This window comes from Diospyros lotus, chromosome 7, assembly GCF_014633365.1.
Source record: "Diospyros lotus cultivar Yz01 chromosome 7, ASM1463336v1, whole genome shotgun sequence".
Lineage (NCBI taxonomy): Eukaryota > Viridiplantae > Streptophyta > Magnoliopsida > Ericales > Ebenaceae > Diospyros > Diospyros lotus.
In genome coordinates this window covers 31,888,381-31,960,469 of record NC_068344.1, presented here as the reverse complement: position 1 = coordinate 31,960,469, position 72,089 = coordinate 31,888,381, and the positions used below count along the sequence as shown (strand labels likewise).

At 34.9% G+C, this 72,089-nt stretch overlaps 3 protein-coding genes across 4 annotated transcripts; all 3 read right to left on the bottom strand.

Annotated features, from left to right (window-relative positions):
- Positions 1-17,451: 17,451 nt before the first annotated feature.
- LOC127806089 (uncharacterized) lies at positions 17,452-68,862 on the bottom strand. Its single transcript, XM_052343101.1, has 2 exons — positions 68,449-68,862; positions 17,452-17,916 (listed from the first exon to the last, which is right to left on the bottom strand). Exons 1-2 carry the CDS (start codon positions 68,635-68,637, stop codon positions 17,656-17,658), a joined length of 450 nt encoding a protein of 149 aa, XP_052199061.1. The 5' UTR covers positions 68,638-68,862; the 3' UTR covers positions 17,452-17,655.
- LOC127806088 (receptor-like protein 56) lies at positions 53,491-62,537 on the bottom strand. Of its 2 annotated transcripts, none has more exons than XM_052343099.1 (7): positions 62,129-62,537; positions 61,879-62,037; positions 60,029-60,187; positions 58,219-58,377; positions 56,425-56,580; positions 55,914-56,063; positions 53,491-55,764 (listed from the first exon to the last, which is right to left on the bottom strand). In XM_052343099.1, the coding sequence occupies exons 1-7, from the start codon at positions 62,502-62,504 to the stop codon at positions 53,591-53,593; spliced, it is 3,333 nt and encodes a 1,110-aa protein (XP_052199059.1). In that variant the 5' UTR covers positions 62,505-62,537; the 3' UTR covers positions 53,491-53,590. The 2 variants fall into 2 exon arrangements, with proteins under 2 accessions (XP_052199059.1, XP_052199060.1); XM_052343100.1 differs by having other exon boundaries at positions 60,062-60,187.
- Positions 68,863-69,900: 1,038 nt separating the features above from the next.
- On the bottom strand, positions 69,901-70,556 carry LOC127806091 (uncharacterized). The gene has a single exon (XM_052343104.1). The coding sequence runs from the start codon at positions 70,406-70,408 to the stop codon at positions 70,091-70,093; it is 318 nt and encodes a 105-aa protein (XP_052199064.1). The 5' UTR covers positions 70,409-70,556; the 3' UTR covers positions 69,901-70,090.
- Between the last annotated feature and the right edge of the window lie 1,533 nt (positions 70,557-72,089).

Here is a 72,089-nt window from a genome sequence, read left to right as displayed (position 1 = left end):
AAAAAATAAATTATGAGACTCATATATAAGAGACTCGTGAATCCACAAACCTTCATTCTTAGTCCAACCAACTAATGCATATTATCCATTAATTCAAGAGTCTATAATCTCTTTAAAGGGAAGAAATAGAGAAGTATTAATGAAATACGAATCTAAAAAAAAATCTTGATCTTTTTATGAGTTATTGTATACATAGAGTTTACTTAGTACACACATAGAAGAGTTTAATTGCAAATTTTCCATTATAAAAAATAAATAAATCTAGAAAAAAAGTGCCTGAAGTGACAATATGGAAATGATTTATTTAGAAATTTCAAAAAAAAAAAAAAATCATTGAATACATAATTCTCCAAATGAAGTGTGATAGATGCATAAAGAGGAGAACATGCATACAACATGCAAAATGAGATGTATAAACTTCAATTTTAAATGAACTCTGTTATGGTAGATATCAGATTTTATGTATGAAAGTACTACTTTCTATTATGTAATGATCATAAATGTTTATCACAAATTTCAGCTCAAAGGATAGCGCCTCTATTCCACAAAGATATGTCATTTTTATATTTGAAAGAGCTCTGCTATCTCTTCTAACTATAGGAATCTAACTTAAACATTGGAATGCTTTGCGCTCTTTAATTGTTTTCTTTTCTTTCTTACAAAATCTTAAAGACTATAAAATGTATTTCTCAACATATAAATTCATAATTGTATTCAGATAATAATAGTTTGTTTCTTCTATTATTTACTTTTTGGATCATATGGGTAAAGTGAGTTCTGAAGGAGGCTTTTGATTCGATTAGACTGCACCTTCACTAAATAGTTTGTCTCTACGAGATTTTTTAAATTCACATAAGAAACACATTATGTAATATTTTTGAAGAAACTGTAATATTTTAAAAAGAAAACGCCGTCAAATTTGGTGCAAAAGGAAACAAGTCTCTCTCAGTTAGCATGTCTTGATTTTCATCTATAGACTATTTCTAAACTTACTGCTTTCATATTTCTATTATATTTACTATTTGCAATTTTATATTAATTAGCAAAAAATATAAGTTCCTTTAATTTATATCAGTATACCCAATAGGCCTGGAACGTGATTGTGCATATTAATTATGAGAATGGATATGTGAAGGGAACACTTTGGGTAAAATTTGGCAGCAATTCTTCTCAAACAATGTTCATAAATTTGATAACAATATTAGATAAAGCAACAGGAGAATTTGAATCATTATATATGATTCCATCGGCCTTTTCTAAAGTTTCCGCATTTTCGTCTTTCTCTTTTGAAGATACAGGCAAACGAGTAGTAGTTCTATTCTAACAAAAATAGTCAATATTTGGTTTTTTTAACTAACATGCACCTAGTTCTTTAGCAAAAAACAATAATAACAAACACCTTATTTAATAAATCAAAGATGCTTTACTTTCCTTCTGGTTGGTTGAAAGGCTACCAAATATTACAAAAGAATTAGTTTAGTTAGCATTTAACAATAGAAGTGAACTTACTTGTCAAATTAATGAAACTTTCCAGTTGATTACCTCCGAGATTTAGAGACTTCAAAGATAAGATTCCACCAACAAATTCTAGAATAATACTGTTATTGAAATTATTCCAACTCAAATCAAGAACTTCAAGATTTCTCAATTTAGAAAGTTTTTCAAAACCTACAAAAGAACTAAAATTAATAAATCCTTTCGTCTAAAATTCAAAATTGAAAAATTGAAAAAACAAATCATGAGACTTGTATATAAGAGACTTGTGAACCCACAAACCTTCATTCTTAGCCCAACTAAGTAATGCATTCTCGCTTAATTCAAGAGTCTTGATCTCTTTAAAGGGAAGAAAGAGAGAAGCATTGAAATACCAATCTCTAGATTTCCAACCTCTTGTATTATTAAGAGAGAGTTGAATCACTCTGCTTGAAGTGTTGCTGCATTTAACCCTTTCCCACTGACAGCAATTGGATGATTTATTATCCACCCAAGAAGGCAAACGGTTGCCATATGAGTAGGTGATGGAAGCTTTGAGGTGCAGCAAAGCAATCCTCTCTTCCTCCCAACACCCATGACAACATATTTCATTCACCAACACCGACAATACCATTGTCATCATCCACATCCAAATAGAATGAGGTGTAGTACTTGCCATATTTTTCACTAAGATATGTATCTCCTTACTTGTTTTTGTTCTCTCTTTTTTCTTGTTTTAAGAATCAAGCTAGCTCTATTTTATATCATTACACTAAAGCTGATTAATGATTATGAAGACCGCTATATTTCCAAGTCTTCACCACCATTTCCAAGTCAATTTGTCTCCACTTATTCACAACTTAATTGATACGTTGGAATACATACAAGTAGATAAACTTAGTATAGATCCCAATACAAACTAATTTAGTTATTGATCACCACCATTTCCAAGTCTTCTCTTACAAGTCTAAGTCAATTTGTCTCCACCTATTCACAACTTAATTGATACGTTGGAATACGTACAAGCAGATAAACTTAGTATGGGTCCCAATACAAACTAATTTAATTATTGATTAATATGTAATAGTTAATCCAATAATGTTTAGTAGACTTATGATAGTAATCCTTCATTTGGTAGAGATAAGATACAAATGAAGTATGAGCATCCAAATTCATACACCCAAAAAAATACCATGCATTTATCACAACTAACAAGGAGTATTAAGTATTTTTTATTATTGTAACCAAATGACAGCTATTGCTATTTTTATATCTACGCCTAATTAATTTGGTCCAAATTAAAGAGGTGTTTTTAAGTGGGTGTTTGTGTTAACTAGAATTAATTATTTTATTATACTCATTGTACCTAAATTTCTTCTCTCTTTCCTCCTCCCTTAATTTGTTGTTATTCTTTGACAGTTTTGTCAACTAAGAAATAGGGCTTTGAATTAAATGGCTGAGAAGATACATCAAGAAAACAAGTTAGTATTTGCCTTGATCTAATTATAGAGAGACGAGTGGAGGTAAGTTGACTTGGACTTGTAAGAGAAGACTTGGAAATAATGGTACTTGAAAATATATCCGTCTTTACAACTTAATTCATACGCCATGCAAGAACAACACCATCGTGTTTATGTTAGAATTAATTATTTTATCATACTTAAATACTTATCATTGTACCTAAATTTCTTTTCTCTTTCTTCCTCTCTTAATTTTCTGTTATTCTTTGACCATTTTGTCAACTAAGAAATAAGCCTTTGAATTAAATGGCTAAGAAGATACATCTAGAAAACAAGTTAGTATTTGTCTTAATCTAATAATAGAGAGACAAGTTGAGTTGGACTTGTAAAAGAAGACCTGGAAATAATGGTACTTGGAAATATTGTCATCTTTACAACTTAATTCATATGCCCAAAATAGCACCATCCATTTATCAAAATTAACACGGAATATTATGGTATTTTTCATTGTTGTAATCAAATGGCAGCTATTGCTATTGATATATAGTTCTATGCCTCATCAATTTGATCCAAATTAAGGAGCCTTTTTAAGTAGGTGTTTGTTTTAAAATTAATCATTTGATTATACCTAAGTATTTATCATTATACCTAAATTTCTTTTCTCCTTCATCCTCTCTTAATTTGTTGTGATTTATTGACCATCTTGTCAATTAAAAAATGCTTTTTAAGTCAATAAAATGTTTGGATCAAATATGTTCAATAGAAGGAAAAATTATAACTTGTAAAAATTTGTAAAATAATCAAAAATCGCATATAAATAGATTTATTAACAAATAATTATAAGGAAAAATTATAATTATTTATATTTTATAGAAAAAAGAATAACATATATTATGATTTAAATCTATATCTAATTAATAAAATTATCTATTATAAAGAGTTTTGATCTCTGTTTAAGCAACGTTGCTTAGTTTATACTAAGTAACGCTGATGTGACAAATCAAATATAATGATATATACGAGGGCTACCCTATCAAGTTATTGTGCTAAACGAATTAAATGAGTGAACCCCACATAATCATTATATTTGATTTATCATATTAACTTTACTTAATATAAACTAAACACCGTTGTTTAAGAGATCAAAACTCTTATTATAAATATATATTATATAATTATATTTCATAAACTTTTATATTTTTAAATATATACATGTCGTTGATGTATATATTAAATAGCATGCACCTGTCAGTGATGGGTTTTACTGGTGACTCAATCTAGTAGCCAATAGAACCTATCATTAATGGAAAAAAATGTTCCAATTAGAACCCATGCAATGGGTTCCAAATTTGAAATGCCATCACGTTGATAGGTTTTAGATCACGGAATTCTATAGAGTGAGAAAAAGATAAATAAATAGAGAGAGAAAAGAGACGATGGAGGAATAGTGACCAAGGTTGGCTTAAGAGTTGGCAACAATCAATTACCGTGCGTTTGTGCTCTCTTGCTCTTGGTCTCTTTACTCCAATCATCTCACATGTAGTGATATTCGGGAGACAAGTCGGCAACTGTGTCTCCTGGCCTCCCGACTCTCATCGGCGTCTCTTGATTAGTCTCTCTCTCTCTCTGCATCTCCTCCAGCGTCCCCTCCGACATCTTCTTCAGCATTTCTTATTTGCTTCTCCTGTTGTTCCCATGTCTTTGGGCTCCCTTTTTGGAGGCCTAGGCATAGACCTAAATGGCCTAAGCCTTTAGCCAGCCCTGCCAGTGAGTGATTGCTAGTTCATTTTCATATGAACAATTCCGTTAACATCTCCAAATAGGATAGAAATGCTAGCTGTGATCCGTTAACATCTCCAGGCAAGCTGATGTCGCCAATGCTGTAGGCAAAGCTTGGTACGATGCTTAATAAAACGAGCCTGAGAAAGTGGCTTGCTAAAATTATCAGTAAGTTGATCAGCTGTATGAATGTATTGAACCTGAATCACCTTGTTGGCAATGAGTTAATTTTGCTCCAACATTGTCACACCACAAAATAACAAGCTTTGGAATTGCAGGTTGTTGGAGTTCATGGAATAAATTAAGACTGAATCCAAAGAACCTTTGCAGATACATTGGCAAGAGATTTGCACTCACCTTTAGTAGAGGATCAAGCAATTGTAGGTTGTTTCTTAGCATTCCAAGAAATAAGATTTGATCCCAAATACACAGCAAAGCCATCAGTGGAACGTCGATCATCAGGGCAACCACCCCCAATCACTGTCAGCAAAACAATTAATGCAGGTGAAACGAATCAGAAGGTTTAAGAAACAGTCCATAGTGATGAGTGCCGTAGACATAACGCAGTAATCATTTGAGTGCCTTGAGATGAGTATCATTTGGACAATGCATAAATTGATAAAGACGATTAATTACAAAGGCGAGATCCACTCAAGTAGCATATTGAAGTGCTCCCACACTATAATTTATTTAATTGCGAAGTCAGAAAATATTTTCAGTGAGGGCGAAATTTATTAAAGAAATAAATAAAAAATAATATAAATATATTAAAAATTAATATAATTTATTTAATTTCTCCTGTTAACATATGACAAAGATTTTCGTTTTAAAATTTTTTTCATAACTATTTCAAATTTAATATAACAAATGATAATGAGAGAATGCATAAATTCATAAATTCACAAATTATGTGATTGATCCAACAATTAAAATATTAAATTATATATGCTTGTGCAATTAATTCAACAATTAAAATATCAAATTATGTGTAATTGATTCAACAATCAAATATCAAATTATGTATGTTTGTGCAATTGTTCCAATAATCAAAATATTATGCCTATGTAATTAATAAACTTATTTATCAATCTTTATCATCAAATTAACAAACTTATTTTTGAGAAATCTAACATCAATTAACCCAACATCAGCTAACAAAATTCAAGATCACTTAATTAATTTTAAAATTGAAAAATAAAAATTACAACAAAAATTAGTGAAGCAGAAGCTTACTGCTGTGCTGCTCACTGAAGTAGGGCTAAGACGGAGAGCCGGAGCCGGAGTGGAGAGGCAGTCAGGCAGGCGGCAGCGAGTGATGGAGGGCTGAAACCCGGAGGAGAGGCGAGCCGGCGACGCTGCGAGCGACAGAGCGAGGCTGTGAGAGAGCTTAGAGAGGCAGCAACAAGCGAGAGCAAGATTGTGAGAGACCGCGGTCAGAGGGAGAGCTGGCGACCGGCGAGGGCGAGTGAAGAGATGACCGAGGCAGTCGAGCAAGGCCGAGGAGGCGCCAGTGAGTGACGGAGCCACTGAGCCAGACAGAGGCAAGAGCGAAGGACAGGGCGCAAGGAGGTGGGCGGCGGCTGAGTGCGGGCGCTTGAGTGAAAGAGAAAATGAAGGTAGGACATGGGAGGGTTTGCAGATTTAGGGCAGGTCTCAGCGCGGGCCAAGGCCCAGCGCGGGCCAAGGCCCAGTGAGGGCCATGGCCTGCACTGGGCCTCTGCTGGCTCCGCCCCTGCTCCCACAAGCTGTCTATAGATTTCACCATTCATCAAGGTAGTTCCAGTAGACTTGGAGGTGGAGCAACAACCATTAGTGTAGGTAAATATGCTAAGCAAGCAACAATCAAGAAGAAAATGATAAACTTCAATGCCAAGAAAATAAGACAAATGTCACAAGTCTTTGATACTGGGGAATTGGAAATTGTTAAAACTAATCATGTCTCAAATAGAAAATTCGTTTTTAATTATTTTTCTAAAAAAAAACGTTCTTAGCCATTCAAATAAATTAATTGCAATGTATAGATTTGTAAAATTAGTTGATAGGATCAAAACTGATAAAGTGACTATAAAGTGTAATTAATTTATTTGAGTGGCTGAACATATTTTTTTTTTTCAAAAATATGATTGTGTCAATTTATTTTGGATTAATTATGAATTATTCTCGATTCGACTTGCAACTTGTGAACAAGGGCATCAATGGCAGTTTGTGATGAACCTATGATAATAAGATCATCGACATAGACTCGGACAAATAGGCAAATATGAGAAGTGATAGAAAAGAACAATGAAGAGTTTTTCTGTGAATTCTTAAAATCAAGTCGATGAAGAAAAAAAGCAAGTCTTGTGAAACATACCCTGGGTGCCTGCTTAATGGGATATAAAGAACGTTTTAATTTGCACACATTATCTGGATGTATTGAATTAACAAAACCAGTTGGTTGTGCCATGTAAATGTCCTTATGTTAATGTATTGTAACCTGTACAATCGGCCAAACCAACCAAGAGCAAGCGCGGTAAAAATAGAAACAGAAAACGAACGCAAGAACACAACGATATACATGTTCGGATCAATCGATCCTACTCACGGTAGAGGCTCCGCCTCTAGTTAATCCACTAATAGCTTTCGGTTACAACCAGATTACAAGATCACAAGAAGAACAAAAACGTATTGCAAATACATCAACTGAAATCAGAATCTAAATACAAGAACAAGTATATAATCTGTTCTACCGATCTCAAGATCGTGTCAAGAATCTGATCTATCAGCTATACCAAATCTCTCACGCTTCAGGCGATTCAACAACAGAGATTTAAAGCAATACAACCTTACCGTGATCTTACCAATAAACCGAAGCCAAACGAACAAGAGAATGATTCACATGCAAGAGAGAGTCTCACTTCGAAAGCACCGAACGGAGGGTTTCAAGAGAGAGAGAATTGCAGATCTGTAGAGATTAGGGCAAGAAGCTGCCCTTAAATAGCTGCTGCAATCGGCTGGGCTTGGGCAAAACAAATGGGCCACATGAAAGATGGGCTTGCTGCACAAAACTAATCTCCGCCCAAATGGCTAATGGCCCAGAATATAAACAGCAAAAATAGCTCACGATATAATCAGCAATTTAATCATGTATCCAATTAAACATTAGTTAAATGAAACCCAAATATATATATAACAGCACATATCAGTTATATATAAAAAATACATTTTGAATCATAATCCTAACAAATTCCACCTTGATTCAAGAATGGATTTATAGTGGAATTGACCAGAGACCTCTACAAACTCTCCCAGCTACAATAGGAGCACATTGAGCAACAACACAGCTTGCTCAAACTTAAACGAACTGAAAACAACTCAACTAATACCTACCTCATTTAAACCAACAGAAAACTCTATCAAGATTTCTATAAACAAGACATCAGGGCTAAAAACTCAGCCTTCCATTAGACACAGAAATTTCCTAAGGTTTCACCTTAAGACTGACAAATTTTCACCTCAAACTGTACATTATCAGTTTGTTCAGGTAAGTTTAATTCTACAAGGCCATCAAATACTACAAGACCAGGCACACATCAACATCTAGAAGCAGGTCCTAGACTGAAAAACCAGGAACTCAGAACAGCTCCCAACAAAGAGACAGAGAAAGCAACTTACAACCCATGGGAAACAAACATAAGCATCTATGGGAAACTCTACCCCATACCAAAAAACAGGATTTATACAGCCCTCTAGGTTACAAACCTAAATAAATCCATTCATGCCTAACATGCTTAACTCTAACAGTTCTCTTATAACCAATGTGCCCTAGCCTTTTAATGCCTAGACTCCAAGCCTATAGAGCTTCTATACTCTCATAACCATCAAGCAGGTTGGCTGATTCCTCTCTAGCTTTATTTTTCTCAAGATCCTTCTTCCTTTTAAAACACTCTTTCCTTAGGTGACCATCTTTCTTACAGTACCAGCAAGTCTTGGTTGTTGAGGGTCCCTTTCTTGACCCTCCAGTCATAGGTTTTTCCCTAGTGGCATTTCTATCTACTTGACCATTAACATGCAGTCCCTCTGCAGGAGTTGACATATTATCCCTCTTAACTTCAAGATCCCTAGATCTAAGAGCTGACAACACATCTTCTAAGGTCAAAGAAGATCTACCATATTTAATTGCTGTTTTAAGATCTTTACAAGCTTCTGGCAAAGAGTTTAACAAAATAATAGCTTGATTCTCATCAGAAATTTTTTCATCAGCATTGGCTAATTCTATTGTAATCATTTTAAATTCATCTAGATTTTCCTCTAGGGTTTTTGCAGGGTTCATTTTAAATCCAAACAACTGTTCTTTCAAAAATATTTTATTAGTTAGAGACTTAGCCATATACAAGGACTCCAACTTAGACCATACCTTTGCAGTTGATTCTTCTTCATTTACCTGGCGCAGGACATTGTCTGCTAGGCTGAGGATGATTAAAGAAAAAGCCATCTCATCCATGTCCAGCCTTTCTTGGGCGGTCATGGAGAGTTGCTTATCCTTCTCCTCCTTTATTTCCAACAGAGCCTTCGCGCACCGGTGTTGGACAAGCACTGCTTTCATCTTTTTCTGCCACATACTAAAATTACCATGACCATCAAATTTATCTATTTCAAATTTAGATGGAGCCATATAGAAAAAAAATATAAGCAGGCTAAATAGAGATTAATCAAGAATCAAACAAGTTAGGCAGTCCTATTAGACTAGCTCCAAACCTTTTAAACAAATCAAATTTTAAACACTGATTTTAAAGAGAAAAAAAAATTTTGGATTTTGAAAAAAAAAAAAACGAAATCCAGAAATCAATACAATATTAGGCCAAAAACAGAAAAAATTAACAACTGAACAAAAAGACTCAAGAATTCAGCAAAACAGTGAAACAAGATTAATAATCAGAGGATTAAAAATTGTGCATTCAAAACATACGCTGCATAGTATTCAAGATTAACATGCTTGTTGAAACCTAACTTGTATTTAATCGCAACAATAAATCAATCAGCAAGTAATCAGAATAAATGCAAAACACAGAATACACACAACAGATATGATTATGAAATTAGGGAAAACAAAACAGATCCGAAAATTAGGGCAAATGCGAAATTCCTTACCCAATCGAAGATCTGAAAAAATGATCTTCGCGTTTACCTTTGAATCAGAAACGGTTCGGCCCAGATCTTGAATCCCTAGGGCTCTGATACCAATTGTTAATGTATTGTAACCTGTACAATCGGCCAAACCAACCAAGAGAAAGCGCGGTAAAAATAGAAACAGAAAACGAACGCAAGAACACAACGATATACGTGTTCTGATCAATCGATCCTACTCACGGTAGAGACTCCGCCTCTAGTCAATCCACTAATAGCTTTCGGTTACAACCAGATTACAAGATCACAAGAAGAACAAAAACGTATTGCAAATACATCAACTGAAATCAGAATCTAAATACAAGAACAAGTATATAATCTGTTCTACCGATCTCAAGATCGTGTCAAGAATCTGATCTATCAGCTATACCAAATCTCTCACGCTTCAGGCGATTCAACAACAGAGATTTAAAGCAATACAACCTTACCGTGATCTTACCAATAAACCGAAGCCAAACGAACAAGAGAATGATTCACATGCAAGAGAGAGTCTCACTTCGAAAGCACCGAACGGAGGGTTTCAAGAGAGAGAGAATTGCAGATCTGTAGAGATTAGGGCAAGAAGCTGCCCTTAAATAGCTGCTGCAATCGGCTGGGCTTGGGCAAAACAAATGGGCCACATGAAAGATGGGCTTGCTGCACAAAACTAATCTCCGCCCAAATGGCTAATGGCCCAGAATATAAACAGCAAAAATAGCTCACGATATAATCAGCAATTTAATCATGTATCCAATTAAACATTAGTTAAATGAAACCCAAATATATATATAACAGCACATATCAGTTATATATAAAAAATACATTTTGAATCATAATCCTAACAAATTCCACCTTGATTCAAGAATGGATTTATAGTGGAATTGACCAGAGACCTCTACAAACTCTCCCAGCTACAATAGGAGCACATTGAGCAACAACACAGCTTGCTCAAACTTAAACGAACTGAAAACAACTCAACTAATACCTACCTCATTTAAACCAACAGAAAACTCTATCAAGATTTCTATAAACAAGACATCAGGGCTAAAAACTCAGCCTTCCATTAGACACAGAAATTTCCTAAGGTTTCACCTTAAGACTGACAAATTTTCACCTCAAACTGTACATTATCAGTTTGTTCAGGTAAGTTTAATTCTACAAGGCCATCAAATACTACAAGACCAGGCACACATCAACATCTAGAAGCAGGTCCTAGACTGAAAAACCAGGAACTCAGAACAGCTCCCAACAAAGAGACAGAGAAAGCAACTTACAACCCATGGGAAACAAACATAAGCATCTATGGGAAACTCTACCCCATACCAAAAAACAGGATTTATACAGCCCTCTAGGTTACAAACCTAAATAAATCCATTCATGCCTAACATGCTTAACTCTAACAGTTCTCTTATAACCAATGTGCCCTAGCCTTTTAATGCCTAGACTCCAAGCCTATAGAGCTTCTATACTCTCATAACCATCAAGCAGGTTGGCTGATTCCTCTCTAGCTTTATTTTTCTCAAGATCCTTCTTCCTTTTAAAACACTCTTTCCTTAGGTGACCATCTTTCTTACAGTACCAGCAAGTCTTGGTTGTTGAGGGTCCCTTTCTTGACCCTCCAGTCATAGGTTTTTCCCTAGTGGCATTTCTATCTACTTGACCATTAACATGCAGTCCCTCTGCAGGAGTTGACATATTATCCCTCTTAACTTCAAGATCCCTAGATCTAAGAGCTGACAACACATCTTCTAAGGTCAAAGAAGATCTACCATATTTAATTGCTGTTTTAAGATCTTTACAAGCTTCTGGCAAAGAGTTTAACAAAATAATAGCTTGATTCTCATCAGAAATTTTTTCATCAGCATTGGCTAATTCTATTGTAATCATTTTAAATTCATCTAGATTTTCCTCTAGGGTTTTTGCAGGGTTCATTTTAAATCCAAACAACTGTTCTTTCAAAAATATTTTATTAGTTAGAGACTTAGCCATATACAAGGACTCCAACTTAGACCATACCTTTGCAGTTGATTCTTCTTCATTTACCTGGCGCAGGACATTGTCTGCTAGGCTGAGGATGATTAAAGAAAAAGCCATCTCATCCATGTCCAGCCTTTCTTGGGCGGTCATGGAGAGTTGCTTATCCTTCTCCTCCTTTATTTCCAACAGAGCCTTCGCGCACCGGTGTTGGACAAGCACTGCTTTCATCTTTTTCTGCCACATACTAAAATTACCATGACCATCAAATTTATCTATTTCAAATTTAGATGGAGCCATATAGAAAAAAAATATAAGCAGGCTAAATAGAGATTAATCAAGAATCAAACAAGTTAGGCAGTCCTATTAGACTAGCTCCAAACCTTTTAAACAAATCAAATTTTAAACACTGATTTTAAAGAGAAAAAAAAATTTTGGATTTTGAAAAAAAAAAAAAACGAAATCCAGAAATCAATACAATATTAGGCCAAAAACAGAAAAAATTAACAACTGAACAAAAAGACTCAAGAATTCAGCAAAACAGTGAAACAAGATTAATAATCAGAGGATTAAAAATTGTGCATTCAAAACATACGCTGCATAGTATTCAAGATTAACATGCTTGTTGAAACCTAACTTGTATTTAATCGCAACAATAAATCAATCAGCAAGTAATCAGAATAAATGCAAAACACAGAATACACACAACAGATATGATTATGAAATTAGGGAAAACAAAACAGATCCGAAAATTAGGGCAAATGCGAAATTCCTTACCCAATCGAAGATCTGAAAAAATGATCTTCGCGTTTACCTTTGAATCAGAAACGGTTCGGCCCAGATCTTGAATCCCTAGGGCTCTGATACCAATTGTTAATGTATTGTAACCTGTACAATCGGCCAAACCAACCAAGAGCAAGCGCGGTAAAAATAGAAACAGAAAACGAACGCAAGAACACAACGATATACGTGTTCTGATCAATCGATCCTACTCACGGTAGAGACTCCGCCTCTAGTCAATCCACTAATAGCTTTCGGTTACAACCAGATTACAAGATCACAAGAAGAACAAAAACGTATTGCAAATACATCAACTGAAATCAGAATCTAAATACAAGAACAAGTATATAATCTGTTCTACCGATCTCAAGATCGTGTCAAGAATCTGATCTATCAGCTATACCAAATCTCTCACGCTTCAGGCGATTCAACAACAGAGATTTAAAGCAATACAACCTTACCGTGATCTTACCAATAAACCGAAGCCAAACGAACAAGAGAATGATTCACATGCAAGAGAGAGTCTCACTTCGAAAGCACCGAACGGAGGGTTTCAAGAGAGAGAGAATTGCAGATCTGTAGAGATTAGGGCAAGAAGCTGCCCTTAAATAGCTGCTGCAATCGGCTGGGCTTGGGCAAAACAAATGGGCCACATGAAAGATGGGCTTGCTGCACAAAACTAATCTCCGCCCAAATGGCTAATGGCCCAGAATATAAACAGCAAAAATAGCTCACGATATAATCAGCAATTTAATCATGTATCCAATTAAACATTAGTTAAATGAAACCCAAATATATATATAACAGCACATATCAGTTATATATAAAAAATACATTTTGAATCATAATCCTAACACCTTATTTAGTGACCCATGAAGAAATGCACTTGACACATCAAGCAGATGAAGGCTCCATTGATAATGCACAGCTAAGGCAAGTATGGTGCGAATTGTTGTAGCTTTAACAATAGGACTAAAAGTTTCATAAAAGTCAATCCCAACCTTAACCTTTGGTAATAAGACCTTATATCGATAAATTGAACTATCAAGCTTTTGTTTAATCCGATATACCTAATTATTTCCAACAAGATTGCATTTAGCTGGCTGAGCGACAAGGGACCATGTTTGATTGATATGCAAGGCATGAATTTCATCACGCATAGCCTGCTGCCATTCTTTATGAGGACACGCTTGCTTATATATTGTTGGTTCGGTTTCAATATAATTAAGAGAACAAGTAGGTAAAGGATATTTTAATGCAATGTTGGCTTCATGGAGTTTAAGAGTAGAGGAGCATATATAGAATCATAGGATGTGTACGTTGTGAAGAGTTTGTACTATATTTAGGTGTCTGGAAAGTGGTGAAATTCACAACTAAATCAATACTTGGTTGGATTAGACAAAATATAGATAATTTAAGTTTGGAAGAACGGGCGAAGGGCCCCAAATATCTCTATGAACAATTCCTAAAGGAGCAGTACTAACATGCTTAATTGAAGCCAAAGGAATACGAGCTAGCTTTCCTAGTTGAGAAGAAGAACACAAGTCAAACTGTTTATTGGAAGAACATGGCAAATCAAACTGATGAATAACTTGTTTGATGAGTTGAGAGTTAAGAGTGACCAAGGCGATTATGCCACTCCTGCAAGGAAACTGGTTCAGTCTCAGTCGAAGATAGGGCAGAAAAGACTCTAGGCTCAGAAGAGGCTGCTACAATCTTGTACAGGTTCCGCGAAGAAGCACTTGTCTAGTTTTCACATCCTTAACAAGAAAACGAGATGGGTGAAATTCAAAATAGCATTGATAGATCTTGTGCAAACTTATGAACAGAAAGTAAGGATTTGGTGGCACAAGGCATACATAAGACATTTGTCAGATAGAGAGGACGGGAAAAAAGATGAAACAGAAGAGGAACCAACGTGGGTAATAGGCTTGTAAAGCCCCGCTTTCTCAAAACGCGTATTACCTTGAGATTTTGGGAATATTTTTTCTTTTTCAATATCATACACATAACATAAACCTCTCGATATACGTACCTTCATCAAAATCATTTTCCGACAATTCCAGTTGTACCTTCTTAGTATATCAAAATTTAAAAATTAATAGATTAAGACAGGTATTGTCAATCACATCAGCGGAAGCAAGATCGAAACCTTAATGATATATAATCGATAATTCCTTTTACAGTTAAATAACCAAATCGATGTTTCACATGAAAATATCAAAATATTGCATAACTTCTGAACATTGTAATCATAGACAAAAACCTACAAAACTTAAACATAGCAGCTACATCTCGACGATATCGTTTCCCTTGGCGCCACTGCTTTCAGCTGGAACGTTTGAGTATTCCAGGGACATAGTCCAAATTAGATGCTGAATCATTTAAGTGAGAGTTCAAAAATATTTTCATGAAGATATGCAAAATCATATATAAAATCGACAAATTCTGACATGCCCCAGCCTAAGAAAATCCCACATAGCACTTAGCCCTAACCGGGGAAAATGCAATCTCTCTAAAGGCAACATGACCCCATCAACCCATTGGCAAACACAATCCTGCTTAAGAGGGACAAGCTCGACACATGAAGCCGGGAATCACCCCATTATCATTGTTAGGCATTACGCTCCTACTCAAAAGCATTCCAAACCCAATGCAACCCTTGCCTCAAGAGTATCACATCAGCACTATCCCCGAAATCAACGACACCTCGGCATTAATGCTATTGCTCAAAGGAATCTGGGGTGGTGTCCACTCTCAACCCTGCCACTTGAGCCAACAATCGGAGTGGTGTCCACTCTCAGCCCCGCCACTTGAGTATCGTAGGGTAAAGTCCGTCTCAGCCCCATCCCAAGTGAGTCACATAGCATTAATCCTCGGCACGCATCCCGAGTGTTGTCACTCAAGGGCCACGTTACAAGTTAACAACCCACGTCCCATATGGACAACACATAACATGCCATTGCTGAAAATTATAACATGCATAATATAAAATCAATAATTTGTATGCAATTTACCGTACGAAACCCAATGCATGTGTAAATAATCATTTGGACGAACCATCGCACGAAACCAACCATTCACGATAAATCAAAAGTGATCAAAAGTGACAAGAATATGCACAAGAATTGGATTGAACAACTCGTTGGAAACCATTCACACGCCACAAACAAATTTTTTCGGTAGAACCACTCACCTTGGGCTAAATTCAAGATTCCTCGAAATGCGTGCCCAACCTCGATTCTCGTGTTAAACGCTCTATAGTTCAACCTCAAGTTTCAATGATACCCTAGACATCATATGCATTCATTGGAAGATAAATATTTATTTTCTCAATTTTCTCATAATTTTTCTCTAATTTCATCCTATTTTTCTCTCGATAATTCCAAATAAATACCTATTCAAGCATTTTTCCAACTTTTTCTCCATAAGAATTCATAAAACAGTATTTATAAGCCTCTGGAATTTTCTGGAAAATTTCCAGATTTTCTCCTATTTTCTCAAATTTCCATAATTACTTTTCCTTGAGAAAATTTATTTCTCCTTGATTTCATTCGAATATCCTCCATGAAAAATCACCAAAACTCATAAAATAAATTCATTATCCTTCTGGAATTTTCTCATAATTTTATAAAAATCCCTCATATTTATTTTCCATTTACCGTTCCTTTAAAAAATACAAAATAATTATCTCCTCAAGAAATTTTCAAGATAAAAATTCACCAAAATAAACTATTCATTTTTCTTGAATTTATGGATATTTTTTCAGAATTTTATTTCCTTTAATTCTATTTTTTCTTGAAATTGCTATATTTTCAGCATTTAAAAAATATAGAAAATACCTCCAATCATCTTCTCTGGCGACAGCACACTGGAAATTCGAAGCAACGACACCAGGCTGCTTCTCTCCCTTAGTTGATCCCAATGGTACCACTTTTGGTCGGAAAAAGCCACCAGAAGCCTTCCGATTTGGCCGAAAACAACCTACCTTAGTCGCTTGCCACCGAACTCCGGCGAACCAAATTGACCTTCGATTCGAACTTTGATTGACACAAAACTTTCCAAATTAGCTGCCCATAGCCTCGCGACAAAAAGCCCCTTATTGGTTCCTTTGATCGTTCACTCTGCAAGCCGATTTCAATCGTCACTCAATATGTATATATATATATATGGCCGAATGCGAAAACACCCATATACCACTCCAAAAATTCTCAAAATCTCTAGAATTACTTCTCACAACCTAGGGAACAAAAGCCCCTTATCGAAACGCTCCAATTTCTTCCCACACTCTCGATCTAAGTTTATGAACTTTGATGAAAATCTTCAACCAAAACTTGGCTATTTATAGCCAAATCCGAGCCTCTCTCAACCAATCACAAGGGGTAACGTGAGCTAGAGACCCCCCCCCCCCCCCCCACGTCCATGCCAGGCTCGGCCATGCCTTGGTCGTTGATTTGACAGCAACGGGGGCAAGTGTGGCGGCCATGCCTCACGCTGCAATTTTTGATTTTTTTTTTTTGACATGATAACTATAATATCTTTTATAATAAAAAATAATTATAATCTAATATATCATTTCTTTTAAATATCTAAATTCTGAGACGCTCCCTATCGACAATCCAATTTTCAGCCCGATCTGAAGTTGTATCGAAAATTAACTTCGATCCTATTTATTTTGATACTAAAAATCCTATCTTGGGAGACTTAACAACGGCATATTATTTTCCTTTGAAATCTCAGTCTCGGAACATTCCCTGCAGCTAATTTGGTGATTTATTTTACTACAAAATCTATTTTTCGGTATTTTAAACTCGCCCAAATCACACAATGACCTCACAGATATGGGGTGATACAAGGCTAACCTTTTCCATCAGCAATGTGGAGATGATATGAGTCTGATAAGGACTACTATGGGAAAGTCGAGACAAGTCAGGAGTTACAGATGCTTGACACCAGTATAAGATATCCATGGTAACACTTGGTTGTGAACATAAAACTGACCGGAAGCGGATTGGGGCTTGATCATGGCGTGGGTTTGAGACAACTACTGTGGTGATGGCTGAGGCATAATCACTGCATGAGCTTGAGCCTGCTGCTGTAATGATGGGAGAGGTGCATACCTCTGACGACAACGATTTGCTGTACGATTACGCAGTCCACATATTTGACAAGGTCCTCGATTGCGCCTGTTATTAGAAAGACTAGATTGAAAATTGTTACGAGTATATCCTGACTGTGCATGCCGAATTGGCATAGGAAGAAGTGGTGGCGCATCTTGTTTTGATGCCAAATTGGCCAAAGAAACCTCCTGTGCAGTACGAAGTAGAATTTCATGAGCTAAATTGGCTATGAAGCTCATGAAATGGTACGGGCTCAGGTCGCAGATTGAGTGCAGTGATAACAGAGGTAAAGTCACTGCCCCTATATATTTCTGTAATTGATAGCATTGAATTCTGCTGCAAAAAGTGGCTTCCCTGCATCACCAACCTCATCAGCAAGAGCTTTGGCCTTCTGCAAAATACTGTGAGACTGAAAGATCATGACGCTCGGCTTGAGCTCCCGAAGATCAATATGTAGTTGTAATTGTCGATTTTGAGAGGCAAACCCAAAAGCCTGATGAAGAGCACTCCATACTTGATAGGATGATGCAAGCCCAATAACATAGCCGAAGACTTCTTCAGACAGGGGGGAAAGGAGCTAAGACATCAACATCTGAGACACAAAAATAATTAATTATCATTTACCGACGAGGCAAATTCTTTCTCTTGATTTTAAACTCAAATAAAGGAAGAGAAATTGTATTAATTAACTACATGAGAAGGAACATAAATAATGTATCGAATAAATTCTAAATAAATGATAATTCATATAATTGACGAGGTAAAAACTTGATATTTTAATTATTTTATCCCTGTATATTAGATATCTTGAAATATCTTTAGGGATTAAAAAAAATCCACTCTATATGAGAATTTAGCAGTTACATAATTCAAGAGATTATATATTAGTTTGGGCCAAAAAGAAGGCATGTCACCTATAATTAAAAAAGGAATATATTACTTGTACATCAAGAACTAAATTTTTTAGATTACACACAGACAAATTAATAAAACATCTCTTATACCTTCCTTTCTTAGTCGTCTCACAGTTTTGGATATAGGGTATTGGATATAGGATATTTTAATCATACGTCTCATCATCTTGGATGATAGATATTTTTATTATTTTAATTATATTATATAATTGAAGATAGAGCAATATAAATCAAAGAATATAAATAGAATTTTTCGTTAAAAAATTGGTGTTGGAGATCCAAAAACGCACGAACCAACCACGTGACATGTCACATGTTGGAGCAGGAGGAGACAACGGATGCCTTGCTGGGTTCAATTCAAGTTCTCCCAAGCCAATTGGTGCCACTTTCTGCATTTGGACTCCGAGAAAACACTGAGGGTTAGAGGTAAAAAATAAGAATGAAATTTTAATTTTATGAAATTTCAATTCTTATCCTAATCTCTAAGAATTTTAATTTTTTGATTTTAAGAAAAATTTTCACTTTTTAAACTAAGATGAAATTAAAATTCGATGAAATTGAAAAGTTGTTTGATAGAATTTCGTGAAATTTAGATAGAATTTGAATTCTACCCTCATTTTTCACCCCATTAAACGCATTATAAAATTAATATTTTTTTACTGAGATTCCTTCTTTTCATTTTTTTTTTTTTTATTTCTGATTGTCATCTTGGTTGAAAGTTGGGAAGCTCACTATATTCATGCTCCATTGAAACTGGAATATTTTGCTAAACGGAAATGGAAATACTAAATTTACTTTAATATTTTTTATTATATTAATATTCTATATATTTATATTAATATAACACTCAATACAAAAGATAATCCAAATATCATCCGTCTTCGCAACAGCAAGAAGGCCAACGGACAGGAATTTAGAATCGCCAAATTGATTCCTCAGCCCACATGAATTGATTTACAGAACATTTTGATAATAGATATTCAATTCGTACATAAATTCTATATATGCAAATATCACCAAATTATTTACAGTTATCCAACGCCATTTGATGATCAACAGACATTTCATAAGATCAACCATGTAATCGAAGATCAGTCTTGAATATTGAGTCAATCAAACAATTACATTAATCCATTCTCAGGAGGCCTCGCAAAATTAGCCTTCCCATCTCAACAACACCACTTGAAAGAATGATTCAGATATTGCAAAAGCAAATCGAAGATCAAGATCTTCATTCCACAAAAAAAAGCCTAAAAACGGAAAATCGAACCTCGTTATTCTTCAATATTACAAACTGGATTGCGAGTGCGTCCTCGCCACATGATGATCGGCAGCAACGACCGCAGGCAGAGAGCTGCCCGACGCCTGACCGGCCCCCGCCACCAGGCAGCCCTCGCTCCACGTCCGTCGGATCGGATACGAGACGTTGTTGCTTCTCAGGACATGAGAGCAATGCCCGCGGGATTTATGAAGGGCGCAGGTGCAGTTCTTGTGGTATGGCCGGCGCTGGATTGCCGTGTCGGAGCCGGACATGGACGCCTCGAATATGCCTCGGAGTAGGCCGTCGCCGGCAGCTCCGGTGGACATCCTCGATCGCCGCCTTCTCGGTCCTTTCTCCCTTGGAACGTGCAGCAACTGCCAAGTTTAAATGGAAAGAGTGGTGGGGATATAAGAGAAGAGAGGGGAGAGAGAGATTGTTGTGAAGAATAAAAGAGTTCTTTAGGCTGCTGTCATAAAGCGGCATATTAAATATTTAATTTCATAATACTACTATCAATGTCTTTCACTTAATCTCCTTTTAGTTTCCGTTCTTAATTTTGTATTTCCTATTCTTAAATGTTTTATATAAATATTTATGAAGTTGCCTTTTCTTGTATTCATGTTACTAAAACACAAAAAAAAATTACATTAGAACTTTAATTTTATATTAATTATACTAAAACTTCAATGATTAATAATCCTTTGCTGTATTATTATTGATTTTTCTTTCCACTCCACCATGAACATAATTAGAATGTAAGAAAAGCTCTGTAAATGGTTTCAAGTATCATTCGATAGAAAATATCATATTATGTAATCTTTATATATGACTTTACTAAAATAATTAAAGAGCATTCAATACAAGTCATGTTGGGCTCGGCATGGCACAGCCCTCAACCAGTGGGCCGGCCGAAAAAAACAGGCGGTGCCGGTCCGGCCCGCCCGTTTTGATACCGCCCGTTTTGATCCTCTACCCTCCGAACACTAACCTATACATATACGTGTATGTCTGTATGTACACGTTAAGGCTTTGCTCCATCTGGTCAGCCATGGCTGGAGGCAACAATAAGAGTACTCACAAAACTAGAAGCCGGAAACCACCGAGTTCCTCCGGCGGAGCTCTCTTCGTCCCCGGCGGTGTCTTGGCGGATTGGTCCCCAAATTCTCAGACACCAAAATGTCTTTCGCTATCTCTACCATATTATATATACGTGTGTATGGACGTGGCAAAAGTAGTGATGGATTTTTTCTTTTTCCTTTATTGGATGATTGGATTTGCAGGAAAGAATCCTAATGGCGGTGGTGGGAATTCGAATTCCGCGTCCAGATCTGGGACTTCTGACCGAGGGAATGGTTCTGGGCCTCGGAAACCTAGGGGAAATCCATTTGGTTACGTTTACCCCCCACGTTGATTATCAGGTATTTGCTGATTTGTGGTAACAATTGAAACTTCCTTTTGTGTTGATATCCACGTGTTTGTTTGGGTGATTGGAATGAAGTTGACCTAGCTAGGGTTAAGGTTAACTAAGCTGTTTAATGTTGCATAATTCATATGGGTGTGTGTTTTGGTGGAAATGATATTGATTTTGGGGTTTCAGTTCTGTGCTATTAATTCAAGAAGGGGGAGGGTCCTCTTAAAGTTAAAAAACTCATTGTAAAAGGAGAGTTTAGGTTAATACTGGCATGGCTAGGATAAACTTAATTCAGTAAGTGCTTCCAATTGATTCTTCTAGTTGTTGAAAAGAAGAACGGCCTATTACATAAATGGATCAGGTAGTTTAGCCCGTTCTAACTTTCGATCAAGTCATTCTGGACAAGTTTATTATATTACTTCACTTGATGTAGTTGATTTGGTCAAATAGATCCTATCATGTTGTTAAAGATGCTGCTTTGATAAGGAAGCCAAATTGAATTTAATAATTTGATAATTTTGATAAGAAATGATATCTTGATACAAAATAATTTATGAGATTGTTTCTTTAAATGAGATAAATTTCACTTAAAATCGAATTTGATAATATTTTAATTATAATTAAATTTAAAATTATAATCACAATCAAATTAAGAGTTTCAAAATCTCAGATAAATTTAAATTTTAAATCAAAATTATAATATACTGCAATTACTACTAGCAAAACAATGCAAGTGAAACGAATAAGAAGGTTTAAAGAAACAAACCATCGTGAAGAGTGCCTTAGACATAACATAGTAATCATTTGAGTGCCTAGAGACTGGGTGGAGCCAGCAATATTTTTTAGTGAGGGAAAAATTTATTAAAAACAAATAAAAAATAATATAATAATATAAATATAAAAAAATTAACATAATTTAATCAATATCTTAATTTTAAAATTAAAAAAATATATATTTTAGAGGCAAAAATTGGTGAGCCTTACTGCTCACTGATTAAGCGAGAGAAAGAGAGAGCTGGAGTCGGAGAGGCAAGCAATGTCCAGCTCCAGCGAGCAATCAGCAACGGAGGGTTGGAGTCCTGAGGGGCGAGCCGACGAGGCCGAGGCCAAGACAGTTTTGTAACCGCCGCTAAGTAATTTAGCGATAGTTTTGAAAACTACCGCTAAGTCAGCCGTCGCGAAACATTTATCAGTGATTTTCAGCAACTACTGAAATAACCGTCGCTAATTATATTTTTTGCGGTAGTTTTAAAAACTGCCGCAAAATAAGTGATTTAGCGGTGGTTTTGAAACCGTTACAAAAAATTTAAAAAAAATTAAATTTTTAATTTTAGCGTCGGTTTCAAAACTGTTGCGAAAATTAATAAAAAAATTAAATTTTTAATTTTAGCGGCAGTTTCAAAGCTGTCGCGAAAATTAATAAAAAAAATTAAATTTTTAATTTTAGCTGCGGTTTCAAAACCATCCCCCAGGACCTTTAGTGCGTGCGTGCACGCGAACCGCACTACAAAAACATATATGCACATATATATATATATTATATACTAATCTAACAGCTAAAAATATTTATTAATTGATTATTTTTTAAAAGAATAATAGAATAAATTAAAAATAAATTAATTGAGTTAAATTAAATAAATTAACTGATTAAAAATTAAAAAGAAGATTTTATATATTTTTTAAAAATTATTAAAATTTTATATATCAAAATTTTTGTTAAATTTATTTTTATTTTTTTTAAATTATATTTTTAATGAATTTTCCTATTAATTTAAATGCAATTTTAAATTTATTTTTAAGATTTTATATTTACATTTATTAATTTAATTTTTAATTATTTTCTTAAGCAAAATTTAATTTTTTTAATGAAAATAATAAATTTTAATATTTAAGATTTTTATTTAATTTTAATTTAAATTTTTTTTTTGAATTTAGCGACGGTTTTCGAAAATCGCCGCTAAATTTAATTTTTTAATGAATTTTGTAACGATTTTTGAAAACCACCGTAAATATTATTTTATTTTTAATTTTAAATTATTTAATTTTTTGGATTTAGCGGCAAAAACCACTGTTTAATTTAATTTTTTAATGAATTTTACGGCAATTTTCAAAAATCGCCGCAAATATTATTTTAATTTTAATTTTGAATTATTTAATTTTTTTTGAATTTAGCAGCGATTTTTGAAAAATCGCCGCTAAATTTATTTATTTTTTTTTGAATTTTGTAACGATTTTTTAAAACCAGCACAAATGTTAATTTAATTTTAATTTTGAATTATTAAATTTTTTTGAATTTAGTGGCGATTTTCGAAAATCGCTATTAAATTTAATTTTTTAATGAATTTTGCAGCGATTTTTGAAAACCGCCACAAATATTATCTTATTTTTAATTTTGAATTATTTAATTTTTTGAATTTAGCGGTGATTTCTCAAAAATCGTCGCGAAATTAAATTTAATTTTTTACTAATTTAATTATTTTTTAAATTTAGCGATGATTTTTTGGAAATCGTCGCAAAATACCATGTTTTGCGGTGGTTTTTAAAATCGCAGCAAAAAAATTGTAGCAAAAAATCAATTTTTTTGTAGTGGGTCCGAGTTGCCGAACGAAGGCCGGAGTGAGTGAGAGCGACAGAGAGGACGCCCGCAGTCAGCAGCTAGCAAGAGCGAGAGAGGGAGAAGGGCAGACGGCGGGAGCTTGAGCGAGAGTGGGATTGAGGGAGGGTTTTAGATTTTATACCCGGGCCTGAGTGTAGGCCAAAATCAATGGCAGGCCAAGGCCTTCACTAGGCCTACATTGGCTCCGCCCCTGCCTTGAGATGAGTATCATTTGGACAATGCATAAATTGATAAAAGATGATTAACCACAAAGGCGAGATATTGAGTAAAAATAACATATTGAAGTGCCCCTACAAGCTGTCTATAGATTTCACCATTCATCAAGGTAGTTCCAATAGACTTGGAGAGGGGTGGAGCAACAACCATTAGTGTAGGACTCAGCTTGGCCTCCAACATTTTGGCCTTTTGACAAGAAGATCTTGTAGATACTTATGCTAAGTAAGCAACAATCCTGAAGAGCAATGATAAACTTCAATGCCAAGAAAATAAGACAAATATCACAAGTCTTTCATACGAATTCGACTAGTAACTTCTGAACAAAAGTTCGATTTACTCAAATTAACCAAATCAAATCGACCAAATTTGTCAATTTGCTTTGGTTAATTTTTCTCAAAACTTCGAATTTCATTTTTCGATTTTGGATTTGATTTTTTGATTGGAAGAGTCGAACTAGCTGAATCAACCAAATTTTAAAATGATGTTTTGATATTTATAAAAAGACATCATTTTCTTCAATTTTATGTGTTTTCTATTAGTTATTTCAATTTTTTTAATTTTTTGATTTAATCGATTTGATTTACCTTATATGGTTTGGGTTCAATATTTTCAATTATTAGTTAGTTCAATTTTTTAGTTTAATCAGTTGATTCGTTTTGATTTTGCCGATTTGATTTAATCGTTAGTAAATTTTAATCGTTTCAATAACTAAATCGATCGTTTGGACACCTATACACAATTTCGTGAGACTTGATATTAGTTTGGGTCAAATAAGAGGCGTGTCATTTGTTAAGAAATCTGTGAACTAAACACACACAACCAGATTCGACAGTACCAACAATCCACAATCGAAACAAAATTGATGAAACGAAATACGAATGAACACACAAAACACAACGGAAACAAAATCAAATAACATTGCACGTACATGTTCGGATCAAAAGATCCTACTCATGGAAGGGGTTTCGCCCCTAATCAACCCTATATAATATGTATGAACATATTTACATAAACGATTACAATGATTACATCGGCTTATAACAAGAACTTAAGAAATACAGTATTGCAAAGAAAATTGAAAACTGAAAGCAAGTACAGATTATTCAAACACTAAGAATTATATGTACCAACAGTCTCTTCACCACAATCCCTCATGCCTCAAGCATATTTACAATAAGGATTAAGCAATACAAGTTGATCTTACCAACCACAAACCAATCAATCGAAGGAAAGGATTCACAAGAGATACAAGAATCTTTCACAGGATCTCACGCTAAATCAAGAACAATACATAAAGATCAGAAAACATAAATCATACAAAACGCAAATAACATAGTACATTGCTCCATAAAATCTGAGCAATTCCAGCACCCACATCTCACCAATCTCTCTCCCAACAATATCAAATAAACAAGTAATACATACTTACAGAGAGTGAGATTGGATTTACATTGCGTTCCTCAGTTCCGATCTTCATTCTTCCCCAATCTGTTCTTGCTCTTCTCTCTCGCTTGAAAGATTAGGGTTTCCCATGTGTGCAAAGTGAAGCGCCTGCTATTTTCCCCCAAATGCCAACCTTTTTATAAATATGGGCCAAGGGACACGGATGGCATTAGAATAAAAGAATAAGCCTTGGCCTTGGGTTGGGTTAGGTTGCTGGGTTTCAAACACCAATAGCCCAACCCAATTATTTATTTATAAAAATCCAATTTCGTTATTTGATCCAAATAAAAAAAAACAACCTTTTATAGTTAACAAATTGGCGTTGGAGATCCAAAAACGCGGGAACCGACCACGTGACATGTCACATGTTGGAGCAGGAGGAGAAAACGGATGCCTTGCCGCTGCCGGGATCAATTCAAGTTCTCCCAATCCAGGTGGTGCCGCTTTCCGCGTTTGGACGGCGAGAAAACACTAAAGAAAATTAATATAATCGAAGATCAACGGACATATTTCACAAGATCAACCATGTAATCGAAGATCAGTCTTGACTATTGAGTCAATCAAATAATTACATTAATCCATTCTCAGGAGGCCTCACAAAATTAGCCTTCCCAACCAACTAATGCAACCCAAACATGCCCAAAAGCTTCTGAAGAAATTTTCTACCAAAAATTGTCGAGCACTTGATACTCTCATTGTTTGTGGCATTAGAATAACGAAGGGAGAATACGGTAAGAAAATAGACCCTACATATTACTTCTACAAGAGTCTGATTGAAAGTTTGAGATATATGAAAAGCTCTGAAAATTGTTTCAAGTATTATTCGATAGAAAATATCATATTATGTAATCTTATATATGACTTTACCAAAATAATTAAAGAGCATTCAATACGAGTCCATGTTGGGCTCGGCATGGCACGGCCCTCAACCAGTGGGTCGGCCCAAAAAAACAGGCGGTGACGGTCCGGCCTGCCCGTTTTGCACCTCTATTAATGGAAAACTATAATTTATTATTGAAACTGCACCGATAGAAAGTGAAGAAGATGAAACGATAATGAGAACAGCATCTGTTTAATTAGTTTATGGAGAATTAATAACAATTGAAATTACCTTTTAAGTTGTTGGTATTAATTTCAGGCAGCTTACTTATGAGCAAGGAGAAACATGCCGCTCATGATGAATGTTCCTACAACAGCAATCCATCCTAATATCATCAAGCTAAAGTTGTCAGTGGTTACAAGCATTATTGATTTGATGGGCAGAGGTTAGAAATTAAAGAACCACGTAAATACCATTTGGACAAAGCTGAGTGACAGAATCTATAATACATCACCGTTGAGTGTGACATGGAGTGCGAGTCCATCTTCAAATAACATTTTCAACATTGCAATCCGAGAAGCAACCAACAATAGTAGCCAAAAATTAGAGCACTTGAAGTTATTCCATCTTCCAACGGAGAGATGAATCCTTATGGCGACTCTCCTCGAACCAGATCATTCAAAAGAAGAAATGATAAGTCATAGAGCAGAGTAATTAAAAGGAACAAGGAAATTGTGGATGTTATTTGCTGTGCTCCGAAGAGTCACATTCCTGAAATTGTTGATGAGAAGATTGACCACTTTCTGTTCATCATCTATGCTTGCCCGCAATTTTAGGGGCAATGCCACCTCCCCGCCGCAATGTTCTTAGCAATATCAAACATATAATTAATCACATTGCCAAGGTTTTCGATCACCCTGTCGGTCCGTTTAAGAAGATAATCGATTAAATCGGTCACGCTGGTTTGAAACTTACCCTTGCCACCATAAAGTGAGACGCTGAGACGCTTCTGGCTCTACATGTCCAAGTGAAAACACAAAAATTTAACAGTGATTTAATATCAATAGACATGTCTTGTCTACAATATCTCACAAACATATAGTAAGAAAAAGCATCCGATCGATGTTGAAAACCTAAACCCTCGATTTGCACGGATAAAACTGAAAACCAGAGAAGAATGGAATTACATCGTAGCAGCAAAGAAGAGAATGAGGAGAGCGAGGGAGAGAGCAAAGGCGGTTTGGGAATAGCCGAGAGCCTTTTTGGGGGGGTAGCAACAGAAGCAATGACGCTTGCAGATGCAACAGAGGCACATTTCGAACATGAGGAACCGAACTATGGCGATGATAAACATCGGAGCTGCCGAAAATGATTTCGACTGCAATAACAGAGATTAACCTTAAAAACACACCCATCAAAACAGATGACACCCAGAAAAGATACAAATTTGAAGGGGCAATTAACGTACATATAAGTAATGTTGATTGGTGATATTTCCATCCGCCATTGCCGTTGATATGCCTTGCAAACTTGGAGAATCACAAGACCTAAAAGAGTCACGAGATATGGACATGAAGCCCAGAGGCCCAACGGGTTGTAGAAGATCAAGGAAACAAGCCGAAGAAGAAAGAGGTCGAACCGAGACCAAGTGGGGAGGACCCACTCGGTTATGTCGAGTGGGTACAACACTGCTTTGATTTTTCGGCCATAACTTTCTCATACGAGCTCCGATTGAGGTGATTAAAAATCCTATGGAAATATAAGAGAATTATATACAATTTTTGTGTTTTGAGTTTTGAGAGATTCAGGCTTCATCAAGGCTGAAATTGGGCTCTAATTTGATGCACCTGCATTATTAAGGCTCAGAGTCAAGTATTGGAGTGAAGATGGATCCGAACCAAGACAAAAGGAAAAAGAGGCCCTCAAATCCAATGGAATGAAAACCCACTCGGCCATGACCAAGTGGGGGGTCACTCGGTCATGACAAGTGGGTGGGTGACCAATTTCCCCTCACTTTTCATGACCCACTCGGTTATGCCAAGTGGGTACAACACCACTTTGGTTTTTCAATGATAACTTTTTCATATGAGCTCCGATTGAGATGATTAAAAATTCTATTGAAAGCTAAGAGAATTATATACAACTTTTGTGTTTTGTGTTTTGAGATATTCTAGATGAATCAATGTGTAAATCAGGAATGAAGTTGAGATATGGGAACCACTCAAAACTGAACCAAGGAAAAGGGTAAAAGAAGGCATGACCGAGTGGCCCCCCACTCGATCATGGTCGAGTGGGCTTGGGCCAATCTCTCCTCTTTTCCCTCTCGGATGGGCCGCGAAATCATCGAAATGGGCTGCGAGATTCTCGCCTTGATTGTCACACATCTCCTCTCTCTCATTCGCTATAAATAGGAGACCATACCTTCATCACAAGGTACGCATTATTGGGCCCCTCAACACAATTCCATACTTTTGGCTCTTGAGAACCAACTTAGGCATCGGAGGGTTTGCGTGGGGACACCCACCCGAGCCCTAACGTTGCTCTTGTTTTGCAGGCCACTCGGTTATGATGCCACTCGGTTATCCAAAGCCACCAGATCATTAGACCCTCAATGCGCATTGGTCACGAGACCCTTAGCTTACCTTGGTGACGAGACCCTCAGCGCGCCTTGGTCACTAGACCCTCAACTCACCTTGGTCACGAGACCCTCATCTCACCTTGGTCACAAAACCCTGAGCGCCTTGGTCTCGAGACCCTCAGCGCGCCTTGGTCTCGAGACCCTCAACGCTCCTTGGTCACGAGACCCTCAGCGCACGTGCACGTTGGAGATGAGATTCTAGTCTCATCGCACCTTAGCGACAAGACTTTCGAGACACTTGACTCTCAGAACCCTCAAGACTCGCAAGTCTCTAGAAACTCCCGTGGTCAACCACGCACCTTACATTCTCCCACGTAAAAAAAAATAGATTGTTATATTTTGGCAACCACAATTGGCGTCGTCTGTGAGAAACGCAAGCCAAAAGTCAGCTTAAGAATGGCAAACACTCGTGGACACCGACGAACTCTCTCTCAAGGCGTAGAAACACGCCTACCACCACGGAACTCTCAACAATAGGGAGCGGCTCCTATTATTCAAGATTCTCACCCACTAGGAGCACATCTGCCCCCTCATTATGCTCAACCCCAACCAGGCAATCACTCCGTTTCTCCAAGCCAACAAATAGGGAACCAATCAGTCCCACCTCTACTTAACATCGGCTCAGGACCACTTCCCGCTGATCAAGCAGGGACTTCACGACAGCCACCGTGTACGGTCCCATGGGAAGAGTATGAAGCATTGAGACAGTAACATGTTGAGGGTATGCAGGCACTTCGAGACATGGTTGGCATACTCCAAGGAATGATGCCTAGAGGGACGTTGCCTGACACCTTGAAAAAGTTTATGCCATTGCCTGGGCCTTAGCCCGAGGGGGGAGCTGATTCTTGCCAAGAGGCCGTTCCTGATTCTTATTCTCGATGTACCCCTCGTCGGGAGGATAGGCCCAGATCACCACCACCAAGGAAGAATCCCCGCACCACACCCTAAAGAAATGACAGCCCAAGAAAGGAAAACAGGGCTAGAAGCCCCCAAAGACGGAGATACCATGAAACTGGGGCCAACACATCAACAAGACATGAAAACCAAACAACAACAAGTATACGAGATGACATGAAAATGGTAGTTGAATAAGTACTTGAACGAAAGAAATTGATCCCAGCCACGGAGGAGCAACAACGTAGAAAATGTCCGTTTACTGCAAATATATTGGAATGAGGTTGACCTAGCTAGGGTTAAGCTTAACTAAGCTGTTTAATGTTGCATAATTCATATGGGTGTGTGTGTTTTGGTGGAAATGATATTGATTTTGGGGTTTCAGTTCTGTGCTATTAATTCAAGAAAGGGGAGGGTTCTCTGAAGTTAAAAAACTCATTGTTAAAGGAGAGTTTAGGTTAATATTGTCATGGCTAGGATACACTTAATTCAGTAAGTGCTTCCAATTGATTATTCTAGTTGTTGAGAAGAAGAACAACCTATTACATAATGGATTAGGTAGTTTAGCCCATTCTAACTTTCGACCGAGTCATTCGGGACAAGTTTGGTTTGATTAATTCTTTTCAAAACTTCAGTTTTTGATTTTTGATTTTTCAATTCGATTTTTGATTGGAATAGCCGAATTAACCAAATCGACTAAATTTTAAAATAATCTTATTTTGATGTTTATAAAACGACATTGTTTTCTTTAGTTTTATGTATTTTTTATTAGTTATTTCAATTTTTTTAGGTTTTTTTTTTCGTTAACGCACCATCACGAGCGCTCCCCGCTGTTCGATCCCACGATTTCAATAGGAAAGGTAAATTAGGGAACCCAGCAGACAGATTTTGACCCCAAACCCAACCGCAACCTTTAGAGTGGCAAACGTTTTTTATTTTCAGGGTCGCTTATTGTCTACTGAACTATCTCTTGGCTAGGGTATTTTTTTATTTTTTATTTAATCAATTTAATTCAATTTATACCGTTTGATTTCAATTTTTTCAATTATCTGTTATTTTAATTTTTTAAATTAATCAGTTAATTCAATTTAATTTTGCTTCTCGATTTAATTTAATTAATTAATAAATTTTAATCGTTTCTATAACTGCACCAACCGTTTAGAAATTCATACACAATTTCGTGAGATTAGAAATTAGTTTGGGTCAAATAAAAGCCGTGTCATCTATAGTTAACAAATTGGCGTTGAAGATCCAAAAAATGCGGGAACCGACCAAGTGACATGTCACATGTTGGAGCAGGAGGAGAAAACGGATGCCTTGCCTTTGCCAGGATCAATTCAAGTTCTCCAAGGCAGCTAATGCTAGTTTCGTCGTTGGGACGGCGAGAAAACACTAAGGTTATATTTAATAGCATTTACTTAAAAAAAAAAAAGTATTTTTAAACTCGTATAGAAAATAAAAATTATCTGTTTATTAGATGAAATTTTTCATGAAAAAGAGACAAAACATGAAAAATGCTTTACCGATTTTAATGATTGTATTATGAAATTCAATTTCATGAAAAATGCAGTGTGTCAAATACTAAAAATAAAATTCAATTTCTTAGATGTGATATTTTTTTTATGTATTTTTCAAACTATCAAACACACCTAAAGAAAATTAATATTCTTTTACTTATAAGATTCCTTCTCTTCATTTTGTTTTTCGATTTCTGATATCTCATTTTGGGATGATTGTTCTTACACGATCGTCGGATCTCATGCTCTTATTTACGTTAGGGGAGATAAATCGCAGATTACGTCTTTAACTCTTGCGTAAGACGAGTAATCGAATGAACAATATATCGATATCAATTCAATTAGTTACGAGTTATGATCTCTTATCTTAGTGGATAGTTGGGAAGCTCACGATATTCATGCTCATTTGAAGCTGGAATATTTTGCTAAACGGAAATTGAAATACTAATTTTACTTTAATATTTTTATTATATATATTAATATCATCACAGAATATCACTATCTGTATTAAATTTAAGAATCCAAATATCATTTGTCTTCGCAACAGCAAGAAGGCCAACGGACAGACGAATTTAGAATCACCAAATTGATTCCTCAGCCCACATGATTTGATTTACAGAACATTTTGAAGTATAGATTTTCAATTCGTACATAAATTCTAAATATACAAATATCACCAAATTATTTATAGTTATCCAACGCCATTTGATGATCAACGGACATATTTCACAAGATCAACCATGTAATCGGAGATCAGTCTTGACTATTGAGTCAATCAAACAATTACATTAGTCCATTCCCAGAAGGCCTCACAAAATTAGCCTTCCCAACCAATTAATGCAACCCAAATATGCCCAAGAGATTCTGAAGAATTTTTCTACAGAAAATTGTCAAGCGATTGATGCTCTTATTGATTGTGGCATTAGAATAATGAAGGGAGAATATGGTAAGAAGGTAGACCCTACATATTACTACAAGAGTTTGATTGAAAGTTTGAGAGTTAATGGGTGCAAAGAGGATACTATGCTACATCAAATTCATCTCACTGTCCAATTTGTCTATTTTTAATATGTCATTGTTTAATGAGAAATATTAAACAATGACACAAATTAGAATGGAAAGTACTGCAAGAAGCAACCAATAATAGTAGAGCATTAGAATTGAAACAAGATAATGAGAGACCAAAAATTAGAGCACTTGAAGTTATTCCATCTTCGAACGGGGAGATGAATCCTTACGGAATCCGAGACTAGCCAAAAGAAGAAGAGCAACAGTTGCCGCATAAGCTATGGCGACTCTCCTGGGAACAGATCATTCAAATTCATCAAAAATATTGCGTCATTCAAAAGAAGAAATGATAGGCATAGAGCAAAGTAATTACAAGGTACAAGGAAATTGTGGATGTTATTTGCTGTGTTCCGAAGAGTCACATTCCTGAAATTGTCGATGAGAAGATTGACCTCTTTCTGATCATCATCTATGCTTGCCCGCAATTCTTGGGGCAATGCCACCTCCCCCACCGCAATGTTTTTAATCACATTGCCGAGGTTTTCGATCACCCTGTTGGTCCGTTTCAGAAGATAATCGGTTAAATTGGTCAAGCTGGTTAGAAACTTTCCCTGGCCAGCTTAAAGTGAGACGCTTCTGGCTTTATATGTCAGAGTGAAGACACAAATGTTTAACAGTGATTCAATATCAACAGACACGTCTTGTCTACGATATCTCACAACATATAGGAAGAAGAAGCATTCGATCGATTTTGAAAACCTAAACCCTCTATTTGCACAGATAAAATCGAAAACCCGAAAAGAATGGAATTACATCATAGCAGCAGAGAACAGAATGAGGAGAGTGAGGGAGAGAGCAAAGACGATTTGGGAATAGCCGAGAGGCACATTCTTAAAACGAGGAACCAAACTTCGGCGATGATAAACATCGGAGCTGCCGAAAATGCCATCGACTGCAATTGCAGAAATTAACCTTAAAAACACACCCATCAAAAGAAATGACAACCCAGAAAATATACAAATTTGAAGGGGCAATTAACATACAGATAAGTAATGTTGATCGGTGATATTCCGTCCGCCTTTGTAGTAGTTCAATCAGTTCAAGGGGTCTGTCCTATGGGTCCTATTGGCGGCCAATACCAGAGTTGAGAAATCGTCCGAAGCTTTACCGAGAAACCTCGTCGAATTCAATTTGGGGAGGCTGCTAAATCCTTCCTCATTGATGAACTCTGAAGCCAAATATTGATTCGTTTAGAAGGTTGAAATGGAAATTGAGAAAACAGAAACAGGTGGGGATGATACTTGGAAGAGGGGAATGCTGGGGATCAAGAGAAGATCCATGAGAGAAGGAAATAAGTGAGGTTGGGCAGAGGAAGAGAAGAGAAAGCAACAATGGGTTTGGCATATTCTCTCTCTCTCTCTCTCTCTTTACCTTTGGTTTTTGGAGGGAGAGAGAAAGAAAGTATCTCTGGCCTTTCAAGTTCACGGTCTTTGGAGATGATTCATTGGCTGTCTATGGACCCTGGTGCCCCTCAATTTATCAAAATATCCCTTCTTAGATCCTTAATGTACTTTCTTTTTTCTCCCAGTTAGTTCTCTATTAGGGGTGAATATGAATGGAAATCAAGTAGGACAAAAGCGGGTTTTGCTTATTTTTATCTCCAACTCTCTGTCTTTGCCCTCATATTTCAATGGGAACAAATTTTTAACCATATTTTGGTTTAAAGGAAAATAGGAATTCTCAATTCACGTTACCGTAAAAAATGGATCAAACTTGAAAATCAAACTAGAAAAGTCCACAACTTTAATTCTTGGATCAGTTCAATTAAGAAAAAATAATAGACCGACCAAAAACCAACTAATTTTTTTGTTAAATTAGAGAATCAAATTATAAATAAAATGACATGTTTTATCTTAAACAACTTGCTAACACACGGGTGACTTACATTTGAAGGCGTTTGGCTTACATTAAATTATAGAAACTTTTAAACTAAAGACTTATAAACTCTAAAAACTTATTTAGTTGTAAGCTATTAAGCTATTTGAATAAAATATGTTTTCGCATGTGAATTATTTACTTTCATAGCAAAACAAAAGTTTATAAACTATCAAAACATCCAAAATGACCACAAAAAGAAAAAAGCAAATCATATAATTTAATAATAAACCTATCTTAGTGCAATCTTTAGGTCAGAGAAGATCTCTTAAAGTATAACTCACTATTATCACTAGGTAGAAGAGAGAATAACAACAGAAAGAGAATGAAAAATAAAAAGAAATAATTAATTATTAAAAATATATTTTCTAATCCTTATATATAAACTATACATATTTTTCATACCTTTAGTATATATATATTTCTAAAATTTATCAAATAATTTCAATTTTAGATTACCGTTTTGTTGTAGTTATATTTTATCATTAATTACTGATATTATAAACTATCTTGGATGATTTGATTAATTGTCACGACCCGATTTTTAACAGGTCCTGACCAGTACTAATCCCTAGGCCCAACGGCTCTACCATGAATTAATAAGCATCTTTTCTAGTTTGATTTGCTATAAGCATTAATAATACTGACAAAATATAGAGATAAAAATTAAATTACTTTATCAACTTCCCACCAAAACTCTCGATATATCATGTATAGCAGTTACAAAAAAATCATCTTGTTGTCATAAATACATATACAGTCTCATATCGCGGGCTTTTGGCACACATGAGTACCACAAAAATAAAGTACAAAAGAGTGGACTCAACACAAAATGTGCATCTCCACAGAGCATCCCATATCAAATCAGGAATCAAAAGATGTCTGACATCATACGAGAAGATTTGTTGGACCAGTATTCAAAAGAAAAATCTCCTGAAAATATTTTTAAAAAGAAGGGTGAGTCTTGTGGACTCACGAATATAAGGTATGTTATGCCCATTAGAAAAGTATGCAATAAAAATGTTAAGATGAGCATCATGGATACAATAACATAATAGTAAGATGAACAACGAATATATGTAGCATAAGTTTACATAATTTGAGGTTCAAAAGAAAAACATAATGCAAGAAAAATAGGTGCCTAGAGACAACCCTCATAAGTTGCTCACATAACCACCTAAGTCTCCTATACTTTTTATATGCGATGCATGCACTGAATATGAGGACACGCTAGTAGAAACTGGCATAACGCCTATACACACATGCACACAAGTACATATACTGACACATACATCATCATCACACTATAATACCATAATAACCCACGTGATAGCAGCTGAAACATACCATAATCTTTTTCTGCTGTGAGTCACCAGGGAATCTACTAGTTAGTCATCAAATAATAATGCAAATGATATCCTATTTAATGCACAAATCATTGTTAGAACAGTAGGTTCTATGGCACACACCAAGAGGGGGGTGAATTGGTATAATTAAAAGCTTGGTAGAAACTTGAAAACTTTTTGACCCAATTGAGGTTTTAGTGACTTAAAATATAGAACATATGAGATGATAAATGTAAAGCAAGCAGAATAGAAGACACAAAGGATTTATAGTGGTTCGGCTCAAACCAAGCCTAATCCACTACCTTAGCTCCCACTAAGGATTTTAAACTAATTCACTAAAACCTCCTACTTACACAAGTAGGCCCTCTAGCTACACAAGCTAGGAAATACAACCTCCCAATTTAATGGACCCTCTAGCTACTGCTAGGAAAATACAACCTCCCAATTTAATGGGCCCTCTAGCTACACAAGCTAGGAAAATAGAAACGATACAAATGAAAGAGATAAGGTAAGAGTTAACACTCTTAGTTACAAGTTCTCTCACAATGAAAAACAAGGCTTAACAATAAATTTACAATGATAGAACAGCCAAGCCTTTGAGAGAAAAATAAAATAATGAAAGCCCAAACACTGTAAGCTCGAATAAAATTATTTGCAATTGCTAGATCATCTCGTTTCCATCCATTAGCCTCTCCTTGATCATCCATGAGTTGTATATATAAGCATCCATAAAGATTGAAGAAGAAACTAGCTGTTTTTGTGACCGTTGGAGTTGAAAAAATAGCCGTTGGAACTTTCTGCAAAAAGAAATAGTCGACAAAAGAAATATATAGTTGACTATTTTTATAACTAAAGCAAGAAATAGTCGACAGACAAAACGAATAGTCGACTATTTTATAACACAAAATTTCAATAGTCGACAGACACATTCCAATAGTCGACAGATGCTGAGATATGAAGAAATTTTTGAAACTTATGAACAAAAATAGTCGACAGATCAAAAGGCATAGTCGACTATTTTTACTCGATAGTCGACAGATGCTAAAATAGTCGACAGATGCTTAAATAGTCGACAGAACATCAAAAATAGTCGACTATTTTGAAGCATAGTCAACAGAATGAACCTGATAGTCGATTATTCTTTAGAAAAACTTGAATTTTCAATACATCCTTATTCGATTCTTTTAAAACCTCATTTTGATTATCTTGAAAGCAAGTTGAGATTATCAAAAGTATATTTTGAAACAAATCACTCTCGACAAGCAAGTTTTTCAAATCACTCTCAACCATACTCAATATTTCTTCTATAAGTTTTCATATCTTGCTTCAAAGCTTATATACTAAAAATTCATTTTCTCATTCATATAATCCACATAGTAGAAATTGATTTTCATATAGTCATTTATCAAAAACCATTCATATAGACATTTATCAAAACCATTTCATTTCCAAGAGATATTAGATATCAAAATACCAAGAGATAGTTTTCTAAAATGAACACACTTTCAAAAACATGTTCTAGTTGGTCTTTTGCCTTAGAATTGTTTTGACCAATGATTTCAAGGAGATTCTTTTTAGATCTTAAAACTTGTTTATGCTAATCTCCAAATAATATAAAAGATCATAGATCATTTTAACAAAGCACTTTGAAATTGATTTTTGTTTCCAAACTATATGCTTTGATTGAGAGAAAATAAAAACCATTTGAGATTTTTCATCATCAAAACTAAACACAAGAGTAAAATATCAATCTCCCCCTTTTTGATGATGATAAAACTTAAAATCAATTTCAATATATATCTCTCCCCCTTTTTGTCATAAATCAAAAAGGTATATCTTAAAAGAAATAATCTCCCCCTTAGACCAAATTTTTTTTTTTTTTAATAGAAATGAGTTGGAGATAATACTACCAAGCAATGATACATATAATTCCCCCAATACATATCTCTCCCCCAACAATAGTTTAAAAAAAAAAACATCATTTTTAAATAAAAACATTTCAAACGATTTCACAAATCACAAGACTTTTTCAATACTTCTTTTATAACAACTAGAGATAGCTCCCCCTTAAGATGGCATAATTAGCATCATAGAAGATTTTTGAGCACATGCCATATAAAGAAACCTTATTCATGAGATGCCAAAATTAAAAAAAATCATACCATATTGCATACTCATGATCATAGTAGAGCCGATCTATATCTTTTCAAGAAATCACTCATATTTAAACAATCAAAGCACTAGATCAAATGCATAGCCATTCATCATATAAGAGGCATATACATTAAATGATCAATATAGGAGTGAAATAAATCATTTCAAGCAAATAGAAAGACTCTCTTTGAAAAAGACTCCCCCTTAAACTTATACGGGAGGTTTTAAGATATAAAGACATTTTTCATATAAAAATAGAATAGTAATTTGTCTCAATTCAAATGATTTTCACAAGAGTAAAATATAACAATGATCATAAATTTGAGGAATGAACCACATGCACTCACATATATATTCAAAGAATAAGTGGTCATCCAAAAACATAAATCTAAACAAGTTATGGCAAATTTAATGCAAGACATATTAAGGATAGGCTTTAAGAACATACATTTGTCTTTTGATAATATTAGCCATACTTGTAATCACATAGGATTATTACATATAGATAACTTCAAGAAGCAAGATGATCCTTTAGCAAATAAAGCATGATTTTATACTCAAGTATTCATTTGTCACACAAAGATAATCAAGCTATTTCATACAAGAAAAATAGCATTATAAATGATTCAAGACATGAATACTATATGCCATCAAGAATATATCATTTATCAATTTTTTGAGATCTAAGAAATTGGCGGCGAAGCCCTTTGATTTAACCAATGATAGATTTGAAAGACATGAAGGATCTAAACTTCTTTGAATCAAAGGTTTCGAAATAGAATGATATGATGTTTCGAAACTTCTTCAAATAAAATCACTAGAACTCAAGGATTGATAGGGATTTATCTAGAAAATGATTTCCAATAGATTTGGACATGATACCAATTGATATTTTCTTTTTAAGCAAGATTCCTTGAATTTTTGTTAGGGCTATAGCATTTGTATTGGCACATTTGATTTGGAATATTGTGGGGATTTATGCCATAGTCTTTTTGTTCCATCCATAAGATTTGAGCAACTACATATTCACTTTTAGTGAAAGAGAATAAAATGGAAATTCACTTTCTTCTAAACAAAGACACTAGGAATTTTCTTAAAACTTGATATGGATCACTAGTGTTCTTTTTAGCTATTTTGCCTCCAAAATGGGATTTCTTAGGATTGGATTAAAGTCTAGCACATAGGCAAACACTAAACATGATGTTCGTCCTAGTTGCTATCAAATGTAGTAAAAGTCCAATCATATTTCTATATAGCTCATTTTCCACCATTTGGCATTTCTCATAATTGTCTAGGCTTGATGTACTATTCTTTTGAGATGCAGCTTTTCGAAAATATTAAATTTCTTAAGAAGATATAATGTTTGCTTAGACATAAGGATCCCTTCATCTTCTTTATACTATACTTATCTCAAGTTCCCTTTGCATTAGATTGGCAACTTTGATTCCATAGGGATTTATTTGAAGATGCTGCATAAATCATTTGTAAATTCATAAAATGTCCTTATTATCAGGCTTAGAAACAATGTTTTATCTATTTGTCCTCTTTTAGATTTTCCTCTAGAATAAACTTGCTAGGACTTTCATGTCATGACTTAGGGGCTTGTTTTCAACAATATAGTGCCTTGGAGAGTTTGAGCACATGATTCTCATATTGAGGATTCTTAAGATTGGGAGTTTGATCCACATACACTTCCTCATTTATAACTATTTGAAGAGGCACTCTTGACATTCTTTTGATGGGATTAAAGGATTTGTGGCATGCTAATGCCAACAACATTCTTATGGTTTCTAGACTTGCTATGGAAGCCTAGGTTTCATCATGATCTTTTCTTTCTTCTTGACTATACCCTTAAGCTACTAATCTAGCTCTATTCCTCTTTTATCCATTAGAGCTTCCTTAATATTTTTGGGTTCTATTTGAGAAATGACAAGCTACATATTTTCTCTCTTGAAAATGATAATTCTCTTTCTTCATAAGATATATTAGCATATTGTCCTTTGATAGATTTGATTCTTTTGATCTAATGAGAATTTTTCAAATTTTTATCCTAATTCTTCATCACCACCTTCTATAGGTTTTGGAAATTCAACACTCACATAATTAACTATAACTAGAATAGATTCTTCTACCTTTAGAGTTCTATAATTAAATACTCTATATGCTTTACTTTGAGTAGAATATCTTAAGAAAATTCTTTCATCACTCTAAACATCAAATCTTTCCTAAAGAGTTTTTACCATTGTTAAGAATAAAGTATGTACTACCAAAAACATGAGAATATGGAATATTTGGTTTATAACTCATAGGGGTTTTCTTTAAGATAGGCTTTATAAAAATCCTATTCAACATATAGCATGAGGTGTTAATGGCTTAGACTAAAAAGGAATTTTGTCACATAGCACAATTCTAGCCATTTCTTGTAAAGATCTATTTTTCTTTTCAAGTACCTCATTTTGTTCTAGCACTAGAAAATTATGATCAATACCATTTTCATCACAATAGTGCTTGAATTGTTCATTTCAAAATTTTCCCCACGATTGCTTTTAATTTTTGAAATACATATATTTTTGTCTCTTGAAAATATTTCAAATGACCTAAATATCACTTTTATATGCAAGAAACATTAGCAAGTAAATCTAGACAAGTCATCTACAATGACAAGAGCATAAGGTTTTCTATCTATGGTTTGGGTTCTAATTAGGTCTAAAAAGATCTAAACGAAGTAGGTTTGGAGACCAAGAGGTTGAGACTTCATTTGAAGGTTTAAGAATTACACTTAGTTGTTTGCCTTTCATACCTATACCACAAATGTGGTCTTTTCAATATTTGAGCTTCGGCAATTCTTCAACAAGATCACGTTGGATAGATAGTCAACAACATTCATGCTCACATGACCTAGTCTTTTATGACATAGCCAAGTTTTGAAGGCTTAAATGATATACTTATTTGTTAGCCTTTCATGGATGCCTCACAAATATTTTTCATATTTAAGCTTTAGGCAATTTCTCAACAAGATCATGTTTGGATAGATTATAGGAGCATATTCATATTTGCATGACTTAGTCTATTATGCCATAGATAAATATTTGAGATATGGATTATACTGGGCATTTCTCTTATACTAGACAAGAATAAGTCTATGCACAAATTCTATCCTATTTTCTATGATCTTTATTTTATTTGTGACAAGATATTTTCACATGAATTATCATTAAAGCATACTTCAAATCTTTATCACATAATTGACTTATGCTAGCTAGGTTATGCATAGGAGCATTTATCAAGAAAGTATTTCTAGCATATATCAACAAACTTCGTTCTTCCCTCACTCAATGCACATATCAAAACATAATAGAGTGCAAGCATATCATTCATTTTTATCAAGAACTAATAAGCATAGGGAGTTAAGGGATAGAAGCATACCACCAAGATTTTGATTAATAAAATCTTTCTTACACTTGGTTGGCAAAATGAGGAGTGATCTTCTTGTCCACTTCCTCCTTCCTTCATGCTTGATCCATCCATAAAGATTTCTCTTTAAAGTTCATTTGGATGTCAAGCAACCTACATAAACACTATCCACAAGCTTTTGGTGCCCAAACCACCTTGGGTTCACCCATGTTAGCATAGAGCTCCTCCTTAGGAACCCAAACTTGTTTTAGCTTATGTGGATGTTTTGCTATGAAACCTTTATGTTCAAAATGATACCAAAGACTAGGATGTGTAGCAAAGGGTTTTCGTTTGAAATTCATTTTCCTTTTATCCTTATGCACATTCCTCTTAAAATGATCATTTTTAGGTTTCAAAACATACTTGGATCCTTGGGATTTAATATTGGAAACAGTAGACACCTTAGTTCCCTTAGGAATCCATTTCAAATTAGGACCACTAGTTGATTTCCTTTTAAAAGGACAACAAAATGCAATGTGGCCTTTCTTGCAACAATAAAAACATTTAATATCATGAGAGGTGTGTGAAGGTGAGCTTTTGACATTAGCTCTTTGACTAATAAAATTTTGAACACCTATTTCATGATCACAAGAATTTGAAATCTCCTCTTTTAAAATGGATTTCTCATTTAATGCACTGTTCGAGGATTTCAATTCAAATTCTTCCAAAAATTTTTCCTTTAAAAATTCTTTATTGGAAGTAATCAAATATTCATTCTTAGATTTTAAAACTTCCAATTCTTTTGACAGTAAATCTAATTTCTTTTTAACAGTTTTATTTTTCAAACATAGATTTTCAAAATTTTCATATAAATCATTCAAAGCATTCAATAACTCTTCATTTGAAAAATCATTCTCACTATCATCAACATAAGCATACGAAGAACTAGACTCATGATCATTTTCAATATCATTACAATCATTAAAATTGACAGTAGAAGTAGAGGTTACCTCCTCTTCTTCATTTACCATGAGGCACGTGTTTGAGCTTTCTTCACTAGAGGTATGGGAACTTTCTTTCTCCTCTATTTGTTGATGATTCAATAAATTTTTAACCTGTAAATTTTCATCAACATGCTCACAAGACTTGTCAGAGAGATATAATGAATCAAGAGTACTCAATATCTCTTTAGCACTAGAGCACTTAGAAATTTTTGCATAAACATTTTCCAGTAAAGCTTGATGCAAAATTTTCATAGCTTTGATATTTAAAACAAAACTGTTTTTATCATCTTCACTCCAAACGGATTTTGGTTTTGAAACAAATCCTTTTTCTACAATATACCACAAATTAAAATCAATAGATTGCAAGTAAATACAAATCCTTTTTCTCCAAAAATCATAATAAGAACCATCAAAGTACGGTGCCACATTTGTAGGATAACCTTCCTTAAGAGCCATGGCTCTCTCCTTAGGTTGTTAAACCTTGAAACAGGGAGTTAGGCTCTGATACCAATTGTTAGAACGGGAGATGCTATGGCACACACCAAGAGGGGGGGTGAATTGGTTATTTTAAAAACTTAATTGATAGAACTTGAAAAACTTTTTAATACAGGTTGAAGTTTTATTGATTTAAAACGTGAAGCATATAAAATGACAAATGTGAATCAAGTGAGGAATTAAGGAATGCTTGGAAAGATAAAGATGATTTAAAGAACACAAGCACACAAGAACACCAAGATTTATAGTGGTTCGGCTTAACCCAAGCCTAATCCACTACCTTAGCTCCTCACTAAGGATTTTTCAAACCATCCACTAAAACCCCCTACTTAAACCAAGTAGGTCCTCTAGTCCGAGACTAGGAATTACAAAACCTCCCACTCAAATGGGCCCTCTAGCTATACAAGCTAGGAAAACAAGAAATATATAGTTGGAGAGAATCTAAGAGATGAATCTCTTAGTTACAATGTCTCTCAAAAATGATACAAGGCTTAAATGAATGTAAACAAATTAAGATCACAGCCTTGAAGAGAGAAAATTGAAGCACAGTGAATGTAAATAGAAACGAGTGTAAAATGTAAGCTCAATTCAATTCATTCCCGTCCATTAGCCTTCTCTTGATCATCTATGACATGTATATATAAGTGTCCCACGAAGTTGAAGAGAAATATAGCCGTTTGGAGCCGTTGGGATTTGAAAAAATAGCCGTTGGAACTTTCTGTAAAAAGAAATAGTCGACAGAAGAAATATATAGTTGACTATTTTTATAACTAAAGTAAGAAATAGTCGACTATTTTATAACACAAAATTTCAATAGTCGACAGACACATTCCAATAGTCGACAGATGCTGAGATATGAAGAAATTTTTGAAACTTATGAACAAAAATAGTCGACAGATCAAAAGGCATAGTCGACTATTTTTACTCGATAGTCGACAGATGCTAAAATAGTCGACAGATGCTTAAATAGTCGACAGAACATCAAAAATAGTCGACTATTTTGAAGCATAGTCAACAGAATGAACCTGATAGTCGATTATTCTTTAGAAAAACTTGAATTTTCAATACATCCTTATTCGATTCTTTTAAAACCTCATTTTGATTATCTTGAAAGCAAGTTGAGATTATCAAAAGTATATTTTGAAACAAATCACTCTCGACAAGCAAGTTTTTCAAATCACTCTCAACCATACTCAATATTTCTTCTATAAGTTTTCATATCTTGCTTCAAAGCTTATATACTAAAAATTCATTTTCTCATTCATATAATCCACATAGTAGAAATTGATTTTCATATAGTCATTTATCAAAAACCATTCATATAGACATTTATCAAAACCATTTCATTTCCAAGAGATATTAGATATCAAAATACCAAGAGATAGTTTTCTAAAATGAACACACTTTCAAAAACATGTTCTAGTTGGTCTTTTGCCTTAGAATTGTTTTGACCAATGATTTCAAGGAGATTCTTTTTAGATCTTAAAACTTGTTTATGCTAATCTCCAAATAATATAAAAGATCATAGATCATTTTAACAAAGCACTTTGAAATTGATTTTTGTTTCCAAACTATATGCTTTGATTGAGAGAAAATAAAAACCATTTGAGATTTTTCATCATCAAAACTAAACACAAGAGTAAAATATCAATCATAACCATTTATCATTTCATGTGGTGCCCAAAATGCACCATATCATTCAATATTTCACATACTCAAAAGCAAGAATCAGTTAGAGTATCATTTATAATCTTTATGCTTATATCTCTCCAGTAGGATGAAAATATTTCATGCATTTTAGAAACATTTAAAAATATTTTTCTATGATCTGCATATAAAAATCATATACAAATTATGCACGGAACAGTATATACGTGCACAATATAAGGTAAACATAATATATCCTGTCTACTTGCCTGAGAATGAATGACTTAAGTCTGAGCCTAAGGAGAAGATCGAGCTAAATCTTGAGAATCCAAACCTTCTTAAGTTTATTGACTACCTCGATATTCGCGTATTGTCTCGAGATACGTGCATTGTCTCAATTTGTATGCCAACCTTAAAATTCGCACAAGTCACTTTAACTTAAGCCTCAAAGCACCCTAATCATCATATTTATTTAAATAAGTATTAAAACCTATTTTTTCATAATTTTCTTCTATTTCTTCCTTTTTTTCTCAATAAATCCAAACTAAATATTTCTCAAATATTTTCTCAACTATTTCTCTATAACAATTCATAAAATAATATTACTAAATTTTTGAAAATTTTTTGAGAAATTTTACTCACATTAACTTAGCCTCTCAGGCTTCCTCGGTATACGTGCCATGACCTCGAAACACGTACCCGAATAATTTTCTAGCTTCAGACATGGTCCCCAAAGCCCAAATAAATTCCTAGAATTTTCTAGGATTTTTCGAAACCTTTTCCTTATTTTTCCTTTTTTTTTCTTTCTTTTCCTCTATTTATTTTCTTTTCTTCTTCTTCTTCCTTGGTATTCATATTGAGCAATACAGCCATGCTCGCTAGCCTCCCAGCGCCGCTGCGTGCCATTTCCAACCACCTCTATGCGCCTCCAGCCACCACCGCCTTATCACCACCCCTACGCTGCTGCTCGCGGTCGCATCTGGTTGCTACATTGTAGCAGTCGCTTGCGATCATGGCCACCATGGCCATGGCTCCTAGCTCCGCTACTACCCACCGCAACACTGGTTGCCTCCGCGTGCTCTACTGCGCACCACTGCTGGTCCTCCAACCTCCATTGCTGCTCCAGCTTCGTCCGACCCTCATCGCAGCAGCCATGGCTGCTGCTCAGCATTGCCACTGTCGTAGATCGCCCCAGCCTGCCATTTCCCTCACTCGATCTCTCGAGCTCTCAAACAAGCTCAACCCATGCCAAGCTCTCTCTCTCATCTGCTTTCTTATTCTCAGCCAAATCCAAATTTACGAGGAAATGCTAGGGTAACATATTCATATATATACACACACGTGTAAATTACATATTTACCCTCGCCAATTCTCCTTAATTGCACTCAGGGATTTTGATAATTGCACTATAAACTTTGATAATAGCTCTTTGACCCTCCGAGGCCTTAAAACAATTACCTTTAGGCCACACAATATCTCGATTTATCAAAATTAATAACCGGCACTTACTCGATAAAGACTGATTTCGTACCTAAGCCCTCGCAAGGTCCTTGTTCCGTCCCTAAATCACCACAGGATTAATCTTTATGGAAAACTAGAGCCTTCTCAGGGTTCCGTTGACTTCCCGGAAGTCCCCTACAATCATTCAGTTTTTTTTAGCCTAAATCATAGCTGCATTTTAGCTGTACCAAAAACTATCTCAATTATAATTTCTTTTAATACTATAAATCCTATCTCGGAACGCTCATCGACACCATATTATTTTTCATAGATACTTGCACTCTAGAGCATTCCCTACAGTCAATTCGGTACAGATAACTGTTGTAACACCCCGTTTCCCTAGCGCGTTATAAACTTGGGACAATTCTGGGACAATAAATTTTTTCTTTCAAACTAATGCTAGACCAGATCATACCCCAAATCCGTCCCAGAATTTCCATTCATTTATCTCGAAAGATAATCATTATACACATCAAATGCGGAAGTAATTATCGAAACTTGATATCTTAACATTGATCATAAAATCATCATTCCCTAAAACGTTCAGAATTTAGAATTCAAAGTAGCAGAACTTAAATACAGGGGCTACGTTACATACATTTCATTTATCATGCACTCTCCTAAGTGTTATTTCATGCCTCATTTATCCTCGTATCTGCTACAATCTCCATCTGGAATGTTTGAATATTCTAAGGGCAAAACCCAAGTTAGATGATGAATCATCTAAATAAGGATACATAGTGCTTTATCATGTGTGTATGCAATGTCTTACTCATCGTAGGTGTTAACTGCACCCCTCATACTACCTATCATTCTTACGACCACCTCTTTCGAAGCCGAGGTGTCTGGGGGCACTCTTGGTAAAGTAGCGGTGCCAGTTCGTACTCCCTACGGGCTCAATGCGCGTGATCAATGATATCAACGTGTACATATGCATTTCATAGCATGTCATGTATGCAATCTACGTGATGGATACATATCCGAACATGTCAACATGATGAAACATTTTCGAGGAACATGAATCACTTACAACTAAGCATTTTCCATAAAACTAAATTCAGTTGGAAAGTACCACTTACCTTCTCAAGATTACCGGGTTATCTCGATATTCGCGTCTTGCCTCGAAATAGGTGCATCACCTCGATTTGCTTGCTAACCTCAAAATTCGCACAAGTCACTTCAACTTAAGCTTCAGAACATCATAATCACCACATTTATTTAAATAAACATTAAAACCTATTTTTTCATAATTTCTTGTATTGTCTTTAATTTTCTCTCTACTTCTTCCTCTTTTTTCTCAATAAATCCAAACTAAATATTTATAAAATATTTCACTACGATAATTCATAAAATAATATTCGTGAATTTTTGAAATTTTCTAAAAAATTTTACTCACCTTAACTTAACATCTCTGGCTTCCTCGGTATGCGTGCCTTAATCTCGAAACTCGTGCCCAAACCATTTTTCGTGCCCAAAATCTCCAAAATATTAGTTAATTCCAAACCCTAATTTTCAAAAAAATTTCGAGAATTTTTTCTATTTTTTCTTCTTTTTCTTTCTGTTCTTTCTTTTTTTTTTTCTTTTTTCTTTTCTCCTTTTCCTATTCACCTTCTTCTTCCTTTCTTCCTCCCCAACGTGCGATCAGCAGCTCCTTCTTTATTTTCTTTTCCTTTCTTTTTCTTTCTTTTCTTCATTTCTTTCTTTTTTCTTCTCTTCTTTTTCTTCTTCCTTCTCTTCTTTTTCTTCTTCTTCTTCTTCTTCCCCTGCATCTCCCGCCCGCAGCCACCGCCACCTGAGAGCTAGCCAGCCTCGTCACCGCCCTCACCCATCGCGGCCGCCCTCACTTGCCTCCCTCGGCCTTGCCGGTGGCTGCCATATCGCCCCCGCTGCCCGCTGCATTGCTGGCCGACTGCTGCAACGCAGCTTCGCGGCTGCCATGGCAGCGACTCCAGCTCCGCCATCCATTTTCGCGATTGCCGCCACCACCGGCCTCCTACGACTTCACCGATCTTCTTCAATGCCTACTCACACGATGCCTAGCCTCATCTCGCGACCCCTGACTCGTGGCCATGGCTGTCGCGGCTTACTCCGGCTCTCTCTCTCTCTTTCAATCTATCGATCTCGCTCTCTCTCTCTCAAACTCTCAGCCAGATGCTCATTGTCACGACTGCTTTCTTCCTTTGCCCTTGCTCTCAGCCCTTCACTCCCTATTTATAACCAATTTCCATCGCCTCACCTCACCGCTTTTACCCATACTTCCTTGCGTGCAGAACCCTTTTGGCGTGAGAATCACTTCATTTGCTGCCATGGGTTTGCAGAGTATGCAGGGCCGACCCAAGGCTCAATGGGGCCCTAGGCAAAAATAATTTTTTTTTGAGAGGGTAGGGCTCTATATTTTTTGGAGCTTCCTATTTTATTTATTTATTTTTTTTTAGGAGGGGAGGTGATTTGCTGTGTGTGTGGGGGGGAGGGGTGGGATTTTTTTGGGGGGCCCCAAATTCTCCGTGTGGGTGGGGGGGGGGGGGGGAGAGGAGGGGGATGGGCGCTGGGCGGTGGCTATTTGGAGGGGGGGCCCAAATTCTCTCTGTGTGTGGGGGGGATGGGCGCTGGGCGGTGGCTGTTTGGAGGGGGGATTTTTTGGGGGGGCCCCAAATTCTCTGTGTGGGGGGGGGGGGGGGAGGGGGATGGGCGCTGGGCGCTAGGCGGTGGTTGTTTGGAGGGGGGATTTTTTTGGGGGGGGGCCCAAATTCTGTGTGTGTGTGTGGGGGGTATGGCTGTTTGGGGCCCCAAATTTTGGGGGGGCCCTAGGCATAGGCCTTAGTGGCCTATGCCTTGGGCTGGCCCTGAGAGTATGGCATAAAGGTTGCAGGGGATGGGATTTGAAGTTGCAGGGCATGCTTATTCACGCACACACGCGCACGGATACATATATATTACTATATATATTCTACTATACTAACAACAAATTTAAACACTTAAACCTTAAATTTTATACTAAATTCTTTAGAATAATTCTTTAATTGCAATAATATCCTCACTGAATTAATTGATATTATAATACCGAAAACACAAAATTAATAACTTAAATTTACTCGATAATAATGATTTCGCCCCAGTGTCCTCACCGGACTGTTGTTTCATCCCAAAACTACTTAAAGGTTGTTCATTAAGCAAAATCGGAGCCCCCTAGGGTTCCGTTGATTTTTCAGGAGCCTCCTACAACGATTCGATTTTGCAGCCTAAATGGTAGCTGCATTTTAGCTGTACCGAAAACTGTTTCCGATTCGATTTCTTTCGATACCATAAATCCTATCTCGGAATGCTCATCGAAACCATATCATTTTCCTTAGACAATTTCACTCCGAGGCATTCCCTACAGTCAGTTCGGTACTTATAACTGCTATTAATTCAATTTTTCGATATTCTAAACTTATTAAAATTACGTGGCAACCTTATCTAAACATGGGGTATTACAACTGTAAGAAATTATACTTAAGCTCCTAATCTTTTGATAATTTCACCTATAGCCAAGTTAAAATTACTATTGAACTCTTTAGAAAATTTGGGATATTATATTAATGAAATGTTAAAGAACTTAAAAAAAACACACGATGATGAGAGATGACAAATCAATATTAACAAGATAGTATTCTCTCCCCTTGAAGCTTTTTCTTTCTCTTTCTCTTAATTTCTTTAAGGAGGCCTATTAGTTTATTTCAAATGCTCCACCTCGCATTCCTCATTTTTCCCTCAAAATTTGGGACTTCTTTGATATTGAAGCTCCAAATTTGGCTCCAATATTGTTCTTTGTTATCAACAATCACAATCTACATCGAATGTGTAATAGTATGGCAATAACAAACCAAGACTACTCTAATTTTGATAATTTTATTAGGGCCTACATGATATTAATGCACAACAACTAAGTTCATTGATAACAAGCGTGAAATACTTTTACTTGATGGTCCTAGTTTTCCAATTTTATCTCCAAGCTTAGGACCTCTTGGTTACTTGGAATTCTTGTTGAATCTTTCCACCATTCACTGAATCAATGTTAAGAAGAAAAGTATTGGCTTATCACATACTTAGTTTCCTAAACTCCAAATTTCTAAACCGAGCAATTGTCTCAACAAATATTTAGTTTTCTAATTGTTCTTAATATTTAATTTCCCAATTATTTGTTTGTCTCCTCGTAAATCCAATAAATTAAGCATTCTTAGTGTTATATATAAACCTTTTATGGTCAATAGGTGTAACATTCCAAAATTTGGAGATAAGTAATAATTACTAATTTTGGTATTTGAGGATATTTTAAAATATTTGGAGATTTTAGAGAAAATATTTATTTATGATATTTTTGAGAAAATGAGAAATTAAGGTAATTAATTAAATTATTTGGGAATATTTATGAAAATAATGATGGAATTAAGTTGATGAATTTTTGGGAATGTTTGGGGCATAAGTGTAGTAAAGGGAAATGGGAGTTTAGGGTGTATATGGGATTTTTGAAAATTTTGGGTGCTAGTGTAATTTTGGGAATTAGCTGTAAGTTCCCTTTATAACTAATGAAAGGCGCATATTTAATGAGGAAGCTACTAGCCCAGTTGGTCGCGTGCGTGGGTGTGAGGGAGGCGATCGGGGGTTCGAGGTCGAGGGAGAGTAGGCGTGCGCGAAGGAAAAAATGGCTGATTTTATCAGCAAGGCTAGCTCGAAACGATCATTTCGGGCTAGGGCGGTGGAAGCCATGCACGGCTACAAGCGTGCCACGTGGCATGCACTGGGAGCCCCTCTCGCCTTGGCCGCCAAGTATCCTTCGTTTTTGCTATTTAAAGCCTAAAATTTCGCCAATTTGAAGCCCAAACAGAGAGGAAAAGAATGGGAGGGAGGGAGGAAAATGAAATGAGAAGATGGTGTTCGACCAGCAGCTGGAATGGAAGAAAAGAAAAGAGAGTTGGGAAGAAATCAAAGGATTAATGAGTTATTCGGTGTTCAAAAATATCTTGGTAAGTGAGTAAAATTATTAGAAGTGTTGTGTATCTAAATTATAAATTTTATACGGATGGATTATATATTTTATGCGGTTGGGTTTAATTAATATAAGTCACGATTTTATTAATTGCTAGGAAATGTTTTACTTTGCATCAGAAGGACAGAAGAGGCAAGAATTGGGTAAATAAAGGCAAGCTCTCAACTATCTCCTTATGTTCTTTATTTCCCGTGAAAGTCTCCATGGTTTCTCTTATTTTATTCTCTCCCTCACCATGACTCGGTTCCACGCATTAATAATAATAATCAGCGTGGCAACCACCCTATGACTTATATTTTATTAATGGGTTTATTGTTAACGAAATGAGTTAAGCAGTGATGTCTTGGTGTCTTCCATTTCGTCCGTCACAGACCTTTGTATTACTATGCTTTCCTTGGGAATGATGCCGAACCCATTGGGCTAGGCTCATAGAAGAGTTGGTATGGTTTATTGGGTTATGTTAAAGGGTATAATTAGAGAAGTGAATGGTTCATTAACATGATGAGAGATGCGAAGAAGACTGGTATATTGATGATTGTGTCGCAAGTGTATGATGAGTCATAAGGGGAGTTTATGAAATGATGAGTTAATGATAACTATGTGTGTCTTAAGGGTATGGGGTACAAGCCACTTACTGTCGACCATGGGTCGTGGCAGTTGATGGCTGGATGTATGGGCGCCAGTCATCTGCTGTTACGATAAGAGTTAGACGGGCCAAAAGAGCTAGTACTACCAGATTCCTACCTTGACTTTGTGCATATCATGACGTGTGCGCTGCATGGGGTTGTGTTGTATTCATTTGGGGGACATGCCTTGTGTGTGATGGGATGTGTGAACATTTGCATGACCTGGTGCATTTAGAGCATGTCATATGTGTGAATTCTTATATGGGCGTAGCATGGCCTGATGCATGATTTATGGGAGGGCTTGTCATCACCTTTATGCTACAGAAGCCATTATATTTCCTACTTGTTGCATTGTATGGTGAGAATGTGTGGCTATAGGTGATGAGTATGGGTGATGGGTGGCGCCCATCACGGAGCGTATGCCGTGGAAGTGGCCCACGAGGGAAGTGGGGTACGACCCACAGTGTAAGACCGGGGGTTAGAGTCCCATGGCACCGACAAGACCGGGGGTTAGAGTCCTACGACAACGGCATGATAAGACAGTATGATGACAGGAGATGGCATGTTTGTAATGATTATATGATAGCCTATAGTGGATCACTAACATGTTTGTATGTTGGAATTGGGCGCCAGTGTGTGTTTGATATAGGCCCCAAGGACCGTTTGTGTGCAATTTACTTTATGGCTATGCATTTAGAATTAAGGCAGATATTGGACATGGCATGGTATGATGTTGCATTGGCATGAATTGCATAGGGTATTGAGGAAGAGTTATATCCTTAACCGACAATCTTTCTTTCATGAGCTTGCAGAGTCTTGTGACTCACGTTTGCTTTCCATCATTCCAGACAAGAGAATCGTCTGAGATATCAGGTGCATTCGATAGAGTTGGGTCCAGATTGTCGAGTCATGATAATAGGTGCAGAATTCTCCCAAAACCAGATCCTGGGTGTTGTGTGTATAATCAGAGTAATACTTTTATGTTTTTGAGTCAGGCGTGTGCTATGTAAGCCCAAGTAGGCTCAAGTTGTGAATGATTATGTAAAGACGGTTATGAAATGTTATATGTTATAAAAAATATGGTTTTTATAAGGGCTGAGTTTGAGTTTTAGTTTGTGTTATTGTTTGATATCATTCCAATAATGACCATCTCACAGATCCTCTTTGTGCACGGGGGCTTCAGGAGGTGGGCCGTTATAATAGTTGTGTCAAAAAATATCTGAAAATCGATTAACCAAATCGAACTGTGCCTTTTGGATTAGTTATATGGTTCAAATGTTAGGTTCTAGTTCTAAAAAATTAAGAACCGATATATTTGGTTTGGTTACTATTTTTTTTTTTTTTTTCAAACTGTGGTTCAAACCGAACCGGAACCGATATTATACTTATATATATATATATTATAATTTTAATCTACTAGTTTTTCTTTATTTCTTTTTTGTTGTTGGTAATTTTTATTCATGAACTCTTTTATTTCTAGACTTTTATGCGCTATTACTATATTAAATGGTCGATGTAATCTCATTTGATGAGATAGTTTATGAATTATTTATTCTACTTTTACTTCAAAACTTGAAGTATTAATGAAGTTATGGGTTTATTTTAATTAACAAATTTGTTTGTAATTTCATATTTTGCGAAAATGTTTAGAAGCTAAATGTTTATTTGATAGAACCGAAACTGGTTCAGTGTGACAAATTGGTCATGGTTTGGTTTTATATATGTAATGGTTTGATTACGATTCTTATTTTTTTGGAACCGTTAAAAATAGTTTTGTTACTGGATTTTTATAGAATCGGATCAATCTGAACTGTTGACACTCCTAATAGTCAAAAGAATAAAATAAGAGAAGAATTTATTTCTGGATACCAAATTGTTTATTAGAAAACACCTCTAAAGAAAGCTAAGAGGATTTTTATTTAATGCAAACAACTACTTAAGAAAGAAGTTTAGTAGGAAATACATACAACAACATTATTACTACAATGGGCTGATTATCCATATCTATGAAGGAAACCAACTTTGATTCTCCACATATTATCCACAACAAAGTAGTAGCTAGAGGTGATGAAAACCTCAATAATATGGAACCATGCTCGTCTCCAATGTGGATTTATATACAAAATTCCCGCAACAGCTAGTAAAACAACTGTGTAGGACCCTGCAAAGCTCATATAAAAAGTGCCCACATCGATAAAGTTGGATACCACACTTGCATTATTATTAGCTGATGGAACTGATGGAGGTAAATCTATGCAATTATTTGGTAATGGTTCTCCACAAAGAAATGGATTCTTAATATAGCTACTCGAGTCAAAAGTTCCAAATTGGTTTGTTGCCTGAGGTATCCTTCCACTCAAGTTGTTGTAAGACACATTGAACGTCCCCAGTGAGCATAGATTAGTAAGCTGAGAAGGGATATTCCCATTCAAGTTGTTGTGAGAAAGATCCAAACTCTCTATATTCTGTAACTTGGAAAATGTTATGGGGATTCCTCCAATCAAGTTGTTGTGGGAGAGGTTCAGTGCTTTGATTTTGTTAAGGTTGCCAATTTTAGGTGGTATGTGGCCAGCTAATTTGTTGTTGGAGAAATCAATTTCTGAAAAAAGGAATAGAGGCTCTCCTATGTAGGGCAAGGTAATTCCTTTGGTTGTGAACTCCACTTGTGAATAGAAAAATCCTTTAGCCGAGAACAAGATTTCATAACTATTTCTACAAGGCATAAAATTACCAAAATGACTATAAATCTTTAGGTTAGGCTTCAAGGGTAGTGTATTACAATAAACAGTTGAAAGCGAATACCTTAGTATTTCCTTTTTTACCTCAAATGAGATATTATTCAAGCAAGGAGGAATGTTTCCTGAAAACTTATTGGAAGAAAGATCAATCAGAGTTAACTTAGATAAGTGGCAAATCGAATCTGGGATATTACTTTCAAAGTGGTTATTTTTCAAGATAAGAATGCTTAACCAAGAAAGATTGTCGATCCAATTTGGAATGGTGCCATTAAAATGGTTATTTGAAATATCTATCATTCTTATGTCATTCATTGATCGATGGAACACCTTTGGAAACAGTCCATTTAGCCTATTATTGGATAGTTGAATTTGCATTAGGTCTTCCACATTGAAGCAAGACGGTATTATCCCAGTGAAATTGTTGTAAGAAAGATCTAATAGTTCTAGTCTATCAAATTGACAAAACTCAACAGGAAACTCACCTTCAAGATGATTACGACTAAGATTCAATAGAATCAAGCCACTACTGTTGGATAGGTTGTGTGGGATTTCTGTGAACTTATTTTCATCCAAATGCAATATTATTAAGCTTCGCAAGTTATTTTGAGGAGGTAGTATAGGGCCTGTCAAGTTGTTGTTTGATAGTTTTAGCACTTCCAATAAGTTACAACCCATTGCCAAATGTATAGGAATTTTACTGGATAATTGATTATTTGACAAGTCTAGAAATTGTAGATTGGTTATGTCTCCTAATGAAGATGGAATCACGCCTTCAAAGTTATTTCTAGACATGTTTAGCAATTCTAACTTGGGGAAAGAACTACCAATCTCGTATGGGATGGCACCATAGAAATTATTGTTGGAGATATCTAATGCTACAACTTGTGTCATCGGAGACGAGGGCAATTGGAAAGGTTCATAAAATGAGTTCTTTGTCAAGGTAAGTACTAGTGGTCCAGTATTATTCTTCAACAACCACATTGGGAATGTTCCTCCAAAATCAAATCCAGAGAGCTCAACTATTTTGAGTTGATTTTGATAGTATAAAAAGTTGGGCAGAGAAATGGGAGTGTTTTTGTCATGTTCAGAACTAGAAAGATGGATTTGAATCAATTGAAAACTTGGGGTTGAGCCAAGAATGTCCTTTTCTTCCAAAAATATGTTGTTGACACTTTCAAGGTTTGTAAGTTTGGAATGGTTGTAATATGACTTGAATGAGATGGGGACTCGAAAATTATTATTTGAAAGGATAAGATATTCCAAAGATATGAGATTGGCAAGAGGAGACAATGCAATGTTCCCAGTTAATTGGTTGACAGAGATATCTAGAAACCTAAGAGATGTCAAGTTTGTCAAGCACCAAGGCAATTGACCCCCCAGTCCATTATTGCTCAAGTCAATCTCTTGAAGAGTCTTTAATTTACACAAACCTAGGGCAAAAGAAAAGTGAGTTAGACAATTATCAAGAATAATATATAAACATCTATCTCCAATTTTTTAATGGAAATATAAAACTATATATTTAAGTTAGATTACTGATTTGTTAAGTAAAAAAAAAATTATCTTTTATTTTTTTTACCTTGATGGGAGGGCAGAGACCCAGTGAGTCTTGATCCACTCAATGACAAAACCTGAAGTGATGTCATGGCACCGATGTTTGAAAGAAAGTCATTGGGTAGGGTAGCATAGTCCAAGTACAATTCTTCCAAGGGGCTCACGTTTTCTAAGTCTATAAGATGATAAGAGGAAAACATTGAACAAATGTGTGAGCAGAATTTGATAAGATAGATTTATATATGTTTTAGCTGGAAGAGCCACACTATTCAAAATTTCTAGTAATTAAATTTTTTGATTATTTTTATTAATATATCAAATGCATGCTCATTTATATTGAACCCTGTACTTGGGGCCAAGCAATTGTTAAAGGATGGTCATTTATTACAAGTTCATTAAATAATAAAATTTGGAATACCTTACATTAGGTTTGGAGCATAGCATTAGAGAATGTAATAGCATTTTCATTGTTTTAGCCACATGACATCGTAATGATAATGATTTTACTACTAAATTTAATAGAAATAGTAACGCACCTTGGCTAGAAATACTCTTGTTCATGTAATTTCCAGTCAAATCCAATATTCTCAGTGAAGGAAATCCTTTTAAAGAATACCATATGATGCATGTTATCGAATTAAAAGACAAATCAAGAACCTTTAGATTTGTCAATTTCGATTCCTCGTTCAAACCTGTTCAATTAATTGTCAAATTTGAAATTAAAATGCAAAAATAACCTTAAAATCTTCAACTAAGAGGAAAGATGAAAATATAGTTTTGAACAATATCAATTTCAAATAAACATATATATGTTCCCTACGTCCATGTGTACGTGCACACATGAATTCTTTTATATTTTTGAATGATGGCATTGACAATGGCGAATTCAAAACTTTTGCACAATAAAAGCATAATTTAAAATCTTAAAATTATTATGCAAAAAAAATATAATCTGTAAAGCTTCATTTCACAAAAAAATAAATAAATATGTTTTTGTGATATATTAATTAAATACAAAAAATTAGCTCTCTTTGCATAGTGCACACAGATATATGTACAGTGACACCTAAAAAAGGTCTATATGCCCAACATAGTGGTTATATAGTGAAAAAGTAGTTGTTTTATATACATTTTATTCAATATTTTATACTCATAACTCAAAATATTTATCCTATTATATATGTATTACAAATATTTACATTTATTTCAAAATTAAATTATATTTTATCTCAAAACTCAACGATACTGATAAATATACGTTCTTTATAAGTTTGTATATTCTTACACGAGATGAACTTTTTGAAAATATTGGAAAAAGGTAAAAAATATATAGGAATTTTTTGGTTATAATTTAAAAAAAAAATGGTTGGACAAACACTAAATTACATATATAAATGAATTTACTAGTCCGGTCAAACGATCCTTGTATGTCATTTGTTCCAAGGCATAGAATCTTTAAAAATGAAATTCCAACAATAAATTTTAGAATACTAGAATTATTGAAGGCATTCTAACTTAAATCAAGAACTTTAAGATATATAAAATATCTTTTCTAACTTGAAAAGAAATTAAGTGATTATTCTTATAAAAATCTCAATAATTAAGTATAAAAGAAAGATAATAAACATATTAATCATGAAACTTTATTTTTTAACTCAACCCACTTGTGAATTATAAAGTCAAAAAGTCACGTGCAAGAGAGGAAATAAAGCAGCATTAAAATACCAATATTCTAATTTTGCAATTCTTTTGTGTATTAAAGAGAGATGTGAATCACTCTCAGAGAAGTGTTGTTTTACGCAACTCTTTTCCAATTTGTACGTAGTTGTCAGGCCCACTCTTTTCTGTACACAAGAAGGCTAGAAAACTATCATTTGGCAATATGAGTCCAATTTGCAGTTATCTCCAATTAATGAAATTATCTTTCTCAGAAATTTAAACATATTAAGAGTAGTCCACAACAAAATTTTTATATTATATATTTTTAATTATTTTTTTATAAGTCTGATTTTTGTTTGCTTTTGTTTATATCATGTTAAATTCCAACAAGTTTTATAGGGATTTTAAATTTTTCCTAACAATATTAGTACGTGTCCATTGGGTGTTGGTGGAGTGCTTGTAGAGGGTAATTGATGGCATGTTTAATGTCTCTAGTAAAAATGATGTTTTTATGTTATTGTTAAAGTTAACAGGTTCTTAAATTTTATTATTGCAATTAATTTCTTGTTTAATAATTAAAACATAGCTCATAACTCTCCTTTTCCTTCAAGGAATATCTGATATTGCAAGAAATTGCTTTAAAAAGGATTTAATCATAGAAGGAAACTTACATGTCAAATCACCCAAACTTTCCAAGCTATTATCTCTAAGATTCAGAAACTTTAAAGATGAAATTCCACCAATAAATTCTAGAATTTTTGAGTTATTGATCTCGTTTGAACTCAAATCAAGAAATTCAAGATTGGTCAACTTAGAAAGTTTTTCAAAACCTGTAAAAAAGATAGAATTAGTAAATAATCTTTTCCAAACTTCAAAGAATAAGAACTAAAAAAATAATAAAAAATATAAAAGAGATTATTGAATAAAAATGTTAATTACAACTCCCCTAGAAGAGCAAACAAGGACCGAAGTTATTAGTTTCCAGCAACAATAGTCTCATACAAGCAGAAAATCAAGGACAAAATATAAGCACTCCGCTAAACAAATTAAAGCCAACATGAAAGAAGCTATTATCCTGCATTACACAATTTTAAATTTTTGATATCTTATATTATGCAAATACTCTTGGGTAGTCCTTGCTTGCACAGTTGGTGCATCGACATCGGCTCCAGTTTTTAGTTAATTCAGTTTTCGTTATAAGCTAATTTGTCGACTTAATCAAATTTATATACGATAAGGCTTGATTGAACTAAAGTTCTAAAACATCCATTTAATAATCCACTTTATCTTTTAGTAAAAAAAAAAAAAAACCAATATAATAGAATTTGTTTATTTATCATATTATTTATTTTTTGGCGCATATGGGTAAAAGGAGTTAACAAGGAGACTTTTGATTCGATCACTCTAAACTTTCACTAGATAGTTTGAGTCTATATAAAAAAAATTAGTTCACATGAGAAGTATTACTATTTAAGAAGAAAAGTGGCATTTGATCACTCGACTAAAATTTTGGTATATTCATTCCCTCAACCATTTTTTTTTTTCATCGTCTTAAGTTCTTGGCATTAGTCTCTGTTAAAGCGAGAATTACACACTCATTACAAGCATGTGAATGAGACAGAGGATAGATAGGTAAGTAAATTTTAGGGGTTTAATACATAAAGATGTCTTTAGACTATTAAGATATGTAATTTTTAATCCCTCAACTAAAATTTTGACATATTCTGTCACTCAACAATTTATTTTTCATCACCTTAAGTTCTTCGATTAACTAAAAGTTAATGGCTCAATTAATGGTGGCAAGTAAAACTAAACCTCTCTAATGCATCACGTTAAATTATACACATCAAACTATAATAAGCTTATTTTAAAATGAGAAAGTTGTTAAATTTGATGAAAAAGAAACACATCTACTGTTATAAGAGTTCAGTCAAGATGTCTCCATTTTCTTTTATAAACCATTTCTAAACTTTCTGCTTTCATATTTTTGTTATTAATTTTTATTATTTGCAGTTTTAGATTAAATAACAGAAAATATAAGTTTCTTTATTTTATACCAATATATGCAATAGGCCTAGCACGTGATTGTTGGACCAAAGGTTTATTATATATGACTTTATTAGCCTTTATTATCAAATAGTATATATGACTTTATTATCAAATAGTATTCATAAATTTGATAACAATATGAGATAAAGCAATGACCAACTTGAATTATTATATATGACTTTATTAGCCTTTTCTAAAGTTTTTGGATTTTCGTCTTGCTCATTTGGAGATACAGGCCCGTAGGGGATTGGTAGTACTTCTCTTCTAGCAAAAATGAATTAACTTTTTTTTTTCCTTTAACTAACATGCACCTAGATTTTTAGCAAAAACAATAATAATAAACACCTTATTTAATAAATCAAAGATGCTTTACTTTTCTCCTTGTTGAAGGGTTACAAAATATTACAAAAAAATTAGCAGAAGTAAACTTACTTGTCAAATTAAAAGAGCTTCCCAACTTATTACCTTCGAGATTTAGAGACTTCAAAGATGAGATTCCACCAACAAATTCTAGAATAATACTATTATTGAAATTGTTGTCACTCAAATCAAGAACTTCAAGATTTATCAATTCAGAAAGTCTTTCAAAACCTACAAAAGAAATAAAATTAATAAATCCTTTCATCTAAAATTCAAGATAAAAAAATTGAAAAAATAAATTATGAGACTCATATATAAGAGACTCGTGAATCCACAAATCTTCATTCTTAGTCCAACCAACTAATGTGTATTATCCATTAATTCAAGAGTCTATAATATCTTTAAAGGGAAGAAATAGAGAAGTATTAATGAAATACGAATGTAAAAAAAATCTTGATCTTTTTATGAGTTATTGTATACATAGAGTTTACTTAGTACACACATAGAAGAGTTTAATTGCAAATTTTTCATTATAAAAAATAAATAAATCTAGAAAAAAAGTGCCTGAAGTGACAATATGGAAATGATTTATTTAGAAATTACAAAAAAAAAAATCATTGAATACATAATTCTCCAAATGAAGTGTGATAGATGCATAAAGAGGAGAACATGCATACAACATGCAAAATGAGATATATAAACTTCAATTTTAAATGAACTCTATTATGGTAGATATCAGATTTTATGTATGAAAGTACTACTTTCTGTTATGTAATGATCATAAATGTTTATCACAAATTTTGGCTCAAAGGATAGCGCCTCTATTCCACAAAGATATGTCATTTTTATATTTGAAAGAGCTTTGCTATCTCTTCTAACTATAGGAATCTAACTTAAATATTGGAATGCTTTACGCTCTTTAATTGTTTTCTTTTATTTCTTACAAAATCTTGAAGGCTGTAAAACGAATTTCTCAACATATAAATTCATGGTTGTATTCAGGCAATAATAGTTTGTTTCTTCTATTATTTACTTTTTGGAGCATATGGGTAAAGTGAGTTCTGAAGGAGGCTTTTGATTCGATTAGACTGCACCTTCACTAAATAGTTTGTGTCTCTACGAGATTTTCTAAATTCACATAAGAAACACTACTATCTAACAATTTTTGAAGAAACTGTAATATTTTAAAAGGAAACACCTCCACTCTCAGTTAGCATGTCTCAATTTTCATCTATAGACTATTTCTAAACTTATTGCTTTCATATTTCTATTATTTTTATTACTTACAATTTAGATTAATTAACAGAAAATATAAGTTCCTTTAATTAATATGAACATGATTGTGCATATTAATTATGAATGCTAATTATGAGAATGGATATGTGAAAGGAACACTTTAAGTAAAATTTGGCAACAATTCTTCTCAAACAGTGTTCATAAATTTGATAACAATATGAGATAAAACAATGAGCGAATTTGAATCATTATATATGACTCTATTGGCCTTTTCTAAAGTTTTTGCATTTTCATCTTGCTCTTTCGAAAATACAGGCCAATGAGTAGTAGTTCTCTTCTAGCAAAAATGTCAACTTTTTTTTTTTTCCTTTAATTAACATGCACCTAAGAAGACTTTGAGGGAGACACTAAAGTTTGATATGAAATGTATGGATCTCAATGAAAATATGACAAAAGATAGAAATACATGGAAGTCTAAAATTCATGTAACCGACTACATATAGTGGGATACAGGCTGGATATGTTGTTGTTTTTTAACATGCACCTAGTTCTTTAGCAAAAAACAATAAATAGTAAACACCTTGTTTAATAAATCAAAGATCCTTTACTTTCCTCCTCATTGAAGGGCTACTGAATATCACAAAAGAATTAGTTTAGCTAGCATTTAATAGAAAAAGTGAACTTACTTGTTAAATGAATAGAGCTTCCCAACTGATTACCTTCGAGATTTAGACACTTCAAATATGAGATTCCACCAACATATTCTAGAATAATACTATTATTGAATTCATTCCAACTCAAATCAAGAATTTCAAGATTTATCAATTCAGAAAGTCTTTCGAAACCTACAAAAGAAATAAAATTAATAAATCCTTTCATCTAAAATTCAAGATAAAAAAATTGAAACATATATAAGAGACTCGTGAATTCACAAACCTTCATTATGAGCCCAACCAACTAATCCATTCTCACTTAATTCAAGAGTCTTGATCTCTTTAAATGGAAGAAATAGAGAAGCATTGAAATACCAATCTCTAGATTTCCAACCTCTTGTATAATTAAGAGAGAGTTGAATTACTCGGCTTGAAGTGTTACTGCATTGAACCCTTTCCCACTGACAACAATTGGATGATTTATTATCCACCCAAGAAGGCAAAAGGTTGCCATTTGAGTAGGTGATGGAAGCTTTGAGGTGCAGCAGAGCAATCCTCTCTTCCTCCCAACACCCATGACAATACATTTCATTCACCAACACTGACACTGCCATTATCATCATCCATTCCCAAATAGAATGAGTTGTAGTACTTGCCATATTTTTTACCAAGATATATATCTCCTTACTTGTTTTTGTTCTCTCTTTTTTCTTGTTTGAAGAATCAAGCTAGCTCTATTTTATATCATTACTCTAAAGATGATTAATGATTATGAAGATGGCTATATTTCAAAGTCTTCACCACAATTTCCAAGTCTTCTGTTACAAGTCCAAGTCAATTTGTCTCTACCTATTCACAACTTAATCGATACGTTATAATACATACAAGCAGATAAACTCAATATGGGTTCCAATGCAAACTAAATGAAAATGTCATTATTTGTCTCAACCTTTTCACAACTTAATTGATACGTTGGAATACATACAAGCAAATAAACTCAATATGGGTCCCAATGCAAACTAAATGAAAATGTCATTAAAAAATTTGTAAGAGAAGACTTGGAAATGGTGGTGAAGACTTGGAAATATAGCCATCTTCACAACTTAATTGATACGTCAGTTGGGTCCCAATACAAACTAATTTAGTTATTAATTAATATGTAATAGCTAATCCAATAATGTTTAGTAGACTTATGATAGTAATCCATCATTTGGTAAAGATAAGATACAATTCGAAGTATAAGCATCCAAATTCATACACCCAAAACAACACCATCCATTTATCAAAACTAACAAGGAGTATTATAGTATTTTTCATTGTTGTGACCAAATGACAGCTATTGCTATTTTTATACCTACGCCTGATTAATTTGGTCCAAATTAAAGAGTTATTTTTAAGTGGTGTTTGTGTTAGAATTAATTATTTTATTATATTTATATACTTGTCATTGTACCTAAATTTCTTTTCTCTTTCTTCCTCTCTTAATTTGTTGTTATTCTTTGACTGTTTTGTCAACTAAGAAATAGGGCTTTGAATTAAATGGCTGAGTAGATACATCAAGAAAACAAGTTGGTATTTGCCTTGATCTAATTATAGAGAGATAAGTGGAGACAAGTTGACTTGGACTTGTAAGAAAAGACTTGGAAATAATGGTATTTGGAAATATAGTCGTCTTTACAACTTAATTCGTACGTCGAGAACAATACCATCGTGTTTGTGTTAGAATTAATTATTTTATTATACCTAAATACTTGTCATTGTACCTAAATTTCTTTTCTCTTTCTTCCTCTCTTAATTTGCTATTATTCTTTGACCGTTTTGTCCACTAAGAAATAGGACTTTGAATTAAATGGTTGAGAAGATATATCAAAAAAACAAGTTGGTATTTGCCTTGATCTAATTATAGAGAGACGAGTTGACTTGGACTTGTAAGAGAAGTCTTGGAAATATAACCCTCTTTACAATTTAATTCATACACCCAGAACAACACCATCCATTTATCAAAATTAACACAGAATATTATGGTATTTCTCATTGTTGTAATCAAATGGCAGCTATTGCTATTGATATATAGTTCTACGCGTGATTAATTTGATCCAAATTAAGGAGCTTCTTTTAAGTAGGTGTTTGTTTTAGAATTAATCATTTGATTATACCTAAGTATTTATCATTATACCTAAATTTTTTTTTTCTTTCATTCTCTCTTAATTTGTTGTGATTTATTGACCATCTTGTCAATTAAGAAATGGATTTTAAGTCAATGAAATGTTTGGATCAAATATGTTCGATAGAAGAAAAACTTATAACTTGTAAAAATTTGTAAAATAATCAAAAATCACATATAAATAGATTTATTAACAAATAATTATAATGAAAAAGTATAATTATTTATATTTTATAGAAAAAAAAACATGTATTATGATTTAAATCTATATCTAATTAATAAAATTATCTATTATAAAGAGTTTTGATCTCCGCCAAATGTTGCTTTAGTTTATACTAAACAATGCTGATTTGCTAACTCAAATATAATGATGGGCTCCACCCTATCAAGTTGTTGTGTTGAAAAAAAAAAATAAATGGGCCCGCATAATCATTATATTTGATTTGCATATTAATAGTACATAGTATAAATTAAATAACGTTTTTTAGGAGATCAAAACTCCTATTGTAAATATATATTATATAATTGTATTTCATAAACTTTTATTCTTTTAAAATATATTCATGTCAATGATGTATATATTAAATGGCATGAACCTATCAGCGTTGGGTTTTACTCGTGATTCAATCTAGTGGCCAATAGAACCTATCATTAATGGAACAAAAAGGTTCCAATTAGAACCCATCGGTGCAATGGGTTCCAAATTTGAAATGCCATCACGTTGATGCATTTTAGATCATGGAAATTTATAGAGAGAGAAAAAGACAAATAAATAGAGAGAAAAAAAAAAAGAAAAAGAGATGATGGAGGAACAACTAGTGACCATGGTTGGCTTAAGAGTTGCCGGCAACACCGTGTATCTGTCGTCTCTTGCTCTTTGTCTTCTTCCTCCAGTTATCTTGCGAGTCGTGATTGTCGGTGACCGCTTCTCTTGATCTCCCGACTCTCATCGACGTCTCCTAATTAGTCTCCGGTGACATCTCTCTCTCTCTCTCTAGCATCTCCTCCAGCATCCGCTTCGACATCTTCTTCGACACTTCTTATTTGCTTCTCTTGGTGTTCCCATTTTTTTGGGCTCTCTTTTTGGGCCCTAGGCATAAACCTAAGTGGCCTATGCCTTTAACCGGTGCTCCTGTGACTGATTGGTTGTTCATTTTCATTCTTTCATTGTTATTATTGTTTTTTCTTCCTCCTTTCGACGCTACTGTTGCTTCTTCTTTTTGATCCAACACCTCGCGCAAGGTGACTATTCACGAACACAACAAAACTTTTCTGTATATAAGGTAGTGCAAGCAAGCTTATTTATTTATTTATTTATTTAGAGTGGTAGCCACATGTAGTTACAGTAGAAGAAATCTAACACATAGGATAAGAAAGGATGAGGTAGACTAAGTCAAAATAGGATAGGATGAGAGACATGAAGTCATCAACACAAAATCGGATAGAAATGCTAGCTGTGATCCCTTAACATCTCCAGGCAAGCTGATATGTCGCCAATGCTGTAGGCAAAGCTTGGTACGATGCTTAATAAAACGAGCCTGAGAAAGTGGCTTGCTAAAATTATCAGCAATTTTATCAGCTGTATGAATGTATTGAACCTGAAACACCTTGTTGGCAATGCACAAAATGACAGTCCAATTCAATGTGCTTTGCACGAGTATGAAAAACTGGATTAGCAGTGAGTCAAATTGCTCCAACATTGTCACACCACAAAGTAACAAGATTTGGAACTGGTTCTTGGAGTTCATGGAGTAAAGACTGAATCCAAAGAACCTCTGTAGACACATTGGCAAGAGATTTGTACTCACTTTTAGTAGTGGATCGAGCAATTGTAGGTTGTTTCCTAGCATTCCAAGAAATAAGATTAGATCCCAAATACACAACAAAGCCGTCAGTGGAATGTCGATCGTCAGGACAACCACCCCAATCACTGTCAGCAAAACAATTAATGCAGGTGAAGCGAATCAGAAGATTTAAGAAACAGTCCATAGTGAAGAGTGCCCAAGACATAACGTAGGAATCATTTGAGTGCCTTGAGATGAGTATCATTTGGACAATGCATAAATTGATAAAGACGATTAACTACAAAGGCGAGATCCAGTCGAGAAAAAGTAGCATATTGAAGTGCTCCCACAAGCTGTCTATAGATTTCACCATTCATCAAAGTAGTTCCAGTAGACGTGGAGAGTAGTGGAGCAACAACCATTAGTGTGGACTCGACTTGGCCTCCAACATTGTGGCCTTGACAAGAAGATCCTGTAGGTACTTATGCTAAGTAAGCAACAATCTAGAAGAAAGATGATAAACTTCAATGCCAAGAAAATAAGTCAAATGTCACAAAGTCTTTGACAAAGGGGGAATTGAAAATTGCCAAAACTAACCATGTTTCAAATAAAAAATTCGTTTTCATTCACTTTCTTGAAAAAAAACGTTTTTAGTCACTCAAATAAATTAATTGCACTCTATAGATTTGTAAAATTAGTTGGTAGGGTCAAAACTGATAGAAGTGATTAAAGAGTGTAATTAATTTGAGTGGCTGAAAATATTTTTTTCTCAGGAAAATAGTTAAAAACGATTGTGTCAATTTGTTTTGGATTAATTATGAATTATTCTGGATTCGGCTTGCAAGTTGTGAACAATGTCATCAATGGCAGTTTGTGACAAACCTGTGATAATAAGATCATCGACATAGACTCAGACAAATAGGCAAACATGAGAAGTGATAGAAAAGAACAATGAAGAGTTTGACTGTGAATTCTTAAAATCAAGTCGATGCAGAAAAAAAGCAAGTCTTGTGAACCATACCCTGGGTGCCTGCTTAATGGGATATAAAGAACGTTTTAATTTGCACACATTATCTGGATGTATTGAATTAACAAAACCAGTTGGTTGTGCCATGTAAATGTCCTTATTTAGTGACCCATGAAGAAATGCACTTGACACATCAAGCAGATGAAGGCTCCATTGATAATGCACAGCTAAGGCAAGTATGGTGCGAATTGTTGTAGCTTTAACAATAGGACTAAAAGTTTCATAAAAGTCAATCCCAACCTTAACCTTTGGTAATAAGACCTTATATCGATAAATTGAACTATCAAGCTTTTGTTTAATCCGATATACCTAATTATTTCCAACAAGATTGCATTTAGCTGGCTGAGCGACAAGGGACCATGTTTGATTGATATGCCAGGCATGAATTTCATCACGCATAGCCTGCTGCCATTCTTCATGAGGACACGCTTGCTTATATATTGTTGGTTCGGTTTCAATATAATTAAGAGAACAAGTAGGTAAAGGATATTTTAATGCAATGTTGGCTTCATGGAGTTTAAGAGTAGAGGAGCATATATAGAATCATAGGATGTGTACGTTGTGAAGAGTTTGTACTATATTTAGGTGTCTTGAAAGTGGTGAAATTCACAACTAAATCAATACTTGGTTGGATTAGACAAAATATAGATAATTTAAGTTTGAAAGAACGGGCGAAGGGCCCCAAATATCCATATGAACAATTCCTAAAAGAGCAGTACTAACATGCTTAATTGAAGCCAAAGGAATACGAGCTAGCTTTCCTAGTTGACAAGAAGAACACAAGTCAAACTGTTTATTGGAAGAACATGGCAAATCAAACTGATGAATAACCTGTTTGATGAGTTGAGAGTTAAGAGTGACCAAGGCGATTATGCCACTCCTGCAAGGAAACTGGTTTAGTCTCAGTCGAAGATTTGGCAGAAAAGACTCTAGGCTCAGAAGAGGCTGCTGCAATCTTGTACAGGTTTCCCTTGCTCGGTCAGCGAAGAAGCACTTGTCTAGTTTTCAGATCCTTAACAAGAAAACGAGATGGGCGAAATTCAAACTAGCATTGATTATCTTGTGCAAACTTATAAACAGAAGGTAAGGATTTGGTGGCACAAGGCAAACATAAGACATTTGTGAGATAGAGAGGACGGGAAAAAAGATGAAACAGAAGAGGAACCAACATGGGTAATAGGCTAACCTTTTCCATCAGCAATGTGGAGATGATCTGAGCCTGATAAGGACTACAATGGGAAAGTCGAGACAAGTCAGGAGTTACAGATGCATAACACCAGTATAAGTTATCCATGGTAAAGCTTGGTATTGAACAGAAAACTGATCGGAAGCGGATTGGGGCTTGATCATGGCGTGGGTTGAGACAACTGCTGTGGTGATGGCTGAGGCATAATCACTGCATGAGCTTGAGCCTGCTGCTGTAATGATGGGCGAGGTGCATACCTCTGACGACAACGATTTGCTGTACGATTTTGCAGTCCACATATTTGACAAGGTCCTCGATTGCGCCTGTTATTAGAAAGACTAGATTGAAAATTGTTACGTGTATATCCTGACTGTACATGCCGAATTGGCATAGGAAGAAGTGGTGGCGCAGCTTGTTTTGATGCCAAATTGGACAAAGAAACCTCCTGTGCAGTACGAAGTAGAATTTCATGAGCTACTAATTGGCTATGAAGCTCATGAAATGGTACGGGCTCAGGTCGCAGATTGAGTGCAGTGATAACAGAGGTAAACTCACCGCCTATATATATTTCTGTAATTGATAGCATTGAATTCTGCTGTGAAAAGTGGCTTCCCTGCAGCACCAACCTCATCAGCAAGAGCTTTGGCCTTCTGCAAAATACTGTGAGACTGAAAGATCATGACGCTCGGCTTGAGCTCCCGAAGATCAATATGTAGTTGTAATTGTCAATTTTGAGAGGCAAACCCAAAAGCCTGATGAAGAGCAACTCCATACTTGATAGGATGATGCAAGCTTAGCCCAATAACATAGCCGAAGACTTCTTCAGACACAGAGGAGAGGAGCCAAGACATTAACATCTGAGACACAAAAATAATTTATTATCATTTACCAACCAGGCAAATTCTTTCTATTGATTTTAAACTCAAATAAAGGAAGAGAAATTGTATTAACTACGTGAGAAGGAACATAAATAATGTATCGAATAAATTCTAAATAAATGATAATTCATATAATTCATGAGATAAAAACTTGATATTTTAATTATTTTTTTCATAGATATTAGATATCTTAAAATATCATTATGGATAAAAAAAAATTCACCCCAACTTAGCAATTACATAATTCATGAGATTAGATATTACTTTGGATTAAATAGAAGTCTTGTCATCTATAATTAAAAAAAGGATTATGCTACTTTAGGCTACACTAGCACACAAGTAATTAAAATATTAAAAAAGTAACATTTTCTGTTAAAAAATTGGCGTTGGAGGTAAAAAAAAACGCGGGAACCAACCACGTGACATGTCACGTGTTGGAGCAGGAGGAGAAAACGGATGCTTCGCTGGGTTCAATTCATGTTCTCCCAAGCCAGCTGGTGCCACTTTCCGCGTTTGGACGGCAAGAAAACACTAAAGAAAATTAATATTCTTTTACTAAGATTCCTTCTTTTCATTTTTTTTTTTTAATTTCTGATCTGTCATCTTGGTGGAAAGTTGGGAAGCTCACGCGTCACGATATTCATGCTCCATTGAAACTGGAATATTTTGCTAAACGGAAATGGAAATACTAATTTTACTTTAATATTTTTATTATATTAATATTCTATATATTTATATAAAAACGATTTTTTTTTTTTGAGACATGGTTAATTTTTGCAATTTCCACTAAAAAATCCAAATATCATTTGTCTTCTCAAGAGCAAGAAGGCCAACGGACAGAGGAATTTAGAATCGCCAAATTGATTCCTCAGCCCACATGAATTGATTTACAGAACATTTTGATAATAGATATTCAATTCGTACGTAAATTCTATATATGCAAATATCACCAAATTATTTATAGTTATCCAACGCCATTTGATGATCAACAGACATATTTCACAAGATCAACCATGTAATCGAAGATCAGTCTTGAATATTGAGTCAATCAAACAATTACATTAATCCATTCTCAGGAGGCCTCACAAAATTAGCCTTCCCATCTCAACTCCACTTGAAAGAATGATTCGGATATTGCAAAAGCAAATCGAAGATCAGGATCTTCATTCCACAAAAAATAGCCTAAAAACGGAAAATCGAACCTCGTTATTCTTCAATATTACGCAAACTGGATTGCGAGTGCGTCCTCGCCACACGATGTTCGGCAGCAACGACCGCAGGCGGAGATCCGCTGCCCGACGCCTGGTCGGCCGCCGCCACCAGGCAGCCCTCGCTCCATGTCCGCCGGATCGGAAACGAGACGTTGTTACTTCTCAGGACATGACAGCAATGCCCGCGGGATTTATGAAGGGCGCAGGTGCAGTTCTTGTGGTATGGCCGGCGCTGGATCGCCGTGTCGGAGCCGGACATGGACGCCTCGAATATTCCTCGGAGGAGGCCGTCGCCGGCAGCTCCGGTGGACATCCTCGATCGCCGCCTTCTCGGTCCTTTCTCCCTGGGAACGTGCAGCAACCGCCAAGTTTAAAGGGAGAGAGTGGTGAGGATATTAGAGGGGAGAGAGAGAGATTGTTGTGAAGAATAAAGGCTATCCAACTAAAGGCATTCAACTTTCGTCAACCATTTAACTATTTAACTTTCGCACAAGGCATATCCAGCCAGCCATTTAACTATTTTCAAGGAAGGACTTATTACCTTCTTCAATTTTTAATTTTAAACCTATTAAGATAACTGCATCAGCACGTGTGTTACACACCTAACTGAGGTGCGTGCAACACTATTATCTTCTTCTTCCTTCTTCCTCTTTCCCAACCTTCCTCATTTTCGGGGACCTCTTGTCTTTTGACAAACCTTGATTTTTCTTTTCTCGTCGCCGACCAATCCCTAGTCTCGCATTGCTTTATCTCATCCCCAATCTCATTCTAGTCTTGCATTATTCAAACTAGGCATGATGTGGTAACTTTTTGAGGATAAGATTAAGGCATCATCGGCGGTCATTGCCTATCTCTCGTTCTCGCCTTCTCTCTCTATCGATGGTCGCCAATAACATGAGAGGCGTCGATCAGGGTTAGGAGGCCGTCAATAGCAACAGTTGGGTGTAGGCAAACAGATCTAGGGCGGCGACGTGATAGGCGAGCGATCGGTAAGTCACTCGCCTTTCTCATGCTGGTAGCCAGCGACGACGTCTATTGAGGTAGGGGCCCAGTGATAGCAGCGGTGCGACAACGTAAGAGATTGGTCCTACGGCGTAGAAGGTGGGCGAGCAGCAACACGACAGCGTGGACGATCGTCTTTCTCTTTCGTCACTGGCATGAAGGTGTGTGCCCTTAGAAGTTGTTACACCCTCCTCAGTTGTCTTCCGACTACTGTCCACCACCAACCCTCTTCCTTTTTTCCAACAGCGAGACATGTGGCAAGTTCTCATTGGCACAAAAATATAAATCTATATTTTTACCAATATTATAAAATGATAATTATTAAGATGATCCATTCATATATACACAAAAATATATTCTTAATAAACAAGCAAACAACTCATTAAACATAATTACACATTTTCACCAAATACTCAAGTCAATTCATTGTTTGAATTAAAAAAAAAATCATAATAGTATGTATGGAATAATAATATTCATTAATATTTGATAAAAACAAAAAGAAAAATAGGTGAAAAATGGGAAATTGGGAACCTTGTTAGCAACAAACATGTTTGTGTAATGTCGAATTATAAATGCATTAAATAATGGGGCTATCATAGCCATTAGCCATAACAATAATTAAAAAATCTCCTTGATAAGAGTCTACACATGGCCTTATGGGAGTAGGCAACGAATTTTTCAGTTGAATTTTTTAAAAATTTGATTAATACACATTTTATATTTTTTAAATTTAAAATACATAAATTAATCCGAACATTTAAAAAATAAGCGAGTGTAATATTTTTAATAAAAATATAAAATAATTCACGTGAATAATTGGATGAATTACTAAGGTCATAACATGGCATATGCGGCACATGGGCCGTCTTTAATTTCATAATACTACTATCAATCTCTTTCACTTAATCTCTTCTTAATTTTGTATTTTTTATTTTTAAATGTTTTATATAAATATGAAGTTGCCTTTTCTTGTGTTCATATTACTAAAA

Excerpts from the sequence above, each read along its gene's own strand:
- LOC127806091 (XM_052343104.1), bottom strand. The coding sequence starts at position 70,408 with ATGTCCACCGGAGCTGCCGGCGACGGCCTCCTCCGAGGAATATTCGAG.
- LOC127806089 (XM_052343101.1), bottom strand. The coding sequence starts at position 68,637 with ATGAGGTTGGTGCTGCAGGGAAGCCACTTTTCACAGCAGAATTCAATG. Across the intron at positions 17,917-68,448 it reads TACTTCGTACTGCACAGGAG|GTTTCTTTGGCCAATTTGGC; the intron begins GTTTCTTTGTCC and ends ACTGCACAGGAG.
- LOC127806088 (XM_052343099.1), bottom strand. The coding sequence starts at position 62,504 with ATGGCAAGTACTACAACTCATTCTATTTGGGAATGGATGATGATAATG. Across the intron at positions 60,188-61,878 it reads AAGCTCTATTCATTTAACAA|GTTTTGAAAGACTTTCTGAA; the intron begins GTAAGTTCACTT and ends TTTCTTTTGTAG. Across the intron at positions 56,064-56,424 it reads CAAGAGTATTTCTAGCCAAG|ACTTAGAAAACGTGAGCCCC; the intron begins GTGCGTTACTAT and ends ATCATCTTATAG.